General features: G+C 39.2%; 3 protein-coding genes and 1 long non-coding RNA gene across 7 annotated transcripts; 2 read left to right on the top strand and 2 right to left on the bottom strand.

The window, feature by feature from the left end:
• Window positions 1-21,788: 21,788 nt before the first annotated feature.
• Window positions 21,789-24,949, top strand: LOC115756033 (beta-amyrin 28-monooxygenase-like). The gene is made up of 4 exons (XM_030695713.2): window positions 21,789-22,922; window positions 23,160-23,347; window positions 24,183-24,327; window positions 24,493-24,949. Exons 1-4 carry the CDS (start codon window positions 21,977-21,979, stop codon window positions 24,642-24,644), a joined length of 1,431 nt encoding a protein of 476 aa, XP_030551573.1. The 5' UTR covers window positions 21,789-21,976; the 3' UTR covers window positions 24,645-24,949.
• Window positions 24,950-42,154: 17,205 nt separating this feature from the next.
• LOC115756031 (coatomer subunit epsilon-1) lies at window positions 42,155-47,463 on the top strand. Its single transcript, XM_030695708.2, has 7 exons — window positions 42,155-42,503; window positions 42,636-42,725; window positions 43,135-43,286; window positions 45,459-45,594; window positions 45,679-45,834; window positions 46,375-46,454; window positions 47,155-47,463. Exons 1-7 carry the CDS (start codon window positions 42,321-42,323, stop codon window positions 47,246-47,248), a joined length of 891 nt encoding a protein of 296 aa, XP_030551568.1. The 5' UTR covers window positions 42,155-42,320; the 3' UTR covers window positions 47,249-47,463.
• LOC125316516 lies at window positions 47,301-47,685 on the bottom strand. Its single transcript, XR_007199657.1, has 2 exons — window positions 47,581-47,685; window positions 47,301-47,531 (listed from the first exon to the last, which is right to left on the bottom strand). It is a non-coding gene; the product is annotated as an uncharacterized LOC125316516 (long non-coding RNA).
• Window positions 47,686-60,702: 13,017 nt separating this feature from the next.
• LOC115756025 (UDP-arabinose 4-epimerase 1) lies at window positions 60,703-69,361 on the bottom strand. 4 transcript variants are annotated; one of them, XM_048284946.1, is made up of 11 exons: window positions 69,053-69,361; window positions 68,084-68,259; window positions 66,941-67,065; window positions 66,362-66,475; window positions 66,159-66,266; window positions 65,593-65,684; window positions 62,894-63,035; window positions 62,687-62,781; window positions 61,926-62,055; window positions 61,625-61,769; window positions 60,703-61,183 (listed from the first exon to the last, which is right to left on the bottom strand). In XM_048284946.1, the coding sequence occupies exons 2-11, from the start codon at window positions 68,148-68,150 to the stop codon at window positions 60,945-60,947; spliced, it is 1,257 nt and encodes a 418-aa protein (XP_048140903.1). In that variant the 5' UTR covers window positions 68,151-68,259; window positions 69,053-69,361; the 3' UTR covers window positions 60,703-60,944. The 4 variants fall into 4 exon arrangements, with proteins under 4 accessions (XP_048140903.1, XP_030551559.1, XP_048140902.1 ...); XM_030695699.2 differs by having other exon boundaries at window positions 68,084-68,253; XM_048284945.1 differs by lacking the exon at window positions 69,053-69,361 and adding an exon at window positions 68,771-68,934 and having other exon boundaries at window positions 68,084-68,253.
• Between the last annotated feature and the right edge of the window lie 858 nt (window positions 69,362-70,219).

Below are 70,219 nucleotides of genomic sequence, written 5' to 3'. Positions count from 1 at the left end.
AATCACAACTATCGAATTTCATTTACGAGCATAGCAAATAAGCCAACATTGTTGAATTATAATGAAAACTTATAATGAAAACTTGTGGGATTGTGTTGGTATATTAGTTTAGTGGGAAAAATTGTCCAATCAATCCTAAATCAATTGTGTGAATGCTAAATCAGTACTAAACTTTTTAATTTTACCAATTCAGCCATAAAACTTTGCTCAAAAGTGTCATATAATCTTCGGCGAATTTTTGTCAAAAAACGTTGATATAGCTCTCACGATCCAACTCTGAGTTTTCCGATGATGGTTGGGGAAATGGGAAGAGAGTTTAGGGGCATTGCGTAAGGCGGGTCGACGGCTCTCAATTAGGCCCGGCCTCTCCCAAGCCTATATCTCTCGCAATTTTGAATTTCGTTGTAAGTCTTGATTAGCCTAAGGAATTTGAGGAGTCGCCACTAACCTTTCGGGGTCGGCTCGAAACCAAACGAGATATGAGAGTTTTGTCTCATTTTTTACGCAATGAAATTTTTTCTAAGTCCGAGGACTTGATTATGCTAATTGGCATCCTTTATGCAACTATAACTCAGTGGGATTGTTCATTTAAATGATCAAGCACGTTTTTACCAATTATAATCCTAAAGGTCTTTAAGTAGCTACGTGTGCATGCAACTGTTGTTTTTGGGGTTTCTTGTGTTCTTAAGGGTTGTCCTAACCATTCTAGGGAGTAAAAGATACAACCAATTTCTTGAGACACGATGTTAAGTTCCTTTTGTGATAATCAAATGAAAAAGGGCAAAGGGGGAAAGAGAGATAAAAACACAAAAAATAAAAATAAAAAATGTCTTGATTTTTGTGTGGGTTGATTCGACTTGGAGAGTAGACTTTAAAAAACCACTATCTCGTATGTGCATAGGAAAAAACTTTAGACCCAGAAAAAAGTGGAGTCAACTGGTCAATATATTTGACAAAAAAAAAAACAAAAAAAAAACAAAAAACTGGTCAATTATTGTTTATTTGTATCTATTGGGATTTACATTTTTCTCTTATTTCCTTTTAATTTGTTTTGAACAGCGCGCCCACCGTCGCTGACCTTGACTTTGCTTGCCATAGAAAGCGTTTTATATCAATCTGTGCATGTCGGAGGTTCCTTTCATATGGCCCAATTTGAAATACTCCGAAGTGTAGTCAATTGCATCTTGGGGACGCCAATGAAAATTCTATCTTCGCCTCAACTTATTGAGATTTTTTATGATATCGATCGAGTCAATCCAAGGGTTGTGCTCAGATAGTGATTGTAGCCAGGTGAGCCAACAGATCATATAATTGCTAATATTGATAAGGTACGTTTTTGATCTCTTAACAGTATGGATGCAATGTTGGTGTTCCTTTATTTGTGGTTGAGGGGGTTGTGTCCGAAAGTCCTTGCGGAGCAGTTAAAGGTGTAGGTGCGGTTGAGGTTGTGATAAGGTCTACGGTCATTGTGAAGTTCAAGTGTGGCTTGAACTTGAACGACGTTTGTGGCGGTTGAGCCCATCGGGATTGGGGGAGACTAACAACGAAGTTCCAAATTTTAGCGAATCAATTGTGACTTGGTTCAAATATTGAATCAAGGAGGAGATTGTTAAAATATGTCTTGAGTTTTAGCCTGTGAATGAAATCCAACTCAAGATAAATTGAATATGTGTGAATGTCGGCGGCGATGTGCCATGAAAAGGAAGTAGGAGGCGGGCCAAGAATGTGAGCCCGAAGCAGGTATGCTATCCCCAATCACAAGGCTCTCTTAGCTGATTACGGGAGACTACCTTTTAGCTTCCAAACTTGTTCTTAGAACTCATCCGTCAAGATGTCAGATTTTTTCTGATCCACAGGATCCACAAATGCATTCCGGGAAGGGGATTCCAGGTGGATTTTACAACTATCTAGACTAGTTGGTGCGATTGTGCATGTGAGGGGAGAATGCATTGAAGTGGTAAGCGGAGAGCATACTGAACCAAATTATACCGCTAAATTAACAAGAGGATTCTAGATATGAGGAACACCGCTCGAAGAGAATACGAGAGAATTTAGAGACTCATGGTTGGAAATCACACTAATATTTCTAAAGGCAAGCTATGAAGTAAGCAAGCTCTGCTGAACATATTACATGAGGGGGCCTTTATAGGCAAAACTACACACAAGGCGACAACTATATGCATCAGATGCTCAAATAATTGAGATTTGTTAGTGGTACATAATTGATTACACATGACGGACAGGTCATATCGACTTTTGACGATTGTTAACAACTTTTGACCACAAGCGGTCAATTATTGGAATAAAAGGACACACATAGCGGATATGTGACCGACAGGATGATAAGGCAGCGTTGATAACTCATTATGAAGGGTAATAATTTGCATCGTCGTTGTCTAAGTTGTCTAGGCTATCTTTCCGTCGTTTGAATGCTCTCAATAATTGTGCTTCTTCGAACTCAGATATTTTCTTGTCAAGTTTTGGATCATCGGGAATTCCACTTGAACCGGATGGAATATCTCTTGAGCTGGACGGAATATCCTGGCCGGGCATAATCGGCCGAGGAAAATCATATGGGTCCCGTGACAGTGGACCAGCCTATGGGTCTTGAGAGCTTTGAGAGTCTATATCCATTGAGAAATCTGGTTGATTTCTTCGAAATTCTTGAAGAGCTTAAAAAATACTAGGATATGTGCTAGGTCTATCCCATGAGAAATTAGCTGTATATGGCCATATTTCCGAAGGAATGACTTTATTCTCCTGGCATAAAACTCTCTGGAGTTCTCTGTACTCATGCGGGATGTGACATTTTGAATTCCGACCCCATTTCGAAGTTTATGAATAAAATGAGCATTGATGCATTTCAAGAATCTCACTCGGAATTGATCACTCTAGAGACGATCGACCGAAGGGGAATGGCTAAATAGGATAGTATGCGGACTAAAGAACTCGGCTACGGACTAGCATCCTAACCATAAGGATCGCCGAGGGTACATTCTAGGCCATACAGGTCGATCTAAGATTAGTGTCAGAACGTTCTGCTAGCGTCGTGCAATTGGGCCGCGGGTGATTCTGCTATACCCTAGCATGATTTGCGGATGACCCCGAACCGATTCCCGACGATCGCGTCCCGCTAGGACCGACGGTTTCCCTCGCGATTACATGACAACTAGGATCGCCGTGGTTCGAATAATTCTTAAACGTGATAAAAATCATGGGTAGATACACGTAGCTCATGAGAGCCGCCCGTCGATCCGAGATGCACCGAAACCGCGATCGGCTAATTTTTAGCGCGAAGTGAACTTCGAAATCGGCGGCCGGGTATTTGAGAATTCCTATGCAAATAAATTGGACGTCGCCTCACCGTAGTTAATAAGGATTTTATATCGCAAGATGAGTCAGAAAAAGTGGAAATGAAACCGCGAAGCGGGAAGTGCACCCCGGTCCCGAATTTCGTTCAACATCTTGAGAAACCGCGAAGGAAAATTTTGGCCACTTCACCATCCCATCACATCAGCCGAAATTATCAAAGAAATGGAGAAGAAAAGTGCTCTTGAAGTGCCCAAGTCCCAAGGCTCATTAAAACCCCCAAAAACCCTAAAAATCCCTTCACCTAATGTAACTATTCACACTACTATTTCCTACTATTCATATCCTTCAACCACTCCACTATCTAGTCAACCTTCTCAATCACTCAAATCACTCTCTCTCTCCTCTCTTATGGGCTGAAGCAAACTCTCCTTCACTTCTCCATTTTCATTTCTCCAACTCGCTCAAAACTCTCTCTCAAGTTCTCTCATATCTCTCCCTCTCACCCCTCTCTTTCGGTGACGCCAAGGAGGAGTCGACGCCGTCACCACCATCACTTCTTCTCCCCTCTCGATCGTGAACCACCGTGAGCCGCCGCCACCGCCAAACCACCCCTCTTTCCCTCTTTTGGGCGACGGTGCAGCAGATTAGGGGGGGAGACCTTTCGCCGGTTTTGCTCGCCATGTGAAGGTAAGGAGTTAGAATCTTACCGTAGGCTTCTAGAGTAGTTTAAGTGAGGTTCATGGGTAGATTTTGGAGAGATTTCATGAGCTAAAGTTGGTGTTTTATGCTTGAAATCGATGGAACTCCCTAGGTCAGAATCTGGTCGCGCCGAGTTGCAGCTCTCTCGTGGGATTCTTCTTCATCAAAAGGACTTGTAAGTGGCTCTAATTCTTCCTTAGGACTATGGGATACTAAGGAGCTTGATAGCATGTGGATTAGGTTCATTTAGGGGTTGTTTTGGGCGTGAATCAAGGGGACCGGTTCTGGAAATTCTGATTTGTGTGGTTTAGGGAATTTTGGTTGATAAATGAACATGTTTGTGGCTGATTCGGGGATGTAATGAGGACCTAAGATGGTGAGGACAGAAGGTTGCATGATGAACTTGAGTTAGATGCCCTTTTGGCGCAAATTATGCTAGTTGTTATGTTAGTTGTTAACATCATGTACATTGTGGGATTGTGGAAAATTATGAGTTTGGGGCCATGATATGTTCGGCCATGTGAGTGAAATGTGATGTAACATGTTAGAGTGCGTGCCGGACCGGTTGTGATTTCGGTTGGAATAAAATGAGGCTTATGTGGCTTAGTTGGAGCCGAAGGGAAATTAGTGCATTGTAGGTGTGTCATAGTGTTTTAAATTGATAAGTGAACCTTGAAAGGTGTCAAAGTGAGAATCGGCTAATTTGTGATGCGCGAACCATGTGTTAGGTAGCGCGATTGAACCGTTGTGCTTTTGAGCTTTATTTGTTATACTTGATCATGAAGTTTATTAATGAAAGCCTCCGAATGTAAATTATGAGTACTGGTACCCTGATGTGTTAAACGTGGGGTTTATAGCCGATTATATTATACTATGACATATATGGTCGTATTCAATCAAGTCGTCCGAGGCCATAGTGATGCCGTATTCGTCTGATTGTCCGAGACCGAGAAGGTATGAAGGTCGTATTCAATCAAGTCGTCTGAGGCCATAGTGATGCCGTATTCGTCCGATTGTCCGAGACCGAGATTTAATGGGGCGTATTCCTAAGTGTCCGAGACCCCGGTGTGCACACGTATATATGTATATATATATATATATATATATACCGAGAATATATTTTAAGCTTGATGCATTATTACGCGGGCCAGATTATGAAAGTGCGTATTTTAAGCCCGATGCGTGGTTACGCGGGCTAGATGACCGAGAATACGTATTATGAGCCCGAGGCGTTGAGACGCGGGCCTAAGAATTAACTGTTTGATATTGATGTCACGTGTGACCGAATTGCGGTAATGCCCGAAGTTTAAAGTGCCATAGTATAGAAGTTTGACTGTTGGATTAAGAGATTGAGTGTCGCCGCTTTTGGATTGACTTCTTATTGATTTGGGTTATCTGTGTGTGTTGGGTTATTTATCTTAGTTTGATTGGCTCGGAGGTACTATACCCTAGGGTCGGCTTAGATCCACCTTACCGAGATTTTCATCTCACCCCTTCGTGGGACCCACTTTTCGGACCACCGACCCTGAAGATGCCGCCGCCACTTTTTGGGATACCGAGACCGATCGATCGCATAGTAACGAAATATGTAATAGGTTATGGTAGGGTGTACTATAGGAACCTTAGCAACGTATGGATAAACGTAGGAGGTGGAGCTTGGGAGGAGTTTACCTTTTTGGCCTGGACTAAGGGAGCCGAAGAAGGACCGGGCGGACCCCTTCAAATCTATGGCATGCCCTAAGACAAGGACGAGCAAGGAGACTCCATGGAGTTGGACCCCGTCGAGTGTTTGCCCTAGAATGGAGAAGTCGATGACCCGGACACCGAATCGATGGAGGAGGAGGACGCTGAAGAGCCAATGGAGTCCGACCCGAGGCCGACGGAGGAAGCTCAAGCGGTGGAGGTTGCGAATGGCGATGCGGAGTCGGAGGAGCCCACCGAGTCCGAGCAAGCATTGATGGATGAGTTCAACAAGCCACTGGATTCCGAGTCAGAGCCCGAGGCGGAGGATTCGTCGGATGGCAGTGGACCCGACCTTTAGGTTTAGATGACCGTGGGTCTTTTGGGCGCCTATAGGCTAGGTGTAGCTTCTAGTTGGGTCGTCCCTTTTTGATGTAACTGACCCCTCTCCCGAACCCTTCTGATGTATTGCTATGTTGTTATGTTGTATGGATGTTGTGCCTTTATATTATTGAATCTCTGGTTTCTTAAGTCATTCTGTTGAGTTTTATTGTTTGGGTGTTGTATCACTTCCGCATGTGCATATCGCATTACATTAAGTTTATCGTTGTGTCGATCCTGGGAGAAATAAGCGAGAATGAGGGATGTTGGCATGCCGAAAGGACACGGGGCGTGACACGGGATGTACAAAATTGATTTTGGAAAAGTTTGATGAACTTGAGCAACTTGTTCATGAATATCAGGCTTAAAAGTTGAAGTGCTAGCTTGAGCTGCGTCTGGTCATCTATCTCCCGAAGGGCCTATGAAAAACCAAGGCTTATAGAAGATCACAACCGTGTGTCTCTCTCGTTACGGTCCGCCACTTCGCCACTGCATTACGAACAAACCTCTCCATGCTTGGAGTGACTGGAACCATGTGAGCATATCCATCAAATGTCTTTGGTCATGAGTTCCGTAATCTCCAAAAAGTGCTTGAGATAAAACCTTAACGATCTTATTTGTTGGAAATTCTATAGCAACATGATAAAGATTGAACATGTACCAGAACATCCACTTAAGTTCTTATGGAAATTCAATATCTAGAGACCATTGGAGAGGATGGATAAAAGGATGATTATAATTAAGACCCGCTTTTAACATTAAACTAGCATAATCTTTAAAGATTTGGTAATAGTAATGCCAAAATTTAGAGGAGAGGTTTGTAATGAACTGGCTGTGTTTGATTTGATCGGGAACATTAGGAGGATATTGGTGTGAAGGCCATTGGTGTTCTCTCATCTTAACAGTATGGAAAGTACTATCTGAAACTTGTTTCCGCACATACATGTTAATAGAGGAAGTATGTTCTTTAGGTTTGGAAGAAAAATCTGCAAAGACATTTTTCTTTCCCGAAATGTGTTTGGCTTCAAAGGAGTATTTGGAAAACCATTCCACCTATCTTAAAAACCGAGGGTGAAGAATTTGTTTTTGCTTAAACTTCAGCATTTGAGGGAAGGAAGACATCCATTTCCACAAGAAAGTGATGGCCAATGAGATGAAATTCAAACTTTTTTATCCCGTATTTGACAGCTAAAATCTTTTTGAAAGTGGAATGATAGTGCATTTCTATATTAATGAATCATCCACTTTTGTAAGCATATATTTTACGCTTACCATTGTGTTATTCAAGGTGAATGGCTGCCCAATACCTGTCATTGGCATCGGTCTACAAGATTCTCTTGCCTGTGGAAGGGATTTGTAGAGGGGGAAGGTTACGAAGGATCTCTTTGAGATACTTGACTGTTTTAGTTTGCTTAGGTCCCTAGGGTGATGCATTTTTCTTCAGCATTTTTTTGAAGAGGATGCAATACCTTTGAGACTTTAGGTACAAAATCTCTAAGGCAATTAACAATACCAAGAAAAGCTTGCGCCCGGTTAACTGTAAGATCGTCATCCGGAAATTTTTGCAAATCTTCCGCAACATGAGGTCCCGGGCAATAAGCTTCATCTTTAAGATGCATGCCAAGGAATGCAATCTCTTTTTGGGCAATGATCATTTTCTTCCGAGAGAGCATGATGTCATATCATTTGAAAATCTCGATGAACCGAGTGAGGAGTTTACAGTAAGATTCCTCATCAACAAAATAAAGGAGGATATCATCAAGGTTTTGTAAACTATTTATGAAAGTGCCGTCGATTTGCAGATTTGGAAAGAACTTGCTTTCCTTTTAAAAACCAATACCAAATTTGTCGTTGGAAGGAGCTTGTTTGGAAATAACATTTTCTAAGGTTTTCAAACTCTAAGAAAATCTTTTGAAATATTTTCAATCTCGATTTACAAAGAATTATTTTCTTTTAAAATCAAATCACGATTTTCCTTGATTTGATGAAATGTCCTTTGCAAAAACTCAATCTTGTCTTTTTAAGAAGTATCTTGTTATTTTAAAGAAGAAACTTCCTTTTTTAACTTAGAAACCTTTTTGGGAGCTTTTTTGTAATTCTAGCACAATTCGTCAGTATATTGTGAAACTTTATTTGGTATTTCAAAAGAACATACCTCGGCATCTCAATCCGAATCTGAGTTTTACTTTAAATCCGACTTTTCCATAAGACATATATTTGCATAATCTTCTTCACTATCTACGCAGTCACTCAGAGTCTCTGTCTTCAATGCCTTCTTGTATTTCTCATACTTGACTTTGTCTTTCTTCAGAAGTGGACACTTTAGCTTGATGTGTTCTACGTTCTTACAGACTACGTCTTTATTCTATTGTTTTTCATTACTTGATTGTTTCTAATCATTCTGTTTAAATGATTTATTTCCTTTGAAATTTCTACCTTTCCAAGCTATCTTTCTGAATTTCTTCACCATGAGTGCAAGCTCTTCATCGTCTTCATCTTCATCCTCTAAATCTAGCAATTCATGGTCGGTTTCAGATTTCAAAGCAATTGACTTCTTATTTTTTGAATCTCTTGTTTTGTTGGTAAGCTCTGTCTTGTATGATCGTAAGGTTTCGACAAGCTCATCAATGGATAGAGGTCTGATTGTTTGACATTCCTATATAGATGGCTTGATGTAGTTCCAGTCTTCGATAAGTCCTCGAAGGATCTTCCTTACCTGCATCGGTTTAGCAACGGGAGCACCTTGCCTTGCAAGACCACTAACTAGTATTTGAGACCTATTTCAGCAATTGATTCATCGAGCTTCATCTTGAAAGTTTCATAATCATTCATTAGAATACTGAGATTAGTTTCTTTTACTTTGTCGGTCCCTTGATATGTGACATGAAGTCTATCCCATATAGCTTTTGCTAATTTTTCTTCAGTAACTCGATGATATATAGGAGTGGACTACACGCAGAAAAGTGAGTGAATAGCTTTAGAATCAAGTTCTTGTCTTTTTGCTTTTTCAGCATCTAAAAGTGTTGTTGTTGCATTGGTGTTGTTATTTCCCTCATTTCCAGTGGAAGGAGTTGCCGTAGCAATGGGAACTACTCCATTAATCACAACATCCCACATCACATTGTATGATGCCTTGAAGAATCACTTCATTTTGTTGCACCACACATTGTAGTCCTTTCCGTCAAAATAAGGAGGTTTGTTATTGAATAGTGCATCACATGCTCTTGAAAAGTTGTTGCTAGATATGATAGATCGATAACTCAGAAGTAAAACACTTTAAAAATATGAGCATCCTGTTACGATACCAATTGTTGTGTCCGGCAATATCACCTAGAGATGGGTGAATAGGTGATTCTGAATAGTTTCGAAATTTAATGAGAAATTTAAACAAGTTTAAAACACGAACTGAATAAGTTCAGTAAAGAGAAGTGCAGAAATCTAAACATAGTAAAGAGAATTTAGAGTAAGAGAGAAATGCACGTAAAGTTTATAGCAGTTCGGCTTTAGCTAGCCTACATCCACTCTTTCACGCCGACAGCCGATTGCTGGATTCCACTATATCGATCTTTGAAAGGTTATAAGAGATGTCACACTTTGTCACTCTTACAAAACCTCCCAAAGATAAGACTTATAACTCTCGAGAACAAGTCCGTGAATTTGGACAACTCAAGTATTTGGAATTATGTGTTCTGATCTCTCTATATGGGTCACCATGGATCTCCCTTTTATACTCCTTTACCCCCAAACTAGCTATTGGACATGTCTTTAAATGATCGCTCTTCAATCACCGATTGGACGTTATCAATCCCGATTGAACGAGACCGTATCCGGGAAGATATAATAGCCGTTGGAGTAGAGTCCGAATCATTTAGATTCAGTCGCCCATACAACTAAATTCTTAGTTTCCAAAAGTAGAGTTAATTCAAATATACGGCATATCTTGTTCTTGGAAGATAATATCCAATTGAAGATATTCTCCTAATCCGATTGAAAAATAATCCTGTCAATCAAATATTACAGGCTTCCATAAATAACTCAGCCAAAATGGAAACCTACCAAATGTGGGGTTTTCAGAATATGGCCAAAAGATATCACAGAATCTAAACATAATTCAGAAGCAATCTTTAGAAGTAAAAGAAACTTTTTGAATATGAGCAAACTAGAACAGTGACTTTGAACTTTATGAAAGTTCTTGCCGATGTGTCACATAAATCTTCTCAAGAAGGAATCTTCAAAGGCAACATTATCCTATATCCGAATAAAAAAAATTAACTATCTCAGAAGCAAATGTGTGGCGACCACACCTTGAGTCCGAACACCAAGTTTGGAACAATATAAGCTTTTATTCACGTGTTCATTTCAGCAATAAAATGTTTATAGGCATTAACCATATTCTTTCTAAAGACGGATAGTTTTGTCAAAATCAAAATATTCAAAGGAAGGTTTTCTCAACAAGTTCTACCTATTTTCGCACCTTCCGATCGACACGAACAACACATGTGGATCCCGTCAACCCCTTTTTTCATTACTAATGGAATATCCTTCTCTATATTACTAAATATAGAAGGAAATGATCTTCTTTTGTTCCTCCGTTGAAAAGAGATGTCTTGAGCAATCAAAGAAGCACTTTGATAAACAGATTTGATCTTGACCGAATCAATAACGGCATTAGTCTTTATTTTGGGAAAATCAACAAAAGCGCCTTAAACTTATTATAATTGTGTTAATTTAGTCCTAAACTTTTTGATTATGCCAATTGAATACTAAACATTTTCACATTTTGTCAATTGAGTCAATCCGATCAATTTTGCTCAGAAATTGATGACATGGATGTCGTCCATTCACCGCCGTCCTAAGTGGTGCGTTCGGTGCTAACGTTAAATTTTTTATTTTTTCTTTCCTTTTCTTTTTATTGTTAAGGGGAGGCAAGAGGCCGTCGATCACCGGCTGAGGCTTAGCGACCTCCGCTGGCCATTGGCGAGGGCTTGCCTCGTTGGTTTCTGGTGAGGGTTACGACCCTCACCCATATGTGAGAGAAGGCTATGAGCCCTTGCCTAGTGGTTGGCGAGGGCCGCGACCCTCGCTCAAATCTTGATGAGAGCTGCGAGCCCTTGCCGGCCCTCACCTAGTGGTCGGCGGAGGTCGGTGGGCCTCGGCCGCAACCTCTTATCGACCCTTAACAATAAAAAAAGAAAAAAAAATCTAAAAACACTTAAAAATTTCCATGTCGACGCCGGCAATGCCTTATAAGACATATGTGCATGGCTGATGTCCATGTCATCAATTGACTCGATAGATTTAATTGGTAAAATGTTAAAAGATTTAGGACTCAATTAGCATAACTAAAAAAAAATTTATGATTGAATTAACACAATTACAACAGATTTGGGATTCTTTTGGTAATTTTCCCCAATAATAATTTATAAGATTCTCCAAACAGATATAATAATTTGTTTCCTTGTTTGATTTAGTTATGTGATATTTTCCGGAATTTAGAATATATATTTTTACCAAATTTCCTTATTCAGAGTTATTTTCCCATTAGGAACCTTATTGGAAGTTGCGTGAAATTACAAGATGCCACGAGGGATTCCCGAGCCTATTTGGCGTTTCTTTCTCTCATCTAAATTGGCTTCTCTCTCTCTTTCGACCAAAAAAAAAAAATTTGGCTTCTCTCTCTTTTTCCTCTTACTTCCTCTACTTTCCTTTCTTCTTTCTCACTATTCAATCGTCCTCTTCTTTCTACTATTCTAAACCTATTTACAACCCATCTTTGCTCTTCCTCAATTAGTCATAGCTAGACCCCTTATGCCAATGCTAGAATGTCCTTCCCTCATTTGATGTAAAAGTAATACCCATTTCGCTTTAATAGCTTCCTAAAATTACTAGAGATGCTGATGCAACCTCCCATGAACAAAGTCGTCGTGTGTGACACAAAGCGGTCGCAATTGTACTGCCTGACCTAATTGTCTCCATTGAATATGACGCAAGCCTTCTTTGGACTTGCACGATTTCCTTTAATTTCCTTTACTTGCGGGAGGGTCTCATGACCATAGTAGGGAAAAAAAAACAAAAATACGAAGCATATGTGTAACGTGTGAACAGGAATAATTACAAATGTAAGTCGATAAAGAATAAAATAATATGTAAGATTCATTGTTTTAGTAACATGTTTGTCGTGAAAGGAAAAACTAGAGACTCATGGAATAATATGGACAATAATTTTGCATTCACTACAGAATAAGACATTCATAATTACTTGTTAGTCTGTCTTTGCTATCGCAAATATCGATCCTGTCCATCTCTAGTCATGTGTGGTACTATGACTTTATAAATGTGTGCGTCGGTTTTTTGCAAAAATATTTTGTAGAAGTTCGAAATTGAAGCGCGACCCTCGGATTTACTTAATAACCGCAATAAGTTGACGTGAAAATAGAATTTTCACGGACGTCCCCAAGGTGCAATTAACTAAACTTCTGAGTAGTTCAAATTGGGCCCTGTGAAAGGAACCTCCGACATGCACAGATTAATTTAGAACACTTTCTGTCGCAAGCAAAGGCAAGGTCAGCACCGGCAAAATAGAATTTTCATTGACGTCGCCAAGGTGCAATTAACTTTAGATCTCAGTAAGTCCTTGGGCTGCTTCGTCTGAGGCCTCGTCCGAATCTTGAGAGCTCTTGGACGTAAAATACACAGAGGATATTTCTCACCAACAGGAAAAAAGAAAACAGATATGTCTGGCAATAAAGGGATGGCAGTAGGGAAGGTAGACCCCACGTCAACTTTGGCTGGCTACTACTGGATAAAGTTGTATAGTTGCGCCCCACGCCTGAGGTGAGTCATCGGAGCATCAGCTCCTGCGTAGTCAACCTGTGCTTTGAGAGACTAGTCTTTTTAAAGTCTACTCTTCAAGTCGGATCAACCCACGCAAAAATCAAGACTTTTTAATTTTTGTTTCTCTATCCCTCTTTCCTCCTTTTCCTTTTTTCATTTGATTATCACAAAAGGAACTAACATCGTGACAAATTCGGATTCAAACGAAGAGTAAAGAGTAAAGATGTGAGGTTTTTCCATTGAAAGAGGGTCAACGCGTCACATGCTAAGAAACTAACACAATTAACGCAAATAGGTTATGAAAAGACAATACATTCTTGGAGGAGCCACAATTGAAGTTATGCCTTTCGACTTATTCTGTCTTTTTCCTCGTGTTTCGTCAAAATTTGGAGGCGGTGGACTTTAATGTAAACCGAACACTACCACTCCTTGCCGTTTCTATTACAATATTGCGAGGTCGTCTTCGTCTTCGCTCCAAGTGTTGCGCCAAGACTGGAATTGAGGTATCTCAGGGGAATTATTAGGCCTCGAACGCGAGGGATTGATTTTAGAATTTATCTAAACAAATACGGCATCATTTTGTTCAATATCAGTCCAAGTCATGCCATTGTTGTTACATGTAGGCGACAATGATGATTGAACTGCCACGTTAGACAAATCAAGGGAGACTTGCTCGAGAGGACTTAATTGCACTTTCCCTCCAAGTTTTACAACTAAATTGATTCCATTAAAGCTTTAAAACCCGATTAAAGTATGCGCAATAGGTTTAGAATTAATTGTGCAATCTTCCTGAAATAATTTTATTGTGACCCTATTATCCATGTTTACGGAAGATTGGTTTGTCTTTTAAAAGTTTGAAAATTCGAAAACTAAGGTGGCTGTCAAAGCAAAGCTATGAATAACCTGCGCCATGTGAAAATGCAAACCCTAGAAATTTGCCGAACCAGAGTTTGCCTAACTAGGCCGGCTCTTTTTAAATTGTTGAGGAGCTGTAAATGCTTGACGATGAATATTACAGATAGATAAGGATGTTCTGACTATGGTCGCGAATGTAAAGCGTTTACATTCCATTTCAAAAATTTGTTTAGTCTTTATATCTGAGTTCTGGATTTATAAATGGAATAAAGAGAGGAAATGAAGAAAGTTCGTTCAAAGGAGACATGCAGATGTGGGAATTAGCTAATGTAAACGCTTTACATTCATGACCATAGTCAGAACATCCATCTATCTATAATATCATCGTCAAGCATTTACAGCTCCACAACATTTTTAAAAGAGCCGACCAAGTTAGGTGCCAGCCTTTGTTTTGTAGTAGAGAACGATTTTAAAAAAAATTGATTGAAAAGGAGAGTTTGACTAAAGTGACAAATACGCCAATTTGGGCTAACTATCGTTTTCCCGACTTGTATCTCGCTTATCAAACTTAATGATTTATGGAAACGAGCGGCAGAATTTGAGATGACAGCAAGCGCGTCTAAGGTCGACTTGAGCCCTATCTAGGGCTCAGGTTGAACAAGAATGAGACCAGAACCAAGGCTCGTGCTTAATCCAAGCCTCGGATCCAAGGCTTGCCCTCGCTATCATCGTCTCTTTCTCGCCAACGATGGCGGCGAGGATCATAAATGGACATAACGACGAGAACTGAGAAATCGACATAAGATGAGCAAAGAGAGAGATTGTGATGCGAGCGCGGTGCGAGGGAATATGGCTTGAGACGGGGGAGCCCTCAATGAAGACAACAACGGGTGGTGGCCGAGGCGATGGTGAAACAAGACTACGATGGGCGATGGATGAGCGGCTCCCAACCTTAAACGTTGCTTCCCAATGCTAGGGGTTGGTTCAACTTGTGGACCCTAAAACGGTTTCCCCACTCGTGTGCTTATGAGAGTTTTGAGTTTCGGATACCTCACATTACCGAAGGAAATAAAAAAGATGGGAAAATAAACCATGTACATGCACTCCTTATCACTCTGAACCAATAATTGATTATGTGACACATGTCAACATATTGTAGAAATCTATCAAATCTACAAAATTTACGTTTCAAAGCCATGCGAAAGTTGTCAAATTTCAAGAACGTAAAAACGTTCATTACTATAATAGTGGGAAAATTACTAAGAGAGTCCTAAATCTATTCCATTTGTGCCAATTCAGTCCCAACCTTTTAATTGTACCAATTGAGTCTTAAATCTTTTTACATTTTGCCAATTGAGTCCATCCGAGCAATTTCGTCCAGAAATTGATGACATGGACACCGACCATTCGGTGGTCGTCCAATGTGGCACGACAGGCACCGACGTTGAATTTTCTTTTCTTTTCTTTTATATTGTTAAGGGCTGGGAGGAGGCCTCCGGCCACCGTCCAAGGCCCGACGACGTCCACTTGCTACCGAGTAAGGGCCTGCGAGGACGGTCGGTGGACGGCCGACATCCATGTCATCAATTTTAGGCTAAAATTAGTTGAATGGACTCAATCGACACAATAAGAAGTTTATAATTGAACTGCCACAATTGTAATAGGTTTAGTACTCTTTTTGTAAATTTCCCCAATAATAGTCCATAAGACTCTCCAAATAGACATAATAATTTTTTTTCCGTGTTTAATTTAGCAATTTGATATTGTCTAGAACTTAGAATATACATTTTTTACTAAAGTTCCTTATTCACTGTTATTTTCCTATGAAAAAGGATTGCATGATGGTCATAGTGTGGTAACCTTCATACTTCTCTCGCTAATGTGCCCCCAAACACATATCCAATAGTTTAAACTCTCGAACAGATGCATTTGGCATCTCCATGGTGAATTCCGTCACTGTCTCACCTTCAAGCTCCTATATGCCATTATGCTTGATTCCTCTTATTAACACCAAGGCACCTCGAATAATTTTCAACTATATTCTGAAGAATATTGACACCCAGCTAAATGTAGGGCACTTAGGAAAATCAGGTTCTTTTTCAACTCTGGAACATTTCTCACTCTAGTCAATATCCTCATAACACCATCATACATTCCGATTTCAATATTGCCAACACCTACAATATCGCATTTAGCGTTGTTTCCCAACTACACTTTACTACTATCTATGCACCGATAAGTAGTAAACTAGTTCCTATTTGGTGTAGCTTGAAACGAACAATTAGAATCCATAATCCATCTGTCAAATGACAAATCATCGATGATAGACAAGACATAATCGGTATTATCCGAATTACTATCAACTACAGCTGTAACATCATATGCAGACTCAACTCTAATTCTCTTATCTTTCTCATTCTTTATCTTAAGGCAATTCCTTCTAAGATGTCCCGTCTTGCCACAATTCCAATAGACAACATCACTAGTCCTAAATTGATTATTATATTCAATTTTATACTGCTTTTGTTAACATTAGTTCAAATTCTTTCTCTATTTTCACCTACTAAAGAAGTAGACACAAATTCATCAGATTCTCTTCTACGGATGTTCTCACTCATAATTAAATATTGAATCCAATCGAATGTCAAACTTGTTGACCTAGAGGGATCACTAACAATGGTATTCCAATAATAAGGCAATGAGGATAATAGAATCAAAGCAAATATCTCATCTTCAAAGTCGATCTCAATTGAACTCAACCGAATAATGATCACATTGAATTTAATGGGCTTAAGTATACCACAAGTGCCATAAGTTGTATACGGCGCTCACTTTAGTGTCAAAACTTCAAAATTGATCACTTTATTGCTAAGTTTTTGTAACTTCGATCACTTAAGTGCCAACTTCTTTTAAAAACAATCACTTTAGTGCCGGAGCTAACGTGGCTTGCCGAAAATTTGACACGTGGTATTTTTTATTAATATTTGAGATAACATGGCTCGGTGAATTTGACACTAAAGTGATCGTTTTTTAAAAATATTGGCACTTAAATGATCGTTTTTAAAAAAAAGTTGGCACTTAAGTGATCGTTTTGAAAGTTTTGGCACTGAAATGATCGAAGTTACAAAAACTTAGCACTAAAGTGATCGATTTGAAAGTTTTGGCACTAAAGTGAGCGCCGTACACAACTTATAGCACTTGAGGTGTACTTAAGCCGAATTTAATGATACGAGCAACCGACGCGCCTTCCCTCATCTTCAAGTTAAACAGTTGCTTATTAAATAGAACTTGTTGATCACAGAGGGCTTTTCGTACATGTCCGATAGGACATTCATTAAAATCACAATGGTATTCTCTTTCACGATGTTAAAAGCGATGTTACGAGACGACGATAGCTAAATAACACCCAACGCTTGTCCTTCCATAATTTCTAGACCAGATTACTTCATTTTCTTTTACTTCTCCCTAGACAATGGTAAGTCTAGTTTCATGTGATATAGATAATCCTCAATCTGCATTTTTTAAAAACCAAAATCCTTTCTATCACACCTGTCAATTTTCACTTTACCTTCTTTTTGTCGCCATTGATTAGCTTCAACTCATCCAAGCCTAGTTCTGATACCAATTGTTATGGAAGCAAGCGATCGAACAATAAAATAGATAGAATAAGAGAATAAATCAGACATCAAATTTACGTGATTCGGTCGTAGAGATCTACATCTACAAGGAGAGTAACAACGAATTTTACTATAGATCAGGATATAATGGAGATTATACACTATACTCCGAGTGTTTCTCAGCCCTAATTACATTCAATAACTCACGTAATGTTTGACCCCACAATTTCTCACGAAATAATCTCTCAATATCATGAATGAATTACACAAATCTTAAACACAAGATTTCACGGCAAAGTTTTTACGCTTTTGGATGCAATTCGTAAACAAAGCTTCACTTCACGGATGGCAAGAAGACCCACGCTACTCGAACTTTTTCGTATACGAAGAAGGACACAAACACACACACACACATATATATAGGAAATATGCAAGGAGATCTTGGTCAAAGTCAGAACTCAAATTAGGGAATTTGAGTTCTCTTTCCACTAATAGAGTCCAACATCACACCTGTATACGAATATTAGTGGACATGGACTTTCATTTCTTTTTTATTTTCTTTCCTTGATCAACAACTCTTGCTCACCAACTTAATATCCCAACAAAATATGAATATCCAATTTGGACTCCGCCCAATTGGAAATATGACTTCCATGGTACATTGCCGTAGACGTCCGCATATTCAATTTATCTTGAGTGGAATTTCATTCATGGACTCAAACTTGATAAATATTTAACAAATGCCCTAAAAAAACGACTTAAATAGATGAAATCAAAGTTAAACAATTTTACCCCGTTCTCCATAATTCTCCCGGCTAAGAAGAACTCGACTCCAACGGAGTTAAAATTATGGGCTTTATGAGCATAACATTAATTTTTTGGATGACTATAAAAGAGTATAACAAGTTATGGATCACAAATTCTTGAAGTAGTGGATCCCATAATAATTTTATTTATTATATACTTTTGTGGTCCAAAAAAAGATTGTTAATCTAACAATGGATTAAGGACAGTCATGAGTCATTTTTCTAAAATTATAAACCTAAGTGAATATATCTTATTTGGAAATTTGCAATTAAAGACATCTACGTTGATATAATTGGGACATTCATGAGCCATAATACGGTGATAAGATGTATTCATCCCATGTTATGATGGAGATGCAATCCCTACATTTGTGCCTTGCTTCAGCTCCCAAACAATCTTAATAGTCAATTTATGTCAAAAGAGATTGTGAAATGGCCTCTCAATGTATCAATGGTTGAGATTTGTACATTGAAGGAGCTGGTGCACCATGCAGAGTAGAAGACCTCAATCCAACCCTTGTGATGAAAACCCTGTGCCTAAATTTTTCCACCATTTTTCCAAACAGGGGAAAAGTGCACGTTGCCAATCTATTATTTCCTGGGATCTCTTGTCCAATGCTTGGGATAGCTCGACTGGCCTAGATGTTATTCAGGCTTTGTATATTTCGCAGAAAATGAATTAGTTGAAAAATATTTTCCCAGAAATGATCGTTTGTATCGCTTGAAATAATTAGTCAATAAAAAATGCTTTTATTATCGATAACAATTTATGTCTAAAATTTTTCATGGATGACGAAAGTATTTTTCGTTCATTCATTTTATACCGATACAGGTGATCAATTTTAGGAAAATATTTTTCAAATCATTCATTTTTCACCAAACAAATGGAGAATTATTGTTATATATTTCGTAGTGTGTGACGTTTATCTAGGTTAAATATTTGTGTCTACAAACTTGACCCCATTAAAACTTAGAATATCCATGTATTTTTATTTGGGCATAAGCACACCCCAAGTGCCAATATTTGTGTACGACACTCACTTTGGTGCTAATATTTTTTTTTTTTTTGGATTACTTAAGTGTCAAATTGGAGAAAAAATGATCACTTTAGTGCCAACGGCGAGAAATTCCGGCTTCCTTACCGAAGTTAACACTTAAATAATCTTTTTTTTTTAAATTGACACTTAAGTAATCCAAAAAATGGTTACTTTAATACCAAATCGGAAAAAAAATGATTACTTTAGTACCAATCATGGCGACCTCACCGGAGTTGGCACTTAAATGATTATTTTTTAAAAAAATTGACACTTAAGTGGTCCAAAAAAATATTGGCATCAAAGTGAGCGTTGTACATAAATATTGGCACTTGAGGTGTCCTTTTGTCTTTTCATTTGTTTAAGTAGTTCACATTTACGATTTCTTTTTTTATGATGGACGAATCAAATGATATCTTTATTCTAGTTTTTGCCTCTTCTTCTCCCTCTAAATCATACTTTTCCTTGCCATAATAGTCCAGTTTCTATTAATATCAATGATACAAGTTAGAGCCTAGATGTAGAAATATAATTTATTATCTTCGTACATAAGGATACTAGATTACTTACCTATTGAAATTAGAGGATCCAAAAGATTCTTCTGATATCCGAATTCAATCCAAGATTTCCTATTTGTCAAAAGAAAAAAAGCAGCGGTATAGTTGAGAAGCAATATTGGATTTATAATTCATCCATGGGATGTGATGGGTGGTTAATCGTATTCCGAAACACAGAAAAAAATCATTGTGAGACATGCAAGAAAATGCAGAATTATGACATTTATAATTGAAACTCTAACAAAGCAGGGAAAAAAGGAAAAGGGAATATATTGTCTTTCTTAATTCAATGTAGGGGTGAGCATGGTTCTAAGGTAACCAGCAACCAAAGAACCGAACCGGTGGAAACACGATAGGTTTCAAGTTCTAGGTTTCGGGGTATGTAAAGTAGGTTTCAAGTTTCAAATTTTAGGAAACCGGTTTCGACGGGTAGATTCCAAGTTTCGGGAGGTGAAAACCGAAATCCGGAATAAGTCTTTGTGTTTCTCTTGTTCTATGTCTTCATGCTATCTTGCGGTATTACATAGCGCCCGATGAAGAGTATGTAATATGGAACCATTAGTCCGAGCTTCATTTTCGGTGATATCCATGACTGCGACTTTTACTTTATTAATGTTTTATATTCTTCGGGTGTTTAAATATTAGATATGGTCGGTGGATTATAGCAGTAAATGACAGTCATTAGAGATGATCATTCACTGTAATCGTTCAATTAAGAATATAGATGTAACTTGGGTATACTTTATAATCGATCCGGAAACTTGTGACAGGGTAAGTTTCAGATTTCGGGGTATGCAACGTAGGTTGCAGATCCAAAAAAAAGTCAAAAATCGATTCCGACGGAACCTGAAACCTGAAAGGAACCTCTAACCTCAATAAATGAAATGTAACAAAGTCATAAGGTTTTCTTTTTCATCCAATGATTCACAGACTTTACTGATGAACTGTAATTTGAAACGTCTTCTGAGAAGTGTAATCGATGTCCTCATGCTCATTGTCTCTCCAACTTCTTAAACCTGACAATCTTCAATAAAGGCTGCCATTCGGAAAATTTGGACTGCAAGGACCACAATTTTCAGTAAAGGCGGCCACATGGAAAATTTGGACTGCCTCTGTCACAAGCTCCCCATAGTCCGAAGACCTCGATTGCAGTTTTGAAAGGCTTAGATTATAATATCGTACTCTACCCCCGAAAACATGAGATTTCTATTGACTTTTTACCCTCTGTCAATCTCTATTTTTTTCCCCTTTCCCCTTCCTTTTCTTTATTCCCGAACAAAGTATAAAGAACCTTAAAAGCATGCAAAGTTGCCTTTCTTTGAATTCAACGGAATGAGTGTTTAATTAAGAGCATCTCCCAATTAAATTAATCTTCGGGGAGTCACACATTTCAATGTGGAATGTGTAAACCTTGGGTGTGAGGTGAGCGAAGCCGTTTTTATATTTCGTTGCTCTCTGATTTGGCTTCAGATTCTAGCTGGCTTAAAAAGGGAAAGTGAGGATGGTCATCAGTAGTCAGTACACACTCAGGAAAAGAAAAGAGAAAAAAGACAACTTGGATTGGATCGCTGTACGTCGTTCAGAGCGGGCCTCATGCGCTGTTATTTGTTTGTACGCCGTTATGTCTCCGGTCATAATTAGATACTGGAGCTTTAATTATTCCTGTCCCGAGCCAAAAAAAAAAAGGGTAAATAATTAAAAATGATTATGAGATTTACTTCTTCGAGGATTTATGGCCTATTACATGTTACTCTTACAGCCGCGCAAAGAATATTATGCTAACAAAATCCTATATTATTATTTTTTTCGTATTTTCGTGGCTCGAAACTAGCCATTAATTTTATAATGAATTAAGGAAAGCCACGTAATCAATTTTTTTGTTCCTCGGGTACCAGATGCGTACTGTCCGTTCCCTGCACGCAGGTGATATATAGTGCAAAATTAGGCCGGCACAGAGAGAGAGAGAGAGAGAGAAGAAAATGACAAAAGAAGAAGACGATGGGGTCAATTCAAAGAGGGTAGGCTTTGTGGTGTGAGGTGACGGCTTAAGCTATAAAGAAACTTTTGAGGTTTCTGTCGTCGGACAGGTCTCGTATCGTCATCTCCTCTATATTAAACCAGAGTTTCTCGACCTCTCTCTCTCTCTCACTCATCTTCATTCCTTTCGCACAACCCCAACCTCACCAAGTCTGCTACCAGCCATGGAAGCCTTCTTCATCGTCCTTGCTTTGGTAGCCATAACTCTCACACTTGCGTTGGTCGTCTTCGCATCGGGACGCGGCAAACGCAGCGACGGGAACCTCCCGCCGGGTAGCTTCGGATGGCCGATCATGGGCGAGACCGTCGAGTTCCTGTTCGGCAAGCCGGACAAGTTCGTCTTCGACAGGATGGCGAAGTACTCTCCAGACATCTTCAAGACCCGAATCCTTGGAGAAGACACCGCGGTCATCTGCGGTCCGAGCGGGCACAAGTTCCTCTTCACCAATGAGCATAGGTACTTCACTGCCTTCCGGCCCCACTCAATGCAAATGATCTTCCGGTCCTACAAGGAGGGGGCCCCGCCCCCGGCCCCCGCCGCCCAAGACGAGGAGGCGAAAGTCCTCCGCTCGCCTGGGTTTCTCAAGCCCGAAGCTCTGGTGAGGTACTTGGGGAAGATGGACTCCATCACACAACAACAAATGCAAAGCGAGTGGGAAGGCAAAAGGGAAGTTAGGGTTTACCCTTTAGCCAAGTCATTGACGCTCACCCTAGCATGCCAGTTTTTCGTCGGCACCGACGAGCCGGAGCGGATTGCGCGGCTCGTGGCCTATTTCGACGACATAACGCTCGGCTTGCACTCGATCACCTTCAATTTCCCGGGTACCATCTTCTACAGGGCCAACAAGGCCGCCGTGGCGATCAGGAAGGAGCTGAGGGCGGTGATCAAAGACAAGAAGGTCGCCATCTCGAGCGGCACGCCGATGCGAGACATATTGTCGCACATGATCATGGCCAGTGATCCCTCCGGAAAACACATGCCGGAGGCCGAGATTGCCGACAAGATCATGGGGTTTTTGACCGCCGGGTATAGCACCGTAGCCACTGCCATGACCTTCTTCATGAAGTATGTTGGAGAGAGGCCAGACATTTACAAGAAGGTGCTGGATGGTGAGTGCTTCAACCCATTAAATCCTTTCCTTTTGTGAAAATAACCTTCGGAACAGAGACAGGTCATGCACAAAATCCGAATATTTCCTCTCTTTCTTTTCCCCTGTTTTTCCTCAGATGTTTCCATTTACGGCTAGTTAGAGCCAAAAAGGAAAAAAAAAAAAACCTAAAGTTGGAAATATTAGATATATCTCATGGCGTTTCCTTTGTTTTTTTTTTTCGTCCTTTGGAATATAGAGCAAATGGAGGTTGCAGCATCAAAGAAACCCGGGGAGTTGCTGCAGTGGGATGACATGAACAAGATGAAGTACTCATGGAATGTGCTCAATGAAGTCATGAGACTCACCCCACCTCTCCAAGGAACCTTCAGAGAGGCCCTTACCGACTTCACTTATGCTGGTTACACCGTCCCGAAGGGATGGAAGGTATGTAATTTCACTCGCCTTGGGGCCACTCAACCTTGTCAATTACTATAGATAAGGGGTAACTACATGAAAGTCCTAGGGGAAAAGTACCAAAAAAGTCTTAAACCTCTTGCATTGGTACCAATTCAGTCATAAACCTTTCAATTGGATTAATTTAGTCATAAACCTTTTTGTACTGGTACCAATTTAGTCATATACTTTTCAATTAATTTGGCCGTGTGGACTGAATTGGTACCAATACAAAAAAGTTTATGACTAAATTGGTCCAATTGAAAAGTTTATGACCGAATATGTACTAATACAATAGATTGAGGGTTTTTTTGGTACTTTTCTCAAAGTCCTGAAACTTATCATGAAATGGCAAATGAGTCCTCAAATATAATGAAATTTGTCAAATTAATTCAATCATAAGCATGGTATGGCCCGGGCAAAAGCACACTTCTGCTTCGATATTAGGACAGAAATGCCCATCGATGTTGCCTAGATTAAGCCTTGTGCATCAGAATTAGGGCACAATGCCACACGTACGTGTAAAAAGTGAATTGCAGTTATTGTGTTGAAAAGTTTTGCTAATTTAGTCCTAAATCTATTATTTGAATAATTGGTTGAAAAGACTACATTGACTAATAGTTAGAGGTTTAGAATAAAATTGACAAAAATTGAAAGGTTTGGACTGAATTGGCAAATCACTAAAATATTTAGGACTAAATTGACACAATTGAAATGTATAACACTGGATTAACCGTGGTACAATGGATTTAAAACTTCTTAAATAATTTTTCCCTTTATTTATGTGTATCAGATTTAGATTCATAATTTCGATCGCCTTTGTTAGGTCTACTGGACCGTTAGCACGACAAACAAGAACCCAGAGTACTTTCCAGAGCCGGAGAAGTTCGACCCGTCAAGACACGAGGACGGCAACACTTTCCCTCCGTTCACATTCGTTCCCTTTGGAGGTGGTCCTAGATTGTGTCCAGGTAAAGACTGAGAAAAAAAAAATGCATTTCATACATCCCCTACACGCATCTAGTGTTAGAATTCGCTCTTGTAAACTCCGGAGATCGGCGTTTTATTCGTCGCGACACGATATATTCATGTTCTTGAAAAGCAATTGACTTCTGGTTCTGAATCCTCCGGTCCAGGCAAAGAGTACGCGCGCTTGGCGATCCTCGCGTTCGTTCACAACGTGGTCAAGAGGTTCAAATGGGAGCTGGTGGATCCGAAGGAGAAGATCGTTGGGGACATGATGCCTGCCCCACAGAAGGGCCTCCCAGTCCGCCTCACACGCCGGTGAAAGTGATCGAAGCTTTCATTCATACGTTGCTCCGTCAAGCCCTTTAAAAGCCAGGACATCTCAACTGAAACTCGATCTGCCAAGCATTTATGTTTTGACTTGATTTGATTTGATGTATAGCTGCTTTTTGCGGCTGGTCATAAAAGAACCGACGGCTGAGAGTCATAGAAAGGAATTGGCTCAACAAGTTTGTAGTTTGTTATCCAGTATTACGTGTAAGCAACATGACGTACGATCTCTTATAAGAAGTTTTACGCCCAAAGAACCGTGTGCACTGAAGTCCTCGGTTTCTGTCAGTTTTCATAGCTAACGAGATTGTACCTTCTGTCGCATCCTGTGGTCAATACTTGTTTCACCGATGCACTTGTTATTGCTGGAAGGACGCAATAGAAGTTCGATACATTCGCCCAGGGAGATCACCAAGAGATTATCTAAGTCCGAGTTCGCCAACAATCTAATTGGACCAGCCTTTCTTAAAAAGTTTAAATGAGTGAGTTACGAGTCAATTTGAATATATTGATTGTTGCACACCACATCGGTTAATCGATATAGAACTTCTCTAGTACAACTCACACATGTATGTCAACAGTTGTGTTGCCCATCGAAGACGCCATCCGAGAAGAGAATGCGGCTCCTACGGTAGATGATTGAACGCGAGCTTGTTTTGGCATATTGTTGAGGGTGTTTCAGATGTTAATGTCTATTTCACACTGTCGGGCCTTTCATATCCATGCAAGGAGATGAAGAAAAACCTTCTACTCATTCTTTCCAGTCGAACACATCCAGATCGAGTGCTGCTTTTAATAGAAGTTTCGTCTTCCAATAGCCGTTCCCTGCAGGGAACCATTTGGATCACATGAGCCGGGTACGGGTCGGCGCATCGGTAGCGGACCCAACCCGGTCCAATGTCCAACAAATTCCTTTGCCACCGGTTCTCTTGTTTAAATCTGCCACAAGTTTGACCAATTTAATAACCTTTTAAATAGGGCAATCGCTCTTGAATTTCTCCTTAAAGAATCTCTCACAATATGTGAATTGTCAATGAATAGTCAACGTTACAAAAATAGAGATGAACCTAGTCGTAAATTCTATCCATACCAAACATTATTGCTCAAATTTGTAAGTAATTACTCCCCGTCCCTCGTATTTCACATTTAGAAGCTCGATCATCATAAAGACGTAACTCTTAAATTTGGAAGACATCAAGCCAGATGCTCCTAATAACACTTCCTCAATACGTAAACTTCGTTTTCAATATGTTGTCTAAGCATGATTTGGGAATGTCCCAGGAATTATGGTGAAGCCATTAATACGGCGTTTTCTTCGCTTGTGGTTTCGCTGTCATGAGAAATCATTTCCTCATGTTAGCTTCCACATGGTCTCCCAAGAGTCGCATTGCCCCGTCGACGTCCAAAGTATCAATTCGCTCTCATCTTGATCCGTGTGGACCACGTCGCACCCTTCACACCCACAATTCAAACCCACCACAATAAGAACGACAGGGGGCATGTGTTTTCAACTCCGAAATTAAGCCGTTTGAGTTCGTAAATATCGTTACCGCTCGTGTTTCGCTTCTAATTCCGGAAGCAGCCACGGATCTTCACCTCCAAGCGGCCGACGGCAACTGGACAGCATGCTATCTATGTCGCCGAAATTTAAATACATGATGAGCTAACGTAATCGAAAATTGATTCTACGTATTTGTGTACGTGGATTCAATGTACAGTACCTCTTCGTGTGCCTGCGGCTCAATGTCATCCTTGAATTGTTTGGGTCAAAAGATTGATCTTTTGTATGGTTGACCTGAAAAAGAAAAGTATCCTTCCCCAGAATGACTCTAGTCCTTGTGCTCGGAAAAGGATAGATGATTTCGTACGAAGAAAGGAAAAGAAGTTGATGATTGAGTTCTAATACTAATGAAACAAACTTAACGAGGGGCAATTGTAAAAAAAGTCCTAAAATTATTGAACGGTGGCTAATTCATCCCTAAACCTTTTAATCGTGTCAATGTAGTCTTAAACCTTTTGACGATTTATCTTGTCAATTCAATTCTAAATCTTTCAATTGTGCTAATTTAGTTCTAAATTTTTTGGCGATTAACCAATTTAGTCCTAAACCTTTTGATAATTTGTTAATGTTGTCCTTTCTGCCAATATAAGTTTAGGATTAAATTGACAAAATTTGAAAAGGTTTAAGACTAAGTTGGTAAAATTTCAAAAGGTTTAGGACTAAAATTGGTAAAACTTCATAAGGTTTAGAACTAAATTGATACAATTGAAAGGTTCATAACTAAATTGGCAAATCGACCGAGCGTAAGACTAAATTGACATAATTGAAAGGTTTAAAGACCGAATTGGCCACCGTTCAATAGGTATAGGACTTTTTGGACAATTTTCTCAACTTATCAACAACAACACGTATGTTTTTCAAAGAGTTTGATGAAAAGTTTGATTGAGTCCTGTTTGCATAGTATTAATACAAAAATGCTCGAGGTGTTGCATCTTGAGAGGTATAGTTTGTTAATCCGCAAAGCACCGATGGTATGAACTAATAACCTTAAGAAGATCCGGCAATCCGTACTTCACTTCGAGTTTCATTCTATTATAATTTTATAGGAATCAAGAAAATCTATATCCGGTTTGTAATATCAATCCTCTTTATTTGTTCAAAAAAGTCATTAAAAACACACACACACACACACACACACACACATATTCATTGACTTACTCTTTATTAAATAGGTTATCGCTCTCTTAGAGTTATTATTTCTGTTTAAATTTATTGATTACAACAAATAGTATTGTATTACATACACAACAATCTTAAGGCATTGACTATTTGTTGGGTTGATTTGAAAATTCGGATGCTTGAACAATCAAGTATCCATTACTGTCCAAGATGTTTCTAGAGACATTCCTATGGTAGATTATATCGTTGCCGCTGGAGAGGTTTAGACCTCATGGCCCGATTTTGTGGCAACAAATATTTGGACCTTCGAGCCAAATGGCATATGGTTTTGTTTCGGGAGGAGAATACAATTCCACCAATTTAAAGAAATTGTGTGCTAGTTTTGGGATAATTCTTCAAACAACAACAAAATGAAGTTGTTGAATGGAAAAACGTAACTTTAAAGGAGATGGATAACGCCATGCTCTTGGGTTTATTTAAGAACTTGTAGGGGGAGGCCGTTCCAAGTGCAAACTATACTCTTAATAAAGTATCAATAGGAAGACCAAGAAAACGCCATAGGAGTTATAGAATGTAAGGTTAACACCCTCCCCTCTAAAAGATCAAATCTCTTTTAAGTTAATAGCGAAAGTGTCCAAAAAGTCTTAAACATATTACACTTTTGTCAATTCAGTCATAAACCTTTCAATTGTGCTGATTGAGTTTTAAAATTTTTCATATTTTGCCAATTAAGTCCATCCCGCCGCTTTTGGTCTAAAATTGCTGATGTGGATGCTAGTCGTTCTACGTGGCATGTCGGGCACTAACATGGACAATTTTTATTGCATTTTAACATTTTTTATACTTTATTTTTTTTTTCTCTATAGCTTCCGATTTGAACAATTTTCAAGAAACTCCTAAGGTAGCGTGTACCAGCAGAATAATCGAACTGATGATGCTTTTAACAAGTGGAGCCTACAAAGCCAACAGTTGCTATAAATATTGAATTTGACAATGTGTGTGTTTGATCTTCTTACAAATATGGTGCACTTATTGTTTTGCCTCATCTATGGCTCAGGAGGTCATGTCTAAAAATCATTGTGGAGTAGCTAAAGATGCAGACGGGGTTGATATCTTGATGAGATCCACTGTTATGGCGAAGTTCAAGTGCATGTTAGATTTAGAAGCACTCTGCGGTGGTTAAGAGCACGAGTGGCCGTGGGAGAATAGCAAGAAAGATTAAATCATATTGCAGCGATTGTAACTTGTCTCAAATGTCAAGCCAACGTGGACATTGTTGAAAATATGTCTCAATTTTGAGCTCATTGATAATGTTAAATTATATCTTGAGTTTAAATCGTTTGTGGATATAAATCGGTTTGTTACGGAGATAGGAAATCTTGATATATTGAAGATTTGACCAAGTTGAGTTGACTTCTTGGATTTCTCCTTTACTGTAGGGGGAGGGCTTATTCAGCCGAATGAAAGGAAAAAGAAAGAGGCCACACACTTTATTTTATATAATTATATTGTGGGGCCCTTAAGAGAAAAAGACAAACAAAAGGTGGGGTTGGTTTTCTTTTCTTTCCTTCAATACCTGCAGAACCCGCAACGAAGTAAAAGAAGTTCTTTTTCTACGAAAAGAGTCACGCCGCACAAAAAAAAGAAGAAAAGGAACAGCCGCACAGAGAGCTCTCAGGGTTAATCGGCATCTTTGATCGGCCGTACGTAGAGATTCGCACACAGTTAGATTTTGTGTTTGTGATTTTTATTATATCCACTTGCGAGTTCTTTTATTTGTAAACACTTAGGGTTTGGGTATAATCTAGGTGCGAGAAATACGAGCGTATTAAGCGATTGTAAATCCGATTCTCCGATTATAGTGGATTATTCGTGCTGGCTCTCCCGTGGATGTAGGTACCGATATTCAGACCGAACTACGTAATCTCTTATGTTCTTTATCATTTCTCATTTTTTTCCGGGCTTTTCGTATTGACATACTTGCAAGATCTTGGTTAGTTTCCGCGCGTTATATTACAACAATTGGTATTAGAGCCAGGTTCGGATATTCTAGATTGTAATTTGGGGTTTTTGCTGGTCCGGTTATTATCTAGATATTCTATGATTGCAATTATGTCTAGAATGAAAGCTGAAATCGAGAAGTTTAACGGGATGAACAACTTTGGGTTATGGAGCCTCAAGATAGAGGCGTTATTGACAACTCAAGGTTTAGCAGAAGCATTGGAGGGCAAGGCAAAGTTGCCCGAAACGATAACGTCTGCTGAAAAGGATGTGGTAATAAGGAAAGCTAGAAGTTTAATCCTGTTGAATTTATCGGATGAAGTGTTAATAGAGATAGGCGAGGAGAAGGATACCGCAGCATTGTGGGCAAAACTTCGGGCGCTCTATGTAATGAAGGGTTTGAACAATCGCTTATATATGTTGAAGAAGATGTTCCAATTCGGATATACTGAAGGTACGTATATCAGAACCCATCTAGATGAATTTAATAAACTTATGATGGATTTGAAGAACGTCGGCAAGACACTTGATGATGAAGAGCGGGGCATGATGTTGTTGGCTTCTCTACCGGAGTCATGGGAGCACTTTACTGATTCACTGTTGCAAAAGCGTACTACGATTACCTCGGAAGAGGTAAAGTCCGCCTTATTTTCTAAAGAGTGGCAAAGAAAATTGCGAGATGACAGTCTAGCGCGGGATGTAGCGCGAGGATGTAGCGCGAGGACTAGTGATTCGGAGTAGAAAGCAACAATGAGTGTCCAAGAGCGATGAGGTAAAAGCGAGGTCTAAATCACGCCATAGAAAGTCCAAGGGATGCGTGAAGTACTTTGAGTGTCATGAGGAGGGGCACATCATGAGAGATTGTCCTAAGTTGAGAAACAAAGGTGATAGCGAGAAAGCCACAAGTAGTGTGGCGAACGTTGTTGAAGAGAGTACTAGTGATGCAGAGGTTGTCTTGTGTGTGACTCGGAGTTCGTTAGGAGATGAATTGGTGCTAGATTCGGGGTGTTCTTATCATATGACGCCTCATACGAACCGGTTTACTACTTACCGGACTACAGATGGTGGTAGAGTTCCGTTGGGGAATAACGCAACCCGCAAGGTTGTGGGGATAGGGACAGTTCGAATTCGGATGCATGATGCAGTAGTGCGTACATTGACGCATGTGAGGCATGTACCGGAGCTCAAGAAGAACCCTATTTCTCCGGGGACACTTGACGATATCGGGTGTAAGTATACCGCTGAAAGTGGAGTGCTAAAGATCTCTCGAGGTGCCATGACGGTGATGAAAGGGAAGAAAGTGAGTTCTCTCTATCATTTACTGGGAGAGACCATGATAGGAGCTGCTGCGGTTTCATCGGGTGAGTCAGATTCCGATTTAACTCATTTATGCCATATGCGTCTAGGGTACATGAGTGAGGCAGGTATGACGATGCTGAGTGATAGAGGGTTGTTAAAGGGTCAGAAGACAGGTAAGTTAGATTTATGTGAGCACTGCATCATTGGGAAGCAACGTAGGATTAAGTTTGCTACGTATATTCATTCGACCAAGCAACCGGTAGAATATATTCATTTAGATGTCCGGGGCCCGTCTCCGGTTCTTTCGAAAGGAGGTGCTCTTTATATGCTGACATTTATCGACGACTATTCCAGGAAGATATGGGTATATTTTCTAAAGCACAAATCTGACGTGTTTGCTTGGTTCAAGAAATTTAAGGCATTTATTGAGAAGCAATCAGATAAACATATCAAGTGCCCGAGAACCGATAACAATATGGAGTTCCGTGGTAAAGATTTTACCGAGTTCTGCGAGAGAGAAGGGATTGTGAGACACCGCACAAGGCTCGGGACACCCCAACAAAATGGCATGGCGTAACGGAAGAACGTAACTTTACTTGAGCGGGCTCCGAGCATGCTTTCGCATGCTGGAATAGGCAAGGAATTTTGGGCCGAAGCAATGAACATGGCATGTTACCCGATTAATCGATCTCTATCATCTGCTATCAAGTGGAAGACTCTAGAGGAAGTATGGTCGGAGAAAGCCGTTGATTACTCCGGATTACAAATATTCGGATGTCATGCGTATGCTCATACGAGTGATGGTAAGCTTGAGCCGAGGTCGAAGAAGTACATATTTCCGGGTTATGCACATAGGGTGAAAGGCTACCGATTGTGGTGCATCGATCCCGCATCACATGGTTTTTTAATCAGCAGATATGTGATCTTCGACGAGACCGCAATTCTTCAACAGAGGAGTTACGAGACACAACCAGCAGAGCGCATGCATCATGGTGTCGGTAGTGAGGTGGAGCAGGTGGAGACTCCGGAGACCTCGGAGGTAACAGATGTTGAGACTGCAGATGAGATCGCAATTCCCGAAGTCGGTGATAGTGAACAACCAAGATAACCGCAGCGTAGTATAGCCGCATACAGACAGAGAAGGCAAATTAAACCATCGGTACGTTATGGTTATACAGATATTATGTATGCTTTGACCGTAGGTGATGAGGTGGAGATAGATGAGCCTCCGTCTTACTCCGAGGCGATGGCTAGTTCCGAGTCATCGTAGTGGCTAGGGGCTATGAGTGAAGAGATGGAATCACTCCATCGAAATCAGACATGGGAGCTAGTTAAAGTACCCAAGAGCTAGAAAATTGTCGGAAGTAAATAGGTGTACAAACGGAAAGAGGACATTCTTGGTGTCGAGGCAGCGAGGTATAAGGCGAGACTTGTTGTGAAGGGGTATACCCAGTGGGAGGGTATTGACTACAACGAGGTGTTCTCTCTTGTCATAAAACTTACTTCTATTCGTGTTTTACTTGCTTTAGTTGCTGCACAGGATCTCGAGTTGGAGCAACTTGATGTGAAAACGGCATTTCTTCATGATGAGTTGGAGGAGCAGATTTACATGAGGTAACCAGAGGGAGTTGCTATTCTAAGTAAGGAAGACCATGTTTGCTTGTTAAAGAAATCATTATATGGGCTGAAACAATCTCCTAGACAGTGGTATAAACGTTTTGATGCTTTCATGGCTAGTTAAGACTATTCAAAGAGTCAGATGGATAGCTGTGTTTATTTTAGGAGATTGGAGGACGGGTTTTTGATATATCTGCAATTATATGTTGATAGTAGCGAAAAATATGTCCGATATTGATATGCTCAAGAGGAGTTGAGTGCTGAGTTTGAGATGAAAGATTTAGGTGCTGCAAAGAAAATATTGGGTATGGAGATTTTGCGTGACAGGACTACGGGATTATTACGTCTGTCTCAAAAGAAATATATTGAGAAAATTGTCGCACGTTTTAATATGTAGTCGTCGAAGTCCGTGAATACTCCATTAGCAAAGCACTTTAAACTTTCGGTTAAGTTATCACTGGAGATCGAGGAGGAAGAGGAGCATATGTCCCGTGTTCCTTATTCTAGTGTCGTGGGTAATATTATGTATGCCATGGTATGCACTAGGCTTGATATTTCACAAGCTATCGGTGTAGTTAGTCGTTACATAAAGTGTCCAGGTAAAATTCATTTGGAAGCAGTGAAATGGATCCTCAGATATTTGAAGGGGACAAATGACGTTGGTGTAGTATACCGTAGGGACAAGAATGGCAGTGAGACCACTGGTTTTGTGGATTCCGATCATGCGGGTGACTTGGATGAGTGCATATCTTTAGCGGGGTACATGTTTACGCTTGTAGGTGGTGCAGTTAGTTGGAAGGCGTCCTTACAAGACCACGTAGCCTTGTCGTCGACCAAGGCGGAGTACATGGCACCGACTTTTATAGCGAAAGAGGCGATATGGTTACAAAGTTTGCTCTTGGACTTTGGGTTAGAACATAAAAGTGTTGACATACACTGTGATAACCAATGTGTGATATATCTAGCGTATAATATGGTTTATCACGAGCGAACGAAGCATATCAATATCGGGTATTACTTCATCCGAGATATCTTAGCGAAGGGTAAGGTTATTGGAAAAAGATTGCTACAGAAGAGAACCCAACGGATGTAGAGAGTGATTGCCCATTGGGGCAATGGAGAGCAGCATGGATGATGAACACTATGAGTTGGCTTCAAACATCAAGCCAAGGTGGAGAATTATTAAATTATGTCTCGAGTTTAAATCGTTTGTGGATATAAATTGGTTTGTTACGGAAATAGGAAATCTTGATATATTGAAGATTTGATCAAGTTGAGTTGACTTCTTGGATTTCTCCTTTACTGTAGAGGGAGGGCTTGTTTAGCCGAATGAAAGAAAAAAGAAAGAGGCCACACACTTTATTTTATATAATTATATTGTGGGGCCCATTAGAGAAAAAAACAAACAAAAGGTGGGGTTGGTTTTCTTTTCTTTCCTTCAATACCTGCAGAACCCGCAACGAAGTAAAAGAAGTTCTTTTTCTGTGAAAAGAGTCGTGCCGCACGAGAAAAAGAAGAAAAGGAACAGCCGCACAGAGAGCTCTCGGGGTTAATCGGCATCTTTGATCGGTCGTACGTAGAGCTTCGCACACAGTCCGATTTTGTGTTCGTGAGTTTTATTATATCCACTTGCGAGTTCTTTTATTTGTAAACACTTAGGTTTTTGGTATAATCTAGGTGCGAGAAATACGAGCGTATTGAGCGATTATAAATCCGATTCTCCGATTATAGTGAATTATTCCTACCGGCTCTCATGTGGATGTAGGTACCGATATTCGGACCGAACCACATAATCTCCGGTGTCCTTTATCGTTTCTCATTTTTCTCTGAGCTTTTCACATTAACATATTTGCAAGATCTTGATTAGTTTCCGCGCGTTATATTACAAATGATAAGTATGGTCCAAATTAAAGCGATCAAGTCCGGCCAAATAAATGAAGTCAAGTATTATTGCCTTCATTTGCTACAAATAGGAGTCATTCTTTTGTTTTGTTTAGTTGAGTCTTAATTGATGTTGGACTTCTTCAAGTGAAGCACGGGAAAAGTTGGCTTGTATGAAGAAGCTTCATAAGAGAAAAGTGCAATGATGGGTGTTCATTGTAGCAGACGAAGAAAAAGAGAAGGACATCATGCCGAAAGAGAAAGGGAGGATGAGGTGCAAGTGCAATGATGACCACTCAATGGTCATGGCTAGACGTGGCCGGTTCCGAGCCGATTCCAGTTCCGTTTTTTAGATTTAAATTTTAAAATAATAAATAATAAATAATAAAATAAACATAATAAATTATAAATTTTAATCAAATTGTATATTGTAATAAAATGTGGGAAAAAAAAAGATAGGAGGAATGAGCTTGAACTTAATGAATTATCATTAAGCGCCTACATATCTTCTTGAAGATAGAAGAATCAAAGCCCATGTAGTTCTTTTACCTTTGATAATCCCAACTTACCTCATCGCCAATCGTCGCTACCCATTGTGGTACCCGTGGCAATGGTATTTCCAATATCCTAACTAAAAAATTCGTATTCTCGATCCAACTCTTGGTGTCGAAATCTAGCCTTCGTTCAATCGTCGACACAAGGTTGAGCTTCCATAGACTTCGGACTTAATCTTGAACGGCGAGAATCCAAAACTAATTCTCCAATGCTAAATGCTTATTCAACTATAACCGTTGAAGAAGAGGTTGCTAATATCTAGGAAGCGATGAAGGCGAGAACTGGGTAATCGATTGAGTGACTCTTCCACTACTCTAGGATTTTGAAATCAGTACTATGTTCTGCATCACGAAACTCAAATTGAGTAGTTAAATATTTTTCTAATTCAGAAATACTACATGTTGCTCCTTTTTATTTTTATTTTTGTCTACTCTTGAGCATATTGTACCCTCTACTAAGTGAACTACCAGTTTCGCTTCGTGAGGCGATGGATTGTAAAGATCTACAATCATTTAAACCATATCTATTACAAAATTCTCCATATAATACTATTATAGATTCTTTAACATCTCCTTGTATATTTGAAATATCGATTTAATCTTTCAAATGTAAACAATAATGATAATACACATTTAGATAATCTAGTAAATTGTCTAATTTAATATGTGGATCAAAAACAATACCAACTAAATAGACAAGAGGAATTTTGAAATAATAATGCAACCATTTTTCTCGCATTACTAAAATAGTCCGATCTAATTCAAGATCTTTTTCATATTCACTAAAAACACTACCAATATTAACACATTCTATTAAAAATAAATGTGTACTAGAATAATAAATATCAGATAAAGTATTAATAGCATAATTAAAAATTTTCAACAAATCTAATTTTTTTTTTTTTAAAAACGTCTCAATGTTGCGGAAGTAAAGTAATTTCGGGAATATTTTGCGAAATAAACGTACATAATAAATATTTGTAATCAAAAGTTTGATAAAGTAACTCGTAGGTAGAATTCCAACGAGTTGGAATATCTTTTAGAAACATTTTTTCCATTCTCCCATGTTGTTTACAAAATTTTTCCCATACTTTCATAAAATGGGCACGACTCCATAAAAATTTAATTGCACCATTTATTGGGGTGAGAGAAGTGTCAAGAGTTCGTAAACCATCTTATATACATAAATTTAAAACATGGCAAGCACATCGAATGTGAAAAAATTATCCGTCAAAAGAGGGTTTGCAAATATTTTCTAATTCGGGAATGGAAGCGGTATTTGCGGCGGTATTATCAAAACCAATTGAAAATACTTTATTTATCAAATTATATTTTTCTAAAACTTGTCTAATTATTCTATAAATATTATAAGCCGAATGTTTTTCATCAAAAACTCAAAATGCAATAAGTCTTTTTTGAATGATTCGGTTGTCACCTATCCAATAACACGTGACATCTTTATAAGAATGAATTTGTTCAGGATCACTTTAAATATCGCTACCTAAATGCGCACGTCCATTGAATTCCGCAAAAAATTTCGCTAAAGTTTTTTTTTTTTTTTTTTTTTTATGAAGATGCAAAAGTTTGCATTTAAGAGTACTTTTTGGAATAGTTGATGCTTGCGGAACCAACGCAAGATTTATCAAATATTTCAAATTAAAATTTTCATCAATAGTAAACGGAGCATGATCTAGGGCAACATATTCAGCTAATGTTTGTTTATAAAGTGCATCGGTGTAACGGAATAAAGATGAGGATTAGAATTGGCGAACCCGGAAATTTGTTGTTGCGTAGTGTTGATCCCCGCTTGCGTTGGATGTTTTTTTCACAAATGCCGACGGAATGTTCCGTAGCCGTCTCCTTTCGTAAATTTGTATGTTTGTAAACAATATTTATAATTTATATTATACTTACCTTCGCTTTCATTACGTACCTTATCGAAGTGCAGCCACAAGTCGGATGTACTCTCTCGACCATTCCGTTCTGACTCATTTGCCGTCAACGTTTCTTCGACATCGGTAGGAGGATGAAAACTTTCTTGTGTTAGGACGTGCTCAACGTTGGGAATGGGAACAACGTTGATATTATTGTCGTCGTATTCCCAACATGCATACTCACGAGGATCATATCCAGAAATAGGATACTTGGAATCTCCCATCGCCATTTTGGTCTTCTCGGTATTTCTGCTTCCACTTGCCATTTTTCAAAAAATTGATCGAAAATTCGATTGAGAGAATTGAGGCGAGATTGAGAGAATTTGAGAGAATTGTTGAGAGGATTTGTGAGAAAAATGAAAGGGGGAGGATAGGTATTTATAGAGAAGAACTAAAAAAAAAATCATTATTATTTTATTTTATTTAAAAAAAAAATTTTGCAACGGCCCAAAGAGCCGTTGCTCTTCGGGGGACGGGGCCTGGGGGGCAAAGAGCCCGTTGGGCTCTTTCCCCACCGGGCCCACCCCTTATGTTTTTTTTTTAATAAACAGGTTGGAATTGGAACCGTGAGCCCGGTCAACGGGCCGGTTCCGGGCCGCCGGGCCCATTTGGCCATGCTTAGTCATGGCCATTCCTCCTCGTCTTCTCCCTTCCTCTTTCCCTTGTTGAGCTTCCTCTATAAAGCAACAACATGAAGTGTAGAGAGAGAGAGAAAGGGAGCGCACGCGCTCCAAGACTACCCAAAAGAGATCGAAGAAAATGGTTGGAGAGTTCTTCTCTAGAGAATTTAGGGTGGTTTGGTTGTTGTAGTTACAACTTTGTACGATTTAGCTACTTAAATTCTTGTGATTACAATTTTTTGTCATTTCTTAAGTGAGATTTCACTAAAAAGTGTGCAATGTTAAACATTAAGTGAGTTATTGGGAGTAATTAAGGTTCGAAATTACCGAGAGAGTGTTTCAAGACTCGAGTGATTATAATCTCTATTATAGGTATCGACATTCGGATTGAATCACGCAAATCAAGTATCCAATTTATTTCCTTCCTTCTATCTATCATATGATTCGCTGGTCCCACATTTTCATGAGAGTAATGGTTTTTTACTTCGCGGGTCCCTCTTCAACAAAGTGTTCAATGTCAACTTTCTATGAAATCAAAGTTCGAACTAACTCACCCAACAATAGCGTACCTAGATCAAGCTATTAAACTATTCATGTAAAAAGACGCAATTTCTTTTGAGGCGAATTGTATATTGTTGGAAAGCTCTATGCGAATATCGTCCAATTGCATCATCTGATTAGGCTTTTTCAAGATTTTTTTTTTCTGGGCCAAAGATAGCAAAAGCCAGTAAAAATAAGGTGTTTACAAATCACAATGATGTTGTCAAAATTACGAAACACGATCGTGTTAGAATACTAGGAAAAAAGAAGAGTTGACATTGCTACAACAATAAATTCGCTTGTTGGTGAATCTAAGTGAAAATTAAAACGGGTCAATATGGGCTATGGATCTATTTTTTTCACTCAGGTGAAAGTGGACTATAAAACTCAAAGTCCGATCAGTAGGGGCCTTAATGGGTTTCTAGAGAACCTGCTTTTGGCCCATTTAAATACAAAGGAGGTTCAAAAAATTTCGCACCACTTCCTCTTCGTCTCCGTCCTCCACCGAGGAAGTTGATTCTACCGTCATTAGTCCCCGGTGAAAACATTGAGTCGAAAAATTTCATACCACTTCTTCGCCTTCGTCCTCCACCAAGCCCACCACCGAGGAAGTCGATGCTACCGTCATTTGCCGCCAATGAAACATCGAGCCTCGACTGTGCCGATAAATCCTTGTCGTGCCTTCTATCAATGAAGACAAGGCCATGACCACCGTGATTGGCGGCGTCAAATCTAGGGTCACAACCTTAGATACGGCGAGGAGAGAGAGACAGTCAATTCAAGACCCAAGTTATCCCAAACCCCATTTTAAAGCCCGAAAAAAGCCCAACCGGGCCACTCTATTTTTTCAAATATGGCCAGAATTATCTCAAGAAAAAAATGCAACTAACTTCGGTTAGATTGGATGCGAAATGCGTGCAAGTCGAGTTGAGTATAGGTTATTAAGATTGTTTTACATGAAAATGAATCTATATGAGATAACTAAGTAATTTGAGTAGGACCCATTTTTCACTCACCCCTTTAATAACACAATTTCTTTTCCACTTTTGCACAGAACAACAAAAATAGCGTGTAACGAATGTGCGTAAAGCGTGATCTTAACCTATCTATAGTTGGACTGGGCCACAGGCCCAACTTCCACTTCCCCATCTTCTTCCTCTTCCTCCTCTTCCTCATTCCTTTTATCTTCCAAAGCCGGGCCTTGGATAGATCTCCGACGGAACCAACGGAAACCGAAACTCTCGTTCTCTATTAATTGAAACTCTCGCACTTTCAAGGTAAGTCTCAATTCCCTTATTTTCAATTCATATGGACATTAGGAGTAAGCATGATTTCAGGATAAAACCGAACCGCCGGTTCCGGGTTTTGGTGAGTCGGGGTCCGGTTCCTGGTTCCATTTTTTTTTTTTTCAGAACCGCCGGTTCCTGGTTCTTAGGCGATCAGAACTAGAACCTACAAACCAGTGATAATTATTCTTCATCAAGATGCATAGGAATAGTGCACCCATAAGCAAATTACGAATCTCCAAATGAAATAAACACAAGAGAAGTCAACTTGCCACCGCAATGTATTAGTTCTAATGCTGGAAACGTACAGAAAAATATTACAAGTGAATACAATTCTAAATTTTTCTTGAGCTTGCCTTCAATCGAATAAATATCTAATAGAGGAGAAATTTTATTTTATTTTTGTTGCGTTGACTCTCATTTTGCCTAACTAAAAGTGGAAAAAAAAAATTTCGCAGGTTCTCATATATCTTGGAACAGACCCTGGAACCCGAGACAAGGTAGGTTCCGGGTTCTAGGATATGTAGGGTAGGTTTCGGGTTCCAAAAAGTGAAGAACTTATTCCAACAGGCAAATTCTAGATTTCGATTGGAACCTATACGGAATATGAAACCGCTCACTCCTAATGGTAGGATGTCATAATGTTTGTTTGGAATCATAAAATCTAGGATATGTCGTTAGGTTGTTCATTTGAATTGTCAAAAACTTACAAGTCCCTAAACCGTCGTAATGGGGAAACATCATTCTGCTACCTATTTGACTACCCGAAAATGCATGTTCTTAGATTTTCCTAATGTCGAAACTAGAGCTCGAGTTGTGTCGTACATCGTTGTGCTGACGGAATATCTAGAAATTATGCATGTTAGTGAGCCGCTTTTGGAATTATGCTGTTGTGATGATAGTTATGATAGAAATACGATAGAACGAATGATGTTATTGCTGGTATATAAACTATGCAGTTTGGGGGGATTATAAAGCGGTGGATAAATTAGAGTGCTGCATCAGAATTTGAGTTTAGGATAGGCTATAATTACGCGTTTGGAAGTCAAAAGTTAATGAACATCGCGATTCGCACTCATGAACTAAGGTCCCCAAGCATGCAATTATCCATTTCATGAAGTTGATTAGGGAAAGGACTTTGTAATGAAACGATGATCTTATTTTGACCTGTCACCATGTCGGATTATGACCGCCAATTGATTAAATGACTCCTCCTATTACATCATTGGCATGTCTTTTCATTCTATTGTTATGTTGGGCATCCGATTTGCCTCCTCATGCTATGCAAAACTCACGTGCAACTCAACGTGGAAAATTAAATTTACAACGTGATATACCGAATGATAGGAAATTGCAATTTTCACATATAACATCACATAACAAATCAAATTCAAAATATAATTACGAAATGACATGACAGGGCAATATTCACGTGTGGCATGATATGTGAAATGAAGTTCAAAACACGGTAACATAATGACAGAACATGGTAATAATTCACATGCATCATAACATGACTAATTAGATTCAAAATTTGATAACAAAGTGACATGACGTACCAATATTCACAAGCAACACTAGCCTCATTCCTATGGATCAACGATACGAGACGGGAGTGATACTAGGAGAAAGGCTTAGAATCGTAGGACGGGGAGGAAATTTAAACATAAGAATTTAGAGGAGGAAAACCAAGTTCGCTCCCAATTATAGCGGACCATCCGTTATAAAGAAGGTACTGTCTGGAGGTGCCCTTATACAAGCCGAAGTAGACGAGAATTTTTCAAACCCCAATCAATATCGACTTGGTGAAAAAGTACTACCCGATTCTTGTTTTATTCCTCATACCTGTTTTCAAACATTCTGCAATCAATAAATGATGTTGTTCATGTTGTCTTGTCATAAATCGTTCTGCATGTTTAATTTACCAACTTCGAAAGGAGAGTACAAACTGCATAAGATGCATCGAACGTGCAAAACGGGGGCACGACAGGATGACGAAAGGGAAGCCTTCTCCAAACATGTTCCAACTACATTCCCCCAACGAGTTGAGCGGTAGATAGGTTTTGTATTCCCCGAGATAAAGTAACGGAAGTGATCTTAGCAACATCAAAAGGTAAATGGTTAGAAATTTTCTTGCTCAAAACTAACATCAACATTTGAGCGTTTGTTTACATTAAACTCAAACTGAAATTCAAGTGCATTAGGATATCATTTGTACAGCCCAATTGAGCATGTGTAATCATTTCTTAAACCATATTAGTGATCAATTGCTAAAAAAATGCGGCACCACCTCCAACCAAAAGAACCAAAGAAGAACCGGAACTACATAATATTCCCGAGGACTCATTGAGTATGCTAAATCATCCAATGTATGGATAGTAAAAGTCGTAAACGTTGTAATTCCTGAAAAAAGAAAAAAAAGGGGGATTCGAAATCACGGGATCATAGAAAAAGTAATGCGCTTGGGAAAAGCAATGCCGGCTCTCTTAAAAAAAAAAGAGTTGAGACATCAAAAGAGCAAAGGCCGGCTCCCACAAAAAATTTTCGGGGCATAAAAAAAGCAAAGTGCCTATAAAAAGCAAGGCCAATGCCTGTTGAACCCTATTCTTCCAAAGCAAGCGGAAAACAATCCCCAATCATTTAACTCGGGTTAACTTGGGCTGCTCTATTTTATCAATACGGCCAGAATTATCTCAAGAAAAAATTACAAGTAACTTGGGTTAGATTGGGTACAAAGTGCATGTGGATCGAGTCGAGGATAGCTTGTTAAGATTGTTATCACATGAAAGTGAATTTACACGAGTTAAATAAGTAATTTGATTCGGACTCATTTTTTACTCACCCGTATCCTATCCAACCCACACATTTAACGGGTGTAGTAGAAGAGGGGCACCAAAAGTGAAAAACTGCTAAAGCAGGAAAAAGAAATCAATTTACTTACCTTGGTTTTCTCGAACTCGAACTGGAGTGAAAGGGATTATAAAGTTGGGCTGGGCCGTCTATGTTGGGCTGGGACAGAGGCCCAACCTCCACGTCCCCATCTTCTTCCTCTTCCTCTTCCTTTTCTCTTCCTCCTGTCCTTTTTATCTTCCAAAACCAGGCCTTGCAGCAACCGAGAGAGGAACACACAGCGATTTTGCGAGCAGCCATTAACGGGAGCAAGAACTTCAAGAAGCGCCTCGAAGCATCGGTAACGCCAGATCCAACTGCATCGCGTCACCGCTATCTCCTTAGGCGAAAGTTTTGCGGGGGGGAAATGGCGTCGGCAGTAGCAGCGACGACCCCAGATCACCTGTTCAACATGAGGAACAACTTCTACCTGGGAGCCTACCAGGCTGCCATCAACTGCAGCGACTCGCTCCCGCCTCTCTCCCCCGACGAGTCCCTCGAGCGGGACGGCCTCGTCTTCCGATCCTACGTCGCCCTCGGCAGCTACCAGGCACGATCATCGTCCCTCTCTCTCTCTCTCTCGTTTGAGATCGGTTGGTTTTTGTTTTCGCCTTGCTCTGTGATTGGTGGTTTTGATGTTGTTCCGTTTTGGTTTGGCGGTTTTGTGTGGTGCTTGAAACAGCTTGTGATCAATGAGATCGATGCATCGGCTGCCACGCCTCTTCAGGCCGTGAAGTTGCTCGCTCTCTATCTCTCGTCTCCCGATAACAAGGTGCATTCTCTCTGCCTCGTGTTTCCGTTGGTTCTGTGGGAGATCTGGGGTTTTGCTGGGTTGCGATTTGACTGTGAGCTGAAGTGCGAATTCTATCGTGTTGATTGTGAGAGATCTGATTTGTTCTCGCCGAGTAGAACTCCCTATACGGGCATGGGATCTGACTTTTATGTGAAACTCATGCGTGGTTTATGGGAATCCGCAGACTTGTTTAAACATTCGTAGAGTTTTATGAGTTCAAAACTAGGCTAGTGGCAATTTCTTGTTTCAGTTTTATGGCTTTTTCCAAGTGTATGGGTGAAAGGATTCTTCATACTTGCGAAATATCGCATTCTTCTTTGAATTATGTGCGATCTTCATTTGTCAAGGTCTGATTCGGCCATTAAATGATGCTTCATGAATTGAACAGGAGTCAGTGATCTCAAGTTTAAAAGATTGGCTGGCAGATCCTGCTATCGGAAACAATCCCACTTTGCGATTGATTGCTGGGACAATATTCTTGCATGAACAAGACTATAATGAAGCCCTTAAGCACACAAATGCTGGGGGAACCATGGATTTGTAAGTTCTGTTAAACTCTACTGCTAAGAAGACTTAATTGTCACTCAAGGTGCTTACATTTTTCTAATCTTAACTGTGCTCTGTTAGTACTAATTGTTGTGAGGAAATGGATGAAAAATATGATGTTGTTTACTCTCTTTTTTAATTTTATTCGACATGCGCCATCATCTGTGAATGTTAAGACCTGCCAGTCTTCTCTTTCATATAAATTGGCCTGCTAAGTTTGTGACGGATTTTCTTGAGAAGGCAATCCAATTCCTCTAGACAGTTGAGATGCCCAATTATGCATTTGTTGTAGGGGTGCTGTCGTTAACTATAGTGAACATGCCTGAATTAAAACGTCAAAATCTCACTCAAGGACCTTATAGATGTTTATCAGGTACAAACATGTCATTGTATTCAAGCAGGGGTAAAGAGAAAGACTGCACTCAGCGTTTCAGTGTTTTCAGTGGGAAGCATCCCTTATTTAGCAAGAACACTCCAGTCCATGTATAAAATGAAGAGTTTCTGAGGGGCTATATGTTAACCCAGTTATATTATCCAGTAAATGTATCTGAAACTCATGATTTGTGAACTTCATCGGAATGACTTGCTGATTGCTTGGACATACCAGTTCTCTGGAAATGACGTTTTGTACTGGTGCACAAGATAGAGTTAGTGTTTGAATTTTAAAAGCTGCCACACGTTGTACTTTTGAATTATTTTGGTTGTTTAGTCAATAAAATGATTACTGTATTGGTAAACAATCTTCAAGAAAACAGTAAGGTTGTAGGTTTCATATTGAGAGTAGGAGGGAAGGGAGTTGGGGAGGGAAAGTGTGGGTCATTGTGTTATTTTTTGGTTTGGCCGAGAGATCTCATGCCTGCTGTTACATCGACTTGTTTAAATCTGGTACTATGTTTTCACCGAGGTACTTTATTCGTGGCATAAAGGCAGCGTGTTCGCCCTAGCATTTTGGTCTGCAATTAGGCATTTTGGATGGATGCCCTATTAGTAATAAAGAAGTATTAAAGAATAAGTTGAGTCCTGTTTACCAAGTTCAACTTTTTTATGGTCCTACATGTGAACTTTATCTCACATTATGAAGTCCTTTCCCACTGATTGCGGAATTTTTCGCTTCAAAAGGAGGAAAATTGGGCGAGGGGCTTATGTGTTGGTCTTATATGTTTTCCTCTCTACAAGAGTAGTTAGATTAAGAGACGTCCACTAGGATACATTGTTAGTTTTTGGTATGGTATATTTTACGACTTTGAGTAACTAAAAGATTGCCTAAGGGCTACTTAACATTGGATTATGCTTCTAATATATATTGTTGCCGCTGAAGTTTGAGGAGGAAGCATCTGGTGAATTCAAATCTAGACCAAAATCTGACCAGCCATTAATCCCAAGTTCCACACATTGCACATGGGCCAAAATGCGCCATTGTTTAATAGACTTCTATCCTTCCACTTTATCTGATCTGCATTGTTAACATGGCCGGTTTTTCTAGGGGACTCTCATATTAGAATCTTCCGAATTATTTCAGGCTTTGATTTCTCTTAGACTTCTCTTTGATGAAGTCCTCTGCTGAATATTCTTCCCATCAGAGAGGAGAAGTTGATAACCCTTCTTTTAAGTTCGAGCCTCATTGCTACTTTATCTGTCTTTATATCTGTTATGCATGAGTTCTTCTAAAGCTGCTAGATTAAATTAAGCCAATAATGAGAGCTTCTGTCGAATCTTCTCATCAATAGATATGCGGGATACATGCCTTAGGACCATATGTTAGAAAGGACAAATTCATACTTCTATTCTGGTTAGCAAGTATATCAGGTCATGTGCTCATGTTAATAGACTGATTGACATTATTTGAGTGTTTTTTGCGTTCTGAAATGTATGATTTTATTTGTTCTTTAACATCATTTGAATTTTGTAGTGTGATTTGATATCGTTGAGGGCATTTATTAGTTGATGCTGCCAACTTTGCATCTGATATTCTCTCTTTAATCTTGTGATAGGTATATGTATAGGTACTCAAACTTGATAGATGGGTTGATCTAGATACATCAAAACCTTCCTTTTGCAAAACGTTTAATGCATGCCGGTTCACATGACAATTAGTGTTGCGGGCTAAGACATAGTTTTCTGGAATTGCATTTTAAGAGTTCATAAAATCTTCTCGTTCTTTTGCAGGCATGCGTTGAATGTCCAAATATTTCTTAAGATGTACAGGTCTGATTATGCTGAGAAACAGCTAAGGATCATGCAACAGATCGATGAGGATCACTCACTAACTCAACTTGCAAATGCATGGCTAGACATGGCTGTGGTATTTAGTTTTACCTTTCCTTTTCTTTTTTTTGCTTATTGGAAAATTTGAATTATTTGTGATGACACTTCTCCACAAAATTAGGGTGGTGCCAAGATACAGGAAGCATATCTCATTTTCCAAGATTTCTCTGAGAAGTATCAGATGACAGGGTTGATATTGAATGGGAAGGCTGTTTGCTGCATGCACATGGGAAATTTTGATGAAGCCGAAACCTTGTTGCTTGAAGCTTTGAATAAGGCAAGTCATATAGCTCCTGAGACTACTTTCTATTTTGTTAATTAATGGAAAACACATGTTTATCTTTTTAATACGTAGCTCAGACCCTTTATTCTTAGATTGACAGACCATGGACTTCCATTTTCACTCGAAGGAAATAGTAAAGGTTAACTCACTACCAAAAGAAGCATCTGAAACACTATGCCCTTTAAAATAAACAAACATCAACTAACTTCTTTCCACTTTAGGGGGCAGTGTTGTGCATTATTAAGTTAAGAGAGCAAAAACGGTTATTAGGCACTCAACCTACTGGCAAAGGGGTTGGGGATGGGACTGCAAGGTCCAAGGTTCATAGCCCCACGACCTGAAAATATTTACAGAGGGGGATTGTTAAAACTCCCTCATTGAGAACAACTGTGGGTTAATCTGTTGGTCATATCTGATGGCAAATCTTGTCATCTTACCAAATTTTGGAACCTCTGTTCTCTGTTTCATTGGATAATATGCAATGATGCTTTATTTAAGAAGTGAATGAGAGGTACTAGTCGTTTTGTGATATAGGATGCAAAGGACCCAGAGACTTTGGCGAATCTGGTTGTCTGCAGTCTTCACCTTGGTAAACCGGCTTCCCGCTATCTCAGGTAATATTACATTATCTTTCATAGAAACTTCGATACAAATCCAGAATTGTCATTTTCCAAGCTGTTGGGTGTATATAAATCCGCTCATTTAACCCTGTGAGGAAACCATCTCGGCTTTCATCTTCCTAAATTATGCTCTAAGTTACTTATAGATCCAAGCAAAGTGACTTAACCTCTTACTGGGATAATAAATTTTTGCTTCTGTATATTCTGCTTGTCTGATGAAACTGGACTTATAGAGAGACAGTAATGTGACTGTCTATAAGATAATGTTGAACTTTGCAAAATTGAAGTTAAATTAGATTCTCAAAGGAAATAGTTCCTCGAAATGAATGTGAAGCAGATTAGCTGCTCTTTCAGTTTTGGCATTCAGGAACTTTGTTGTGCTCACAAAGCATGCCTTCATAAATTCTGCCATATCTTACACTGTCAGTCTGCTCAGGATACCAGATTTCTATGGATGTGCGGTGCATTGCATTGAGCTGGTCGGGTATTTTAGTATAATTTATCCTTCCAATTGCTTTTACTGATGGAGCAAAAATGACGTTGTATTTCTTCAGATGTTCTGCCTCTTCTGTGTTTCTTAAGATTCTACATTAGTTGACTGATTTAAATTCTTCCATTGCAAAACTTAGCGTTTGTTGACCTTGGTAAATCTGGGGTGTTTTGACTAACTTCACCGGGTTACCTCTACCTGCAGCCAGTTGAAACTCTCCCATCCAGACCATATGCTTGTTAAACGGGTATCGGCTGCAGAAGAGAGTTTTGATAGAGCAGTACAGTCGGTTGCTTGAGGCATCTTCTCCTGCTTTCAGTAAGTAGTGATGGTTTGCTAGTTCTTTTTCCCCTTTTTACTCACATGTAGTCAAAACTCCATTTGATAGAGCATTTGGTTTTGGCTGAGGGTGGTGATCTTGGATAAGCTATATCTTTGTATTTTACTGGCATTTTATTTACAGCGGAATGAGGATTATATCATATAAATGATCAAAACCATTTCTGTGTTCAATTGATTGTATTTCTCACCATCTGTTTTTCCCCCCGTCATCCAATAGAACTAGTATCAGTGGTTGAAATCTTTTATGAACATCATCATATATAGCAAGCTAGGACAGATGAGATAAACTGCTTTACTGATCTTCTTTACCATTATGATTTTTTGCTGTCGGATTCCATTAATCGAAATAAAGGAAAATCGTTTTCTTAGTTTGATGGAGTGACGGAGTGATTCTTGGTGAAGTTATGGATGTAATAAAATGCATGATCTAGCGGGAAGGTATAAACATATACAATGTCATGGTGATGAATGACATAGCATGCAAAAATGACATCTGACATGACATGGGGACGATGATGTGGTGTACATGATGTAGTGGCATGGTGATGATGTGGCGGCATCAGCACAGTGACATGGCGTATGTGATGGTGTGACATTTATGGTCATGTGGCATGTGGTGAAATGATGATGTGCGCACACATGGTGCCGTTGCTTGTATATATGCATGATGACACCGCAATGTGTTGTCGTGAGCATATGCATAACAGACGGGACACGCATGACAATGTGGCTTGGGGAGGAATGCAACATGACGTGGGATATGATGATGCATGCTTGCATTGATGACGTGGCAAAGATAGGCCCCATGATGTGGCAAATCGAGACATCCAAGATGATGTGGCATAAGCATGCATTAGTAGACTTTTGTACGGGCTTAGGCAGTGCTATTTAGCTACGAAACCCTGGTCGACTAAAAATTCTACGGACAAAATTTCTTTTTATTGTTGGCGAGCCCGAGCAAAAGAAATTAATCCCGACCTGATGGTTTGGGCCCATCTATTGATCACCCTCTCTAGAGAATAGTAATGACGTGGCGGATAAATGCAGTGATGACGCGGCAGAATGATGATGTAAGCATGTATGGTTCGTGGTATGGACATACATGACTACGCGGCACAACGGTATGGCTAGATACCTGCCTGACGACATGGCAAAATGAGATATGAATGCATGTTATGAACCTTGTGAGAAAGCATGTATGGTTCGTGGTATGGACATACATGACTACGCGGCACAACGGTATGGCTAGATACCTGCCTGACGACATGGCAAAATGAGATATGAATGCATGTTATGAACCTTGTGAGAAAGCATGTATGGTTCGTGGTATGGACATACATGACTACGCGGCACAACGGTATGGCTAGATACCTGCCTGACGACATGGCAAAATGAGATATGAATGCATGTTATGAACCTTGTGAGAAGCCGTCCCTCCTATGTGTCCGCCTAGGTATCATGGAAATGCACGATGTTAATCTCTTTCTGCCGTTTCGGAAAGGAAAATGACTTCTGAAAATAGGTTTTTCAGAATCAATGAAAGATATAGTCGAATGCACGGGGGCCTTAGTTGACATGTTCGAATCGAACATTATGGTCCTTGGCTATCCGACTACAACAGTGTTAGGACGTCGTACGACTTTATAACACGATATTTTTGGTCCCGTGTCATGGGGTATTGGCCAACAAAATAAGGCGGCTTGATTGATGCAATCATTAAAAGTAGCAGGGAGTAGTTATAATGAGAAATATATTATGATGACTACGCTTGATCGGATTTATTTGATGAAAATCAAGCATTAGCACGAACTAGAAAAACAAGCGATTTTGAGTATGATTCAATTAGAGCAACTCTAATTTTTGAAATAATTGGTAACAATTTAAATAGACACAATCATCCCAACTGCTTGCTAGAGGATGAGAGAATGACTCATAACGAGAGGAAAATTGTCAAAAAAGTCCTAGACCTTTCACATTTTTGCCAATTCAATCTAAACCTTTTAAGTTTGCCAATTTAGTCTTAGACCTTTTTACTTTGTGCCGATTCAGTCCTATTCGCTGGAAATTGCTGAAGTTGATGCCGGTCATCCTATATGGCACCGTCGACACTAACATTGATAATTTTTAAATATTTTTATTTGAAAAAATATATTTTTTTGTTTTTTTTTCAATTTTTTTCTTTTGTCGGCTTCAAGGTTGGCGACCCTAGCCTGACCAAATCTAGCCACAATGAGGGCGGGCAAGGGCCGCGAACCCCGGCCTTTGGCCACGAGGGATTCGCGGCTCTCGCCTAGGGGCCGGTGACCCTTGCTAGTTGCCACTCCTTGCCCAGGGGCCGATGACCCTCGCCGCTCCTTGCCCGTGGGTCGGCGACCCCCGCCGGCCCTAATCCGGGCTAATCTTAAAACCAACAAACCAAAAAAACAAAAAAATAATTGATTTTTTAAATAAAAATTTTAAAAAATTATTAGAAATTGTCGCCGACAGTGCTATGTAAAATGATTGGCATTCACGCTAGCAATTTTCGGCGAATAGGATTGAATCGGCACAAAGTGAAAAGATTTAAGACTAAATCGGCAAACTTAAAATGTTTAGGACTGAATTGACAAAAGTGTGAAAGGTTTATGACCTTTTTGACAAATTTTCCTCGTAAAAAGAGAGTGGAAATTAAATTTCAGAATCTATTGCATAGAGTTTAAGTCAGAATTATGAGAACGTTCGTTTTTGTGTTCACATCTATTACATGGAGCTTAAGTCAGAATCAAGAGAACGTTCGTTTTTGTGTTCACCATGCGACACTAAACTTTATGTCTATGATTGCCCCGTAGCTCCATATTCGACCATTTTGCATTAGTTTAGCCGATTTATCATCCTCAACTCTATAACACATACTAAATTGTGATTTAAAAATGAAGAGAAACTGTCTCCGAAGAGATTCTGTCAATATAATAGATAAAGATAATGTATCTTGACGTAAATTTTTATTATCATTCCCATAAATTTTCTCTTTCAACTTATCTCATTGATTTTGAAGTTGAAACAACGAGAAATAAAGCTAAATTACCTTTAAATATTTAATGGGTCGAGTTAATTTGAAATGTAAAATGAAAATAAATACATCTTATTACGTGAGCAGTACTCGGTAATGTGAAGTATAACTTTTGCTATTTACACGAATAAGTACATTATTGTTAACTCCGGAAATTTAACTAGAATAATTTCTAAGATATATTGTTTCATTACATGAATAAAATTCACTTAATATTGACTAAATTTAAATATCACAATAGAAGGAAAAAATGCAAATTATTTGATGCATGTTCACAATTCATTTAGATCTCATTTATTTTAAACTGAGCCGCAAAAACTGAAAATTAAAATAATTTTGTTCAAAATCTACTGAATGTGAAATTGTAATTTTTTCAGAACATACAAATAGACGAGAAATGGGTTCATGACATCTAATCTAGTAGTTGTTTTTTTTTTTTTCCTTTTTGGTCGAAATCTAATTTATTAGTTTAGTATTCAACAATTACTTAAATCAGACATACATCCAAATTGGACATTTGTTTAAATCTAAAGTTATGATCGAAAATCTTACATCAACTAATCAGTAATCATATTCCAATATGAGGGTCAATGGGTCCTCTCCTCCTCTCAATAGATAAGAGGTTCCTCTATTAATTTCAACACCCTTGACAAATGGAGACATTGTTGCGTGAAACAAGCGATCGAACAATAAAATAGACAGAACAAGAAAATAAATCGAACACCGGATGTACGTGATTCGGTCGTAGAGACCTACGTCCACGGGAAGAAGCAGAACAAATTCCAAAGAGTAACAAGCAATACATGGAGATTACAAACCACATTTGAGTCACTCAAACACTCTCGGTGTTTCCCAAGACCCAATTACATCCAAGAACGCACACAATGTTTAGCTCCCCCAATTCCTAGCGAAATAATCTCTCAATCTCATAAAGGAATTAACACAAATCTAACCTCAAGATTTAATCGCCTTCAACACTTGAATTTTTGATGTAATTCCGCGAACAAAGACCAACGGAGAAACCCCAAGCCAAGCGCTCAAGAATGGCACTTCTAAATCTCCTCCAAAGGTCGAGACCAACGATATATATATATATATCGCATAGAGGGACGAGCAGGCCGATTTCCTCTTGGATCATGTGATTCGGTCAACCCAAGAAAAGTCCAACATTGACTTCTCTTCCTGCACGCAACTTCAAAAGAAATAGAAAAACAAATATTCTCTTTATTTCTTTCTTGTTGATATCTTTTGGCCACCGTGAATAAATATCCCATGGTCCAACTCAAATTCAACTTCCCAGGTGGACTTTCCAATTCAGCCAACGACTCTGGCGCATGTTCACGAAACTGATGTCCATATATATATCGCTCTCCAAAAAGGGATGTTCGTTGGCCGACTCAACATGGACTAGGATTAGGAAATTCATGTACACAGTCAACGTCCAAATCTTAGACTTTCTCTTTTCCTTTTTCTTTCACGTGAACAGATATCTGCCGGCGAACACATGCGCCGATCTTTTTTGTTCTTTCATGTGCTGGAGCATCCACACAATACATCATTGAATTTCGTTCGAGCTCAAACTCGAGACATAATTTCAACAGACATAATGAAAGACCAAGGAATTGATGTACTTTTTTGTTGCTTTCTTTGGTAGATTAAAGCTTTTTCAAGAGCGCAAGGCTAAGAGGATTCGAAATTCATGATGTTTGATTTGAGATTAAGCCATCAATGTCCAAGAATCGTATTCGAGAGAAGAAAGGACGATATGATAGTGTAATCAGAAATTGTACTTCGTTTGCTAAACGTAATTTAGTTCGATGTTCATTTTCTTGTATGAACATATGCTAGCACAGACCGCGGACCATGTAACTAATTTTCTGTATTTGATAGGAATATGTAAGTTTCAAGACTGGCTTCCGCTGTCTAAACCTTAGGCGCAAGTTCCGCTCTTGGGTTCATGCTCCCCATGAAGATGCCTTACTTTTTCCTTTCTGAGCTTGCATCGTGCGCATCCCATATGCAATTCGTGTGATCCCCGAGTTTCCCAACGACCTCAACAAACATAAACGAACTAAAAAGGGGATAATTACCATAAAAAAAAAAAGTCTTAAATCTATTATAATTGTCCTAATTTTGTCGTAATTATAGTCTTAAATCTTTTATAGTTGTACCAATTCAGTCCATTTGGTTGACTAATGCTGATGGCAGCCTCCAGCCGGCCCTAAAAATTTTTTTAAAAAAAGGACAAAAGAAAAATTGTTAAACAATAATTAAAATTTTGAAAAATATGATTGAAATATGTCCACGACAGCTTTGGCCGGGCAAATAGACTGAATTAGCACAATTGCAAAATGTTTATAACTCAACCGGCAAAAAAAAAAAAAAACTTTAGGACTAAATTTGCACAATTGCAATAGGTTATTTTTTGAGTTGGAAGTATTACCAAAAGAAAGTCCTAAACCTGTTGTATTTGTACAAATTCAGGCCTAAATTTCTCAATTTAGGCCAATTGAGTTTTAAACCTTTTAAAAATTTATCAATATAGTCCATCTTGTAAGTTTTGACTGAAAATTGATGATGTAGATATCGTGCATCCTACATTCAAGACCGGTGCTTACGTGGACAAATTTTACATTTTTTTTTTGCATTTTTATTTTATCTTATTTTATTTTTTTCTTTCATTCTTTATTCACCAATTGCTAGGCCTCAGCAATAGCCAACAACCAGCCGAAGGCACAACGGGCGAGGGTTCGCCTTTGCCGGCCTTAGGGAGGTCACCCTCATCAACCCTTGTCGGATATGGCAGGGGTTGGGCTTGTCAACCTCAGACAAGCCTCAACCTTGCCCGCTCTGGCGAAGACAACCTCGTCCGAAATTGGCTATATCACCCCTCAACCTCGCCCGGCCAAAGGTGAGGGTTAGCAAAGGTTGTCCTCGTTGGGATCTGGTGAGGGGCAATCTCATCGGCCTTGGGAGAGCTAGAGGCCATCGATGATCGACGTCACCATAGGCTAGCGAGGGCCAGCTTCGGGTGAGGCTAGACCTCGCCGAGATTTGGCGAGGGGTGACCTCACCAGCTTCGGACGAGGTTGGCTAAACTGAAAGCAAATGAAGAGAACTTCCAAGTGTGAGAGACTTTCTAGCCGAGAGAGCCAAAATTACAAAAATTTGGGAAATGAGGCCTCTATTTATAGGGCTAAACTGAGAGCAAAAGGATTACTAAAATGTTTGGGAATAGCTAGGAATACTCTTAAAAGTGCTAGAAGTACCTTGGAAAACCGTAATGGGCCTGTGCCCGGATTGAGTTGACACACGGGTCATGTAGCCTAAAGCTGACACAAAACGACAGAGTGTTCAAAGTTTTGACGCACAGTCGTGTTATCTACAGACATGCAAGTTAAAGTTGATTGATACACGATCATGAATGAAATACGCTTAAGAGCTGACATGCAGTCACACAGAACCCAAATTGCTCTAATATTTTGCAAAGAAGAAACCCAATTCTAACAATTTTAGGTGCTACATTCAGTCTAGCTCGATCTTTTAGACTTGATAGTCTAATTCGATACCTAGCTTAAAGAGTTTTAGGCTTTCAAGTTCAATCTTTTAGAGCTCAAAGTCTAGCTCAACCTTTGACCTCGGAGTCTGGTTCGATCTTTAGGACCTCACGCTCTTCCTTAGTACGTGGTTTCCAAACAAATCTTTCTAACACCTTCAAATTAAGATTTCAAGTAAGTCTTCTTCTCGATTTAATATGGGGAAGGGGCGTTCTTTCGATCCATGGACAAAAAAAGTTGAAGTTCAATCTTGGTCTTTTTAGTAACGATCTGAAAATTTGAACGGCACCACAAAGAGGGCAATTGTGGTGACATCAATTTTTTTTCTCATTAAAAAAAATCTTTAAATCTCACCCAGGGTTGGCCAAAAGTTGACCGGTGACATGCAAGGCTCAAAACACTTTTTAAACCTAAACAATGGGTGACATTTGACAATCACATTGCCACCCGAGCTCGACAGTCGATTTTTAGCTCTTTCCGACTATTTGGAATTTAACATCGATAAATTGAACTAATCTCTGTCAACGTTCGATTGCGAAATTGCCCAACAACTTTGTTGAATTACCCACGCTTCCTTTATGAATCTTCAACCCACGATAATCCGAATATGATCACAGAGGAAGATATTCACATTTCATCACGTAAATGCGATCGATTTTCAAAATAACAATACAATGCAATGCCTTTACTGTGTTTGTTTTGTTTTGAGAGAGAAAGAGAGGGGAAAAGTAACGTATGATCCTCTGTATATTCAAACGTTCAAACTTTCCATATTATTTATATCTTTTATAGATAACAAGGTAGCCTTTTGAAAGACACCTCTTCGTGGGATCCTCTTAAACACATCCATTCGTGGACATAATCTAACATCTCCCATTTGAACATGATGGGCATGATAATCCTCTGTAAAAAATGTAAGGCAATTAACATCATCCACTTTAGAAACAATTTTCCAAAAAAACATTTTTAGCCATACAGTTGCATTGTAGCAGAGCATGCAATAATTCAACCTCCATCATACATGGAGCTGTGCATGTCGGTTTCTTGCTTCTCCGAAAAATTGCACATTCATTAAGCAAGAATGCATATCCAGTTATCGATGCGCTCATCTAGGTCACCTCCCCAATTAATATTGGTGTAACGAATTAAGCGTAAATCACTCCCTTGATAACACAATTGATAGTCTCTATTGCCTCTCAAGAATCTAAAAATCCTCTACACTGCTTTCCGGTGCGCTTGACCAGGATTTGATTGGTAGCGACTCACTAACCCCTTTGCATCACATATGTCGGGTTGAGTACACATCATAGCATACATCAAACTCCCGATAGCACTAGAGTAAGGAATAGTTTTTATTTCTTTCTTTTCTTTTGGAATCTTAGGACACATCTTAGAGCTCAGACATTAACCTTATATTATAGGGGTTTCAATGAGATTACAATGCTACATATTGAAACGCTCAAGATTTTTTTAATATAAGACTTTTGAGATAGAGCAAGAAAGTTTCTTGAACGATATCTTCTTATCTTAACTCCCAATATATAAGCAGCTTCTCCATGTCCTTCATTTCAAAATTAGAGGACAACCATTCTTTAGTTGTGATAACCAAACCTTTATCATTCCCAGCTAACGTAATATCATCCATATAAAGTGATGAAATCACAAATTATCCTTAGACTGTTTGATAAACACACAGTGATCTTCTTTGATCATCGCAAACCCAAAAGAAGTTATGGCTCGATGGAAAAAAAAATGAAAATACCATTGTCTAGATGATTGCTTAAGGTCATATATTGAACGACGAAACCCGCAAACTTTTCGCTTCCGACCTTTAACCGTGAAACATATTGATTGCTTCATATAGATTTTCTCGTCTAGTTTTCCATTGAGAAATGATGTCTTTTACATCCATTTGATGTAATTCTAAATTCAAATTTGCAACTATAATTAGGATAAGGTGTATGGAGGCAAATCTTACAATTGGTGAAAAGGTTTTCTTATAGTCCATGCCCTCTTGTTAAGTATAGTCTTTTGCCATAAGGCGAGCCTTATTTTTTCAATGGATCCATTCGCCCTACGCTTGATCTTGAAAATCCATTTATCATCAACATCCCTACATCCGGGTGGTAGATCAACCAAGTCCCGGATATGGTTTGCTCTCATAGACTCCATTTTATCTTCCAAAGTATTTTTCCATTCTTCCTTGTTAGGAGATAAGAGAGCCTCTTCAACTATCTTAGGCTCGGCATCGTCTTGTGTAGCAGTCATAAATACTTCCCCTTCAATCTCAAAACGATGACGGGGATTGCTTGTACGATTACTCTTACATAACTGAACTCCTTATGGATTCAGTTCACTAGACAATGCAACACTCCCATTAAGTTCAATATGTTGAGGTAAATCATTATTTTCTTCAATCAACATTAGTGGGTGTGTTATCATGACCTTCTATATCATATAACTAAAAATCCTTATCAATCTTACCTCTACTAGGAAAAACGTTCTCCAAGAACTTGACATCTTGTGACTCCATTTCAATCACACTTCCATCAACTTGTTCACCCATGAACACATTCCCTTTGGAGTGATCAGAATATCTAATGAAGATACATTTCTTCCCAACATGACCTAATTATCCATATTTACGGGAAGAGTTGTGAACAAAATTCTATGCACCCCTAAGATCGGAGATTACATAAATCTGATTTTCTACCAATCTATAATTAAGGAGTGGAAGTGATTGACTTAGAGGACACATGGTTAAGTAAATATGCAGCAATCAATAACACATCTCCCAAAATAAGATCGATAGATTTGCCTGTGCTGTTATAGACTTAACCATTTCTAGTGGGGTTCTATTCCTTCTCTTAGCAACACTATTTTGGTACGAGGGTACCATGAATAGGTAAATGTCTTACTATACCCTTTTCATCACAAAGAAACTCTAATTGCTCGGACAGATACTCACCTTCGTGATCAATTTTAACCGATTCTTCGCCAAACTCATATATCATCTAAAGCTATTCAATGTTTCAGACATATGGGAGATCGGGAAAAAAAAAATGATCGAAGCGTGCAAAGTCATCTATAAAAGTGATGAAACTATGAAACTCCATGCCTCGCTCTCCCATTCAATAAACCACAAATGTCAGAATGTACAAGTTGCGGTGGAGGTTTAGCCCCGGTTCCATTAGCAAATGGTTCTCTAGTTGTTTTTCTACTAGACAATGTTCACATATGGGTAGATCGATTTTAGCGAGTAATCCTAAAATGCATTTCTAGCTAATCTTTTCGTTCTTTCTAACCAATGTGACCCAGTTTAGCATGCCGAACATTTGCATCAATATTCACATTACTCAAGATGCAATTAAAGAAAAAACAACCATCAACATTAACATTGTACAAAACATCGTCAATGTTCAAAATCATAAAACCATTCAGTACATAAAAAGAACCACAATAAACTGTTCTAAACTCAATATCAACACAATCACCATGGTAATTCATAACATAAACTAAGCTTAGAAAGACAACTACAAAGACCAAATTCTACTGAATATCAAGAGCATAGAGGACATCATGTAGGAATTGAAGTCGACCACCACATAAGTTCAATTCACATGCGCCAATACCTTTCACCTCAATTATAAGTTATTTTCAACATATATCCATCTATTCTTAGGCAGTATCCAACGGTACTCTACAAATACTCCTCGGTCTCTAGTTACATGATCTATTGCTCCCGAGTCTTCAGTCTACATAAGACATAATTTAGAAAGCATTATAGTGCTAGAGACAAAAGTATTGCTTAAAGCAATGGAGTAATTGGCTACTTCTTTCAGCTTAGTGCATTCACGAGCGAAATAACCCAACTTGCCACATTTGTAGCATTTCATATTGGTCTAGTCCTTCTTCCCACCATGCTTCTTGTGTAGAATGGTTTTTATTCTTTTGGGTGCCCGACTAGTCTCCTTCCCATTGTTGTTGAATCTATAGTTCCTCTAGTGTTTGAAGCCCGAAGCCTTGTACAAACTAAATTCAGCAACATAAGCATCTGCAAAAGATCTTGCAGCCTCTATGCGCTCATCCTCTAATTTCTAATGACATGCTATATCATCAAAAGTTATGATATTCTCATTATGTATCATGTTGATCTTCATATGCTCCCAACTATTAGGAAGCGACTTAATAATAGTCTGAATTTGCTATTTATCAATTAGAGTATGACCTGCTGTCTAGAGCTCGTGTATCAAGTTTGACACTTGACGATCTTCCTCAATTTATTAGCAAACATACCCCCAATTTTATCTTTCAAGGTAGCCCAAATTTCTTGAGCGCTATTGAAATCTTCAAACTCACACATGAGATCATCCCGCATACAACCAAAGAACGTGTTGTGAGCAATGCTATTTTTTATTTATTTATTTAAGCTTGATAACCTTCTTGATCTCTTCCGTGCTGAGCAGAAGTTCCTTGCTCAGGTTCATCCATAGTGTGGTTGAGGGTTTCCAAAGCCACTTGCTTTTCAAGGATGTATTGAACCTTTCGGTGCCACATATCATAATTCTCACAAGTGAGTTTCTCACCTTGATGAGGTCAACCACAATAGTCTTAAATTCGAAGTCACGAATCAATGATAATTATATATTGACGGAACAAGCGCAGAATTACTGCTAGCACATTTTTCACATTAACACACATATTTATTTTGCAGTTAAAAGGAACCTAAATAAATGATAATTCAACAAAAGACACTGAAATGAAAGTTCACCGTGTTCCCAATCAGCTTATGTGTTACGATTGTCTCAATATCATGCATTTAGTTCACTTCTTGCAAAATTTAAGTTCTATGTGAGAATTCCATCGAATTCTACCAACCTACAAACTCCCACTAGAAAATATAATCGAAACATATGATCCAATGATCACGTTTTATTATAATCATAAAACATAACATGATGTGAATCCATAAACAAGTAATTCAAGCATCAATTATCATCGAATGCAGAATACAAGGTAAATCTCCCGCCATTGTTCGAGATTGTTTTGAACTAAAATGGCAAGCGTCTTATACATGCTAAATATGAACCATGAAATACATCATATGTATGTGGCCACTTACATGTAAGCTAAGTTCTGTATTTCAAAAAATAATAGGGAAATATAGGTAAAAATGCAAAAAGTACCCCCAAAATATACGAGTATTTAGGGTTTTGTTTGCATTTTTAGACTTTTTAAAGCTTCAAACATGTAAAATAAATACACCACAATGTAGAGCATTTCAATACGAACAAGCAGGTACCAAGAACGCCCCGATTGGACCTCATACGCATATTTAATTTCATATGTAAAAAAAATATATTAACCAAATTGCATGGAGGGATAAAACAATATATATATATATATATATATATATATATATATATGCCTACAGGGGCAAAAAAAGTAAATTAACCAGCAGTGGTAAAACTGAAAAATTTTAGCATGAGCGAGGGCAGAACCGAAAAAAACAAAAAATTCGCCCCAACCGCCGCTCGGGGGCGGGTCCTCTGGCGCGTGCTAGGCACGCGCTTGCACAGAAGCACTGGCGTGTGCCTTGCAGGCGCCTGCTGCAATTGGAGCGCAGGAGCACGCGCCTTTCTTCTTTTCGCGTTCGACGCGACAGTCCACTCTTTTCTTCTCTTTTTTTCTCCACTGCTCGTCCCACGCGACTTCTCACTTTCTTTGCGCGTCCGGCGCGTACGACGTCCCCCGAGCGCCTACCACCCGTCAGTTTTTTCTCGTCTCAACGAGATCTATCTCATCTCGTGATAAAAAAATAATTTCCACAGGACAAAATTTGAGAGAAAATCGCCGAACAATACCGTTGTCTACAGCAGTATAGCCGTATCAATCAAGCCAAAACTCGACTAAAACCAAGTCATAAATTCTTTAATCAAGACTCTAATTCCAATGTTGGAATTTAACATCCATAAATTGAACTAACATCTATCGACGTTCGATTTGCATAATTACCCAAAAACTTTGTTGAATTATCGACACTTCCTCCGTGAATCTTCAATCCATCGATGGTCCGAATATGATCACGAAGATACTCACGTTTTCACCACATAAATGCGGTCGATTCTCAAAATAACATTGCAATGCCTTCATTGTGTTTGTTTTTGTCCTGAGAGAGAAAGAGAGTACTTTCCTATGTGGGATCCTCTCAAACAAACGCATTCATGGACATAATCTAACACCGACTAAACGCCCGTTATTTGAAATGTCGAGAATTTTGCGACTTCTTGATGTCGATTACACATCCTGAAATTAGGGATCCCCTGTATTGAGAATATATAACCAAAATGATACCTTAGAGTCGCTAGCTGTTCTCAAATCACCTAATTTTATTTCGAAAGCATCATTCAAAATTCGAATCTGGAAACGTGACCCCCCATATAAATTTCAAAAAGCTGCATTCACAATTCCATAGTGTCCTCGTTCAACGTCTCTTTCATCGTCGTGCCATGCTGCACAGCATATTTTCAAGATACACGTTTACACATAATGGGGCAACCCGATACGTAAAATGCTATGGTCACTTCGCCTGATTGTGCTGCGCATCGGCCAAAGTTCGATTTTCCAAAACATTACGTAAAAACACAGGATAAAATGCGAATTAGGGCTTAATCGAGAAGTATTTGCGACACCGAAAGGGCGTTGTGCGGGTGCCAATCCGTTCCTCATGTCGCAGAGGCCTAATTGCATATAAGGAGCATTCTTGATGAATAGCTAAGCTGAGAGAGAGAAGGACAATACTTGTGGACTAAAAGGAGGGCCCGCGTCCTTATTTAAACTGTTTACAATACATGCAAAGAATGAGCTGCTTCTTCCTGTAATTAACCCAATATATAGAAGACGGAAGGAATCAAATCTATCCTCACTTCCCAACCCCCTTCATTCTAACTTCTGTGATGGCGAAGATCGAAATATCGAGTGTAGTCAGCACTTCATAGCAGGGGGGTTGTGTTAGTTTCCTAGTAACGACTCGCATATATGATGCTTCAAGCAGCCATTCTAGAAGTTCCGTACCCGTTGCGGTGCGACTTTTGCCATCTCCATGCAATACCCAAGCTCTGTTGAAGATCAGTGTATTTCGCTGTCCAATTTAGCTCGTGCTTGACCTTGGTGGGATCACTATACACTTCTGCATAATCGCCCGGCCTGCGGGGCAGGAAATCGACTTTGATGTCCATTCCAGTTGCCTTCTTGCAAGCCTCCACAAATTCCTTCACTGATCTACCTGTTCGCATAATAAATACCAACATGTGTCTAAGATAAAGCATAAACAGATGCATCAGTTTCTTCTCACAAAGCATAAACACTCCGGCATATCCAAGTTCTTCATCCATTCACAAACAGATTCGTGTTTTTAATTTCTACCTTCTCAAGAAAGTGACTAGGAATTCTGTCAATCCACATGTATCCTATTTTATCAATAATATTTCTCATTATGGTTAAGGTTTTTGCAACTGATAAAAGGTACTTGTAAAATTAATTTTTCGAAATAAAGTAGTTTAGAAAGCTTCAAAACAAGTTTCGTATCCCATCATACTTTCCCAGAGTTTGCTTTTCAAGAGATGCCACCAAAAGCAAAGTCAGCTCTCTAACTTTTCAACGAATACGAAAACAGGAAAACGGAAAGGTGCCTCTTATCAAAAGAATAAACTTCATTTCCCCATACCTTTGCCAGTGCCAACATTGTATATTCCTACTTTCTTGGGTCTTGCCTTTTCAAGAGCTTTCACGTGAGCATCAACTAAATCAGTTACATCAATATAATCCCTGACACAAGTACCGTCCGGCGTACTATAGTCTGTTCCTTTAACCTGTGAAAACAAAAAAACTTCAGATTGGCAATTGATCTGTCCTATTTCCTAACCACTCAAAAAACAAAAAACAAAAGAGCCTTATTGCCAAGCTTAATACCAGTAAAAAATAGTGCAGAATTGGACACAAACCATAAAACCCCAATATCATCGTACCTTCAACCCAGGAATGATCCCGCGGGCAGCATCAAAACAAGCACCCGATATTCGTCCATGTTCACGTAATTCAGGTCGTGGTGCTTCTCCCAGTCTACCATCAGGGTCTGACCCGATCACATTGAAGTACCTGGGAGTATTCACCCATTAAACATTTAGAAAAGAAAAATTGGCAGTAGTATAAAATCATAAGACTACCATGTACTGATGATTCTAAATCCATATTAATATAGAAGAGATAATCCCAAAATAAATTAAGCAAATAGTATAGCACTGTTATAAATATATTTCAGGCCCGCCAATGCTGCAACATGAAAATCATAGATCGAGCAAAAGGCGACAATTTTCAAAATGGGGAGTTCTCCATGAAGAATTGCATGTGTACAGCATCGATGGCAACCATGACCTACAATACTGTGACAGCTTCACAGAAACAGACTGGCATATTCCAAAAAGATTCACAAAATAACTTTTTTGTATAAGAATACCACTTCAATAAAAAATACATAAATAAAAATTAAAAAAAGAACATTGTAGCTAAACAAAAGTGTTTGATTTCGACTGATAAAAATTAGTCATGGTAAGAGAGAAAAATATATAAGAGCAACAAAATGACAGATAAGGTCATGTAAATTCTAAGCAACCAAAATTGATTTTAAAAAAAAAAAACTAACCTACCAAATGGAAAAACATGATAACATTATCATAATTATTGTCTCGATTTTCTTAAACCAAACGTGTGTTCCATGTACAAGACATACCTTAGTATCATGATAGCCATGTCAGAATTTTTAGAGAAATCAAGAATGATATCTTCTGCCATCTTTTTGGCCTTTCCATAAGGATTAATTGGAACCTGAACTTACACCACAATAAAATGCAGTCGGCCCCAGTAGAAAAAGAACATATCGAGAAGCATGCAAAGACATATACTCTGGTAAAGAGTTGCAACAAGTGATAACTTTCACCTGCGGAGTGTCCTCCGTAATAGGCATCTTGTCAGGCTCCCCGTAAGTTGCACATGTGCTAGAATATATCAAGGTCTTGACACCATGCGCAGCCATAGCTTCTAATACTACCAGTGTGTTCGATGTGATGTTGTGGTAATACCTGCCAAGATCATTAAATGATGATTTAAAGCCACAAAAGCAATTTCAGATCATCAGAACAAACAAAAAATAAGGAATGAGCACTCAGTTTAAAACGACCAAGATAGGGAATATGCAATTTCGGGTAGACACAACTTATGATCACTGAACTATGGTGCAGTTAGCAATCACCAAATGGTACTAAACTTCCATTTCTTCGCAATTAATGCAGCTTAATACGAGTGAACCAATTTTCCAAGTATTGACATGGACGCTCATGGTGCTGATGTGGACTCCAAGTGATTGAAATCAAAGTTTAAGTAACTAATTGCAAATCGTACAGACTTCAATAACCGCTGGTTGAATCACCCTTGCAAACTGTTAAGGTCTAACTTTAAATTCTCTATTCACAACACCAATCTTTAACAGCCTAAAATTCTGTTAGAGACAATCGCACACTCAACTTTAGTTTGATAGCTGATAAATATATCTGGGTCTCCCTTTTTATACGTCTTGATTTTCTACAAATTGTTTCACCGCCACTTATCTGGTTCGCATGCTATATAAGGCCTTCATCATCCTGTCAATCTTCCTATAAGGGAGAGTCTTAAGATGTAAAACATATAGACGCTTTCTCTAATAGCATAAGGTTTTAGGAAAAACAATTGCGCAGTCAAATTAAATGCTAACAAAATATAGCATTACATGTACATAGACATATTAAGAAGTAGCATGTTAGTGTTAAAAGGAATTGAGAACTTTCTCATCCTAACATTATTAATTTTATCAAATAAGTGTGATAATCCACAAAAACTTAAACTTTAAATCATCTTTTAAAATTTCTGACTTCTTTACCCACAAGCTGGCTGATACCTACTTAGAACTTCACAACTATTCACAGGAGGAAATTTATAAATAAAAAAAAAAGCCAGAGCCCCAATAAGAAATAGAACTCCTGTTCACAATCGAGTTTACAAGCATCCTTGAAAGACAGTTTAATTTTTTAAATCATCATAGAAAAGTCGCAAACCTTTGGAAAGTGATATTAATAGTCTGTTGCTGAATCCGGATTCAGTAACTTAAGAGAATCAGTCACAATTGGCAAGGTAGGGAGCACATCATCAATGACTAAAGAGGGTCAAAGAATCAACCTTTTATTCACGTTCATCAATAAAAAACTCAAATGCACCTAATGCCAGCTGGATGAATGCAACTCCAAATTTGTTACCTACTCCAAAGTCCTACTTGAGTATACTATCTCTAAAAGTCTTAGAGGGAAAATAGAAGACATGCTCAATCATCCTTCATTTTCAACGACATATAGTACACCACCCTAATGTTGAACAAGAAGGTGGACGAAGTACGTCAGATCATTTTATCAACACCATGGATTATGGACAGCCTATCTCTAAATTTCAAAACAGAAAAGGACAAATTTGCAGTACAACCATGTGTCTTAATTTTTTTTATACACAATGATTAGACAAGAAAGGTATATATTCATCAAAAATACTTATTGCATCATGCCTAAGCTGGTATACTATGTGTCACGTGAATCCAAGTTTTAATAACTAGACATGGGCCATTTGCCAAACAATCAACATATCTTTCCTCCATGAATGTAAGATTGTTCAAGTAGTGTGAAGAGTAAGAAGATTGTGCAGAAACAGTTGTCATACTCATACCCAGCATGATGAGGCCAGTTATTGAGAAGTTTTAGATGACTAAAGTTTGCCATTCATGGTGGGTCGCAAATTAGCGAGAAGCTCCGAGACATAATGCAAAGTTGCTGGAAAATCCACTGCTCCAGCAACTGCAATGGTGTTTTGCTTGGTATGGAATTCCACTAGAAACGACACATCGCTAAACAAAGAGGATTTTTTGCCATGGCAGGTCAGACATGAAACTACGATTTACATCTGAGGAAATTCAGTGAATTTTGACATCCCATGAAGAAAATAATAGAGGGGATACAAAATGACAATTGTGACAATTAGAGTACTTGGACGAATGACAATGCAGAGTACTTCGAACCACAATAACAAGCAAACTATCAAAACTTTCATCTTGTCAAACAGACATGTCAGAAGAATAAGTAATTCTCAATCAACATGTTCATCTTGTCAAACTGCCAAAAGAATAAGTATATCTCAATCAGTTAGAGTTAACTGCCAAAGCCAAACCATGCTAGCTGAATAACCAAGAACAGTACTATGCAGAACACAACAGAACAGATAAGCACACTACTATGACCTTTCCAAACAGAAGCCTATACAGTCTCAAACTAAAAGGCAAAAAGATTGCAATGTATTTCATGTACATGAAATAACAAAGTAAACATGGTTGTTGCCTGTGCAATTCCTAATCCTTAATATTTGAAGCCTGGTCTAGCCAATGTAGACAGAACAAAAGTGTCCTAATTCTTACCATTCCACATTAAACCATTTATTACTCAGTTCACATCAGCAAAGCAAAAGGCGGATCTGACATACTACCTATACCGAAAGACCTATATGCAGACGCACAAAAATTCATGTACCAATTTTAAGTGACATATTTAAAAGGCCAAAAAAACATACCTCAGAGGTTCTAGAGTGCTTTCTCCAACATACGCTACGGCAGCAAAATGCATCACCGCATCAAATGCATTTTCTGAAAATATTTTGTTGACCTAATGGCAAATCAAAGAAAACAAATCCAAACCAAATTTTCAAATAACAGTGTTGCTTATTTATAAGGGGCCTTTTGCATCCAACTAATGGCTTCTCCTGCCAAATATCTGATTTGGCAGATAAGTTAGGCATGGGCTTTGGCTGAAGCCAAACACATGAAGCTAGAAAACCCAGCTTCAGACTTTTGGTTTGAGGATTTATTTTCAGTAAATACAAAAGAATATACAAATAACCTTAGTTGCTATAATTGCAAATATGTACCTTTTGTTCAAAATTTGACATTGAGTTGCTCAATGTTATTCGCATTAGAAAGTCATTTATTAGTTAAAAGTCAAATGCTTAAAACATATTTTCTTGATAGAACATAATATCAGCCATAGCCATAGCCCAAAACCCTCAAGCCACCCTAACCCCTTGAAGTATCCCAACAAAACAACCAACAAATCGAATAGATGATTGTGCATTAAGGATACACTTTTTGCATCCCCCAAATCTGCATAGATAAACTGCAGCCTTCCAGGCTCGGGAAACAGTTCCTGCAAAATCTTTACAGCAGCTAGATTTCCCCGAGAGAGATTATCCTGAGAGACGACAATTTTTCTTGATGCTCAGTACACAAGGAGAGAAAAGAACAAATGATCCAAACTAGAAATACAGATATTAGGAAGTTACATACAACTACGGTCACACGATACGAGTCCTTCAAAAGCCGCAATGCTGCATGAGAACCAATATAACCTGCCCCTCCAGTCACTAAGACATGGGTCACTCCCTGCTCATGAATGGAGAACTACAGGGGAGACAGACGATTAGAACAGATAATAGAAGTTAGACATCAAGTTTGATAATTATAATCCTAGCAAACTAACACTCTTGGTGAGGAAAAGCTTCCCGCTTGCAAAATTAGACACAGAGGGAAGTGTGATGCAATAAGTCAGTCACATGAACAGTGTTTATTTTTTGCATTAGGTCAGTCACATCCACAACTATGCTTGTACGTCTTTCGTTAGCACCCCCTCCAGTAAGTTACATTTTTTTCCACCTTTCCGCATGGGGAGAGTGTTAGGAAGGGCAGGCATGCAGGAAGAATTAACAAGCCATTACAATTACAGGAGATTAACAATGTACTATTCTTCATTCCATTTGTCGGTACAGTAGAGGGTGTTAGGAAGGGCAGGCATGCAGGAGAATTAACAAGCCATTAAAATCATAGGAGTTCAACAAGTACTGTTCTTGGCATGTTGTCAGTAATTACCCGACTTGGTGTACTGAAATTTGGAGATTGCTTCAGCATTATTATGCATACTGCAGTAAGGGTAGCAGCCAAAATAATCTTCCCGACAATATTGGTCTTCTTTTTTGGATCTGCATAATCCATGCCTGTATCAAATCAACATTCCCATGTAAAGGAAGTTATTTCTCATCGATAAGCAACAAATAATATATAATGAATGCAAAACAAAACAAATTTGACCAGATGCCATATCGATACCACAAATGGCGAGAACTTTTGTAAAAAAGAAGTAGAATCAAATAGAAAAAAAGAATGGACAAAAGAAAGGATTTGAAAAATGAATGAATTGCAGGAATTCAAATGAAGACGGGTCAAGATGTCCAATGTGTCCCATGAAAGAAGTATGAAAGAGAAAGCAGATGACTAGGAAGTAAAACTGTGTTGTCTCTTGTCTGGCAACGGAATGAGCAGATCTCCCTACCAATCTAGGGTCTACAGATAGAATCACAAACACCCATAATCGCAAGAAGCAAAATGGTAGTTGACATTGCCAACTCCATTTCCAACTAATTCCTTCTATCAAGGTCACTTTGAATTATAAAATGGCAAGAAATAAGGGAAGTGGCTGAAAAGATTGGTTTGTACCAACTTCTCAATGAGGAAAGGTATCTTTGGAGTACCTCTCTGCTATGTAAGTCAGTACATATCCCATGCTATATTAGTAGAAAGAAACTTCTTTTCCATTTTCAAGGAAATTAAAATGATTTTTTGCCCAGGATCTTTCTGCATCCAAAAAGCAGTAATGGAGAAAACTGCGATCCCAATAAAAGATTCAAATGTAAGTTTATCAAACATGTTGACGTTCTCCAAAGACAAGTTCATCTGAACAAAGTACATACATACTTTACATCACTACACTTGAACAATCGAAAATACAAATATGTTTGTGCCTCTCGTCCCTAATTCTGAACTTTCAAAGCCCAGGCAAAAACGAAAGAATAGATTTCAAGTTCAAATCAACAACATCAGAGCGCAAAACTATAAGGGTTCATTCCAAATCAGTATGAAACATCAGACTGCTTCAAACTAGAATGCAAACTGAAATTCATCCATTCAGATTGAATGCTCAAATTGACTTGACCAAGGTGCTGCATGAAAACTTACTTCCCATTCCCAATGACATAGACCGGTTAGACCTGCCCTGACTTCTATTTCTGCCAATGTTTAGCATTTGAATGCAACCGTCTTGATGAATTAGCCGTCTATATATCACAGACACGATAATTCAGTCTCTCAGCAGCAATAAGCAAGAATTAGACCTCCTTGATATGCTCCTGTTGCAGCAAAACACCAAATAATATCAGCCATTTTGCATAACAGCAATGTTCCAACTGAAATGCCCAAGAAAACAAAATCATTAATGGCAGAATCTAGCAGGCCGCATCAAAGCAAAAAGGGAGACAAAGCTTCAAAATTTGTGAAATTATTATCAGAAGGATAGCATCAATCTGGAAATCCAAAAAATTCATGGCTCCAGCTGATAATTCACCACTTGTCCCTCGAGATTATGTGCTCGCGGACAAGCAGAAGAAGAGGTCAAAATCAGAATGTCGCAATCCAGCGACTCACCAAAGAAGAAGCTCATCTCTAAAAGATGCTAAAAGCTCCCAAAGATCGAACCGTTTTGACAGCATGTTATAGATTCCCGAAGCACTTCACATTCGAAAATTCCAAAAAACAAGCCATTTAGGAAGGAAATTCTCGAAAACCCGAAGCATACAATCAGCAACATCAAGATCAAAGAGAAGACAAAAACGAGCATCAAGCATTGCGAATTCGCAAGATCCTAACCAGAAACAACCTCAAACCACGCGAATCACAGCAAAAGGAGAAACCCAGAACGCTTTCCCTCACACAACGCGATCACCTCGCCTCCTCGACAAAATCAGAGGAGAAAAACCCGCAGGAAGAGAGCACGGCACCGACAGAAAATACCAGAAACGCTCGGCGCTTCGGACCCGCAGCACAGTCACCACAAATTACTATGTGGTGCCTGGAAAGAGAAGGCGCAACAAATGCTATTCGGTCGCAAAAAAAAAAAAACAGGACAAAGGGAAAGAAGACAGGGCTCACTGTTCCGCGAGCGAGCGAGCGATCGATCCGACGGTCAAAAGGGACGGGAGCTTCCGGACTCGGCGCGAAGAGGGTATCGACGGGCGAGGCGTATAAGAAGCTTTTCGGGCCGCACGAGCTTTGAGTACAGAGCACGACGGAGGAAGCGGCAGAAGAAGGGGGAGGAGGAGGAGGAGGAGGCAAAGAAGATGAAAGGAAGGTCAAAGGTCTAACGTACGAGGGAGAAAGGAAAGAGACGGAATGGAATGGTAAACAATGCGTCCGAAGAGAGAGAGAGAGAGACGGTGGACGTAGACTGGTCTCGTGGGTGGGGGTGGCATTTGAATCGATGAAGAGAGAGAGAGAGAGAGAGGGAGAGTCGTCATAGGCGGAGATTTCTCTGCGTTCATGTTGTTAGAGTGTGAAGAGGAAAAGCCAAAGAGGAGCGTTCACAATGTTTTCTTTTTCATTTTATGTTATTAATTTTAGAATAGATTTGGCTAAAAAAAAAGGGGAAAAATCCAAAAAAGGGCCTGAAGTCTTCATATTTTTTCAAATAAGGGCCTCAAATGAACACTCTTTCAAAAAAGGGCCTGAAGTCCTCATATTTTCTCAAATAAGGGCCCCAAGTGAATACCGTTTCAAATAAGGGCTCGAAATGACTATAAATTCTCAAAAAAGGGCCTGATTTAAGGGCATTTTAGTCTTTTTACTTATTTAATTTTTTTCTTTTCTATTATAGTTTTTGTAGTCTGTTTCCTTAAAAAAAAAAAAAAAAAAAAAGAAAGAAAGAAGTGAACTTCACAAAGGGAGGGGTAGCCCTCCCGCTCAGGCCACCGCCCCACCGCCGGGGCGAGGCGGGCGGCAGCCTGGGGCGGGGTCGCCGGCGCCTCGCGAGGCCGGCGACCCGGCCTCGGCAGAGCGAGGGCCTCGGCCCTCGCAAAATCGGGAGAGGTCGGGCCCTCTCCGGATCTGGGCGGCGAGCGGCGGTCCCCGCCCGGATCGGGGTCGCCGGCCGTCGCCGGGGCCCAGGCCGGGTCGCCTTGACCGAGCGACCCCCCCGACCGGGACGGGCGACGGCCGGCGACCCCTCGATCCGGGCGGGGACCGCCGGCCTCGCCAGATCCCGGAGAGGGCCCGACCCTCTCCCGGCTTTGCGAGGGCCGAGGCCCTCGCCTCCGACCGGCG

This window comes from Rhodamnia argentea, chromosome 9 (assembly GCF_020921035.1).
Source record: "Rhodamnia argentea isolate NSW1041297 chromosome 9, ASM2092103v1, whole genome shotgun sequence".
Classification (NCBI taxonomy): Eukaryota; Viridiplantae; Streptophyta; class Magnoliopsida; order Myrtales; family Myrtaceae; genus Rhodamnia; species Rhodamnia argentea.
This window is presented reverse-complemented; position numbering and strand designations above follow the sequence as displayed.

Bases quoted from the DNA above. Each gene is read 5' to 3' on its own strand.
- LOC115756033 (XM_030695713.2), top strand. From the start codon at position 21,977: ATGGAAGCCTTCTTCATCGTCCTTGCTTTGGTAGCCATAACTCTCACA. The intron at 23,348-24,182 runs GTATGTAATTTC...CGCCTTTGTTAG, and splicing joins CCGTCCCGAAGGGATGGAAG to GTCTACTGGACCGTTAGCAC. The intron at 24,328-24,492 runs GTAAAGACTGAG...CCTCCGGTCCAG, and splicing joins TGGTCCTAGATTGTGTCCAG to GCAAAGAGTACGCGCGCTTG.
- LOC115756031 (XM_030695708.2), top strand. From the start codon at position 42,321: ATGGCGTCGGCAGTAGCAGCGACGACCCCAGATCACCTGTTCAACATG. The intron at 42,504-42,635 runs GCACGATCATCG...TGCTTGAAACAG, and splicing joins TCGCCCTCGGCAGCTACCAG to CTTGTGATCAATGAGATCGA. The intron at 42,726-43,134 runs GTGCATTCTCTC...TGAATTGAACAG, and splicing joins TCTCGTCTCCCGATAACAAG to GAGTCAGTGATCTCAAGTTT.
- LOC115756025 (XM_048284946.1), bottom strand. From the start codon at position 68,150: ATGCTAAACATTGGCAGAAATAGAAGTCAGGGCAGGTCTAACCGGTCT. The intron at 61,770-61,925 runs GTACGATGATAT...TTGTTTTCACAG, and splicing joins GGATCATTCCTGGGTTGAAG to GTTAAAGGAACAGACTATAG. The intron at 61,184-61,624 runs GTATGGGGAAAT...TTATGCGAACAG, and splicing joins CAATGTTGGCACTGGCAAAG to GTAGATCAGTGAAGGAATTT.